Raw genomic sequence first — 72,089 nt, forward strand, 5'->3', positions numbered from 1 at the left:
ATTATGATTGCTTGTAGCAGTGAATTACATTGTTATAAGCAAGCATTTTACAGAATGAAACTGATTCATTCAGTTTGTTTTGTTGTGATTAGCTGTGATTGGTCAAAGCTAATCACATGGTACAGATGGGGGGGTGATAGCCTGGTCTGTACCATGTGATCACATTGACTAATCCCAGCTAGCAATGATTGTACACAATGGATGGCATGAAAGGAAGCCATCCATTGTTTACATCTGTCATGTGACCCTCTGTGATTGGTCACAGAGGACGTATGGTACTGGCAACAAGCCGGTACACTGATCAGTCATCAGATCTGGTGGACACAGCCTGTGCAGCTGTGCAGCCCTTTCTGAGAGAATATCCACTCAGAACGCTAAAGCCACCGCCCGTCCGTCATTTGGCTATAGTCCGGGCAGGAAGGTGTTACGCAATATAGGCTAGTATGGATGTATGTATGCATGAACTGGTCTGCAACAACTGTCTCTGAAGAAAACTGGTATTTCCTGTTGTTGCCTTTATTAGTATGCTAAAAAACAAATGTTGTGCATTATATTTTGAATTACCGCTTTTGCTTCAGAGGGCAGGTGGATAGATGAAAGCCAGATAATAGGCCATGCTGTCTTTGTGAGGGAGATATGGCTTTGGAATGCTAAACTGGCCAACTGAGGCATGCTCAGAAGCTGAGCCAGCTGCTGGTCAGACATCTGGGTGGATCCCTACATTATTGTTGGGATCCCTGTAGAGACTAGATTGGCTCTGTGTCATCAACAGACAAAAGATTCTTAGCCCGCTGTTGGCTAAATCTGGCTCACAGGAATGCAGAACTAAATGCACTTCTGTGACCCACAGGAGAAGTATGGCGAAAAGAACTTTGGCCATATTTTCCTTTAAAAAATTTGGAGATCTTCAAAGCAAGATTGAGACACCACGAGAGAGTTCTTAAATATTATGGAAAAATAATCTCATCAAAAGGGGCTTGCAATACTATCCAATAGCTTTCATAAGAAAGATATGATTGTGCAGTTTGGATAAAGCAGAGATATATCAATGATAGGAAATGGAACGAACTATGACAAGAATGAGAGGTGGGACCTTCAGGAAAGACAGCTGTGGAGACCTGATAAGAAGACCTGACAGAAACAGACAGGTAATCAATTATTCAATCCCCAGGAAGCGGTAATATTGGATAGGCGTGTTGGCTGGTAACCTATCAAGTTTATGAAGAATTAAATACATTGTATATATATTAATCACTTTTTACCCTCTTCGCGACCAGGCCGTTTTTTTGCTATTCAGCACTGAGCTACTTTAACTGGCAATTACGCGGTCATGCAACACTGTAACCAAACTAAATTTATATCACTTTTTTTCTCACAAATAGAGCTTTCTTATGGCATTTGATGATCACTGTTTTTTTTAAATTTGTTATCTTATAAAGGAACAATAACAGTACAGGACACAGGCTGGGTATTCATAGACCCTGGGTTATAGGCTTGTATCTTTAGGAAATGACTCAGTCTTGTTTGTTCAGTTTTCCTGCTTCCTGGTCCCTTCTAGATCATTATACTGGTCTCAGGGTCCCCTATTCCAAACCTTTTTGTATGCACATTACTCCTACACAAGTTGAACTGGATGGACTATTGTCTTTATTGAACCTTACCTACTATATGTTTATAAACCCAATGAATAAAATGTATTGTCATTTCAAACGTCATTTTCAATATTTTTTCATTTTCAGCTTTCTTTAAAATAATATCTATTAATCCTGCCATGGAGGTCCTTGTCTAGGCACTTTCTAATATAGAGTGACAGTGCCCTGTCCTTTCCTCTCTCCAGGTGTCCCTGTATTGGTACTTTGTCACAGGCTTTCAATGGAGACTGCAAGCAGCTATTTCAGCACTCTGCTGGGAGGACGGGGTTATTTAAAGGATAAATGTATTTAAAAGTACAGCTATCCTTTAAGTAGCTGGTGCTTGGCTTGCTACCTTACTAATCTTTCTGCAAAATAAAAATGTTCATTGTACAATTATATGAAAAATGACAATGTAATATTCTTGTAGTGAGATTTATGTTTTCATTTTATTGTAATGTGCATTTTCTGTCTCACCAATTTTCCTGTAAATGCTACAAGGTCTTCAGGAAAGGAAACATTTCACGTTTTATGCTGAAATATATTCACTCTGAATATTGGAGTAATCTAGTTGTGTTAATGTCTTTTGACTGCAGTGTAAAACATTGGCTGGGACTAGAAAGGCTGATGGTATATTGGAGCTTAGTTACATGGTCCATTGCTTGCTTTGCAGTTATTTTAGATAAGTTCATCTATTAGCTCTTTCATTCTTTAGCAGTTTCCAGGCCAAAGAAAAGATTTGTCTAACATATCCTGAAGTCATAGTCATGACTTCATAGTCATGAAGTCATAATTATATCTTTATTCAATACTTTTTTTTTGTTTATTTTTCAAATGTAAAATATTTTACACTGTAGACCAACACTTTTAGGTTTAACTAATTAGACATCATACATTTCTTGTAAACCTCAGTCATGAAATCTGAACAAAGCACATATACCTGTAGTATTTACTTTTCTCCCTCCAAAGCTCTAAAGCCCCATACACACAGGCAGAATGTCCTTTCTTCCTGGTGCATCGTTCCTCTGTTATCAGCATGAGACATTTCTGAGAAGTTTTCCCGACACATGAGATAGATTTTGTGTCGGGGAGGGTGCTCAGAATGGAGCTTGTTTCTTCAATCAACTCTCACGCAGTGTAACTGCAGCCTCTCTCTCCCCTCCTCTGTGCTCCTGGCAGATGAAGAAAACATTTTCAACACGATCTGCCCTTTTGAAGGGATGTAGAGAAGACAAGTAAAGCCTATGTAGGAGGATTTGTTTCATCTCTGTGTATAATCTGAGACTGTTCGATTCACTGTGTATATGTCAGGATTTGCAACCACTTTAAAGTAGTTGTAAACCTCAGCCATGAAATCTGAACAAAGCACATACTGTATATCTTTAGTGTTTACTTGTTTATAGCCAAAGCTCTAAGTGTTGTTTCTCTCTGGTGCTTCGCTCCTCTGTTATCAACATGAGTCACTTCTGAAAAGTTTTCCCCATGCATGAGATAAGTTTGTGATGGGGGAGGGAGCTCAGCACACAGCATTTCTATTCAGAACACAGCTGTGTATCCTTCCTCCATTCCTGTGCCATGTGTGAAGGGGGTTGTGCCCCTTTCCTCCAATCAGCTCTCACACATTGTTCAAGAACTGTAACTGGAGTTCTCCATCCCCTCCCCTGTGCTCCTGACAGATGAAAAATGATTTGATCACAACTGTGCACTTTTGAAGGGATGCACAGAAGACTGCAGATAAATACTATAAGTAAAACTTCTGTAGGAGGATTTGTTTAATCTCTGTGTATTATCTGAGACTATTCACATCATATAAGAGGGCTTACAACTACTTTAAACCTGGTACACACAAGCCCGCTGGGTTGAACAAAAAAAAAAAAACTGAAGAGCTTGGGTGAAGATCCTGTACTAAATATCCAATGTTAGTAAAGTGATTTCCCCCACTGAGCTATTGTGTTCTGACATGGTGACAGCCCCCCTGCCAGAACACATCGGCCAGCGCTCTCAGCCATAGGCTGAAAGCGCTGATCGGATGCCAATCAGCAGACCTTAATCAGTCATGCCTCTTCAACAGGGCTGGCATACACATGGGCCAATAGAAACCGCCCAATACTGCCCAATATTTGGCCTGTGTGTATGGCCCTTAAAGAGGAACTAAAACCTGATGGGTTTTAAGAGGGTGTTACTAAAAAACAAAGTGCAGTAACCCATGCAATTAATCTACATGAAAAACAAACAAAAAAATAACTTTGCATCCATCCTCTTGGGTGCATTATTAGACCATTTGGTGGCACTGGGAACAGGTAAATTGTACATCTAGTCAAAATAATTTATTTTCGTTCTGAGTAGGGAAGGGTTGAAACTCATGTCAGCATGGCTGGATTTTCATCACTGAAGCCTGTAGTTTTGGCACCCTAAATAACCCCCTCTGCTATGATCTCTTTTACAATGGACATTGACATGTTTTCCTGGTCCTAATCGGACTTAGAATATTGTAATAATGTGGAAATAAATGGATATGAAATTACTATTTCTACTGACCAATATTCATAATGGGAAAAGTTACCTCTTTGCCACTAGCGCCTACAAGCACATGGCTTCTCTGCCTAATGGTTAATCCAGCCCTGTTTGTAAGTAAATTTTTTTGCTGTCTGTGTTGGGGAGATTTCCCTTCACTTTGTGTTGCAAAAATGCAACAGGCTTGAGAGAAAATCTGTATAAAGTGAGGGGAATTCTATGTTTAGACAGTTATCACTGGACAGGTGTCCCCATTGTAAAATTCCCCTCATCTCTTGTTGTGGTGACAACTTTAAAATTATTGACTTCCAATCACTTTGTGTCTTGGTGATAATGGCCACCAGAAAACATGGATCTAGATAGTGGGGGCACAGAGAAAACAACACAAACTTTACAGAGGTTTGACTCCTTCCCAACTCTATCTAAAACTAAAGAAAAAAAAATGCTTTGGCTATACATACACTTTAAATACCTAACATAAAAAATGGTCAGCAGTTATTCTTTGCAGACATTATACATCTGTGCGATTTAGCTTCATCATTTTGGGGAAGTCCATGCCATCGACGTACTGCTACTAGTGTATTGTACTAGCCAATGACATCACAAAGTACTAATTTACTCTCTGGTTAGCTCACACCTCATCTAGTACAACTCCCTCTTATTGGATCACTTTTACAAGGGCTACCTCCCTTCAGTCCATCATGATTGCTGCAGCCAGGCTCATCCACCTTACCAGCTGTTCAGTGTCTGCCACCCCCTCTGCTAATCCTTCCACTGGCTTCTGCTTATCCAACAAATTAAATTAAAAAAACAACTCACAAAGCCATCCACAACTTTCCCCCCAGCTATATCACTAACGTAGTTTCAAACCACCAACCAAATTGTTATCTTTGCTGCTACCAAGACCTCCTGCTCTCTAGCTCCCATGTCAGCTTCTCCCATGCTTGCCTCCAGGACTTCTGTCGAGCCTCTCCTATCCTCTGTCTACTTTTAGGAAAACTCTTCTATTCAGAGAAGCCTTGTCAGGAACCATGAAACAGACAGAGACAGAAGTACAATCAAATCACGCTTGTTTATTAATAAAAATAAAAAGGTAAATAGAAAAAAGCGTAGTCAAGAATAGACAGAGTCCAGTAGCCAGATCGGGTAGTCAGCCAGTCCAAAGTTCATAAACCGTATTGGGTAATCAGCCAGTCCAGATGTCAGAGATCCAAGGAGAGCAACTGCAAGCAGGATAAGAAGCCAGGAGGGATGTCAGCAAGCCAGTCTTGAACAAACAGCAGGAGATGGTTCCTTGTGATGTGACCAACACGAAGGCAAAGGAAAGAGTGAGCTGGAAGGCTTTAAATAGGCAGGTCAGACGAGCATCATTGGGAACAGCTGGTAGCTGTGGAAAGAGAAGAGAGCTGGAAATTAGCCGACAGCTGAGCGGCCAGCCCAGAGGAGGAAGGGCTAAGCCAGCCCTGACAAGCCTACAGTATCCTGCCACCACATAACAACTGTACTTTTATTTTCTCCATCAGCTCATCCCCCACAGTTATTACTTTTTGTATCACTTGACCCTTAGATTGTAAGCTCTTATGAGCAGGGCCCTCTGATTCATCTTGTATTGAATTGTATTGTAACTGTACTGTCTGCCCTCATGTTGTAAAGCGCTGTGTAAACTGTTGGCGCCATATAAATCCTGAATAATAATAATAATAAAAAACTTACAATAACGTGGTTGCATAAATATGCACACCCTTAATCTAATGCCTTGTTGAAGCACCTTTTGATTTTATGACAGCATTCGGTCTTTTGGGGTATAAATCTATCAGCATGGTACATCTTGCCTTAGGAATCGTTACGTGCTCTTTCTTGCAAAAGCACTCCATACCTCTCAGATTTTGAAGGCATCTCTTGTGTACAGCCCTCCTCAGGTCTCTGCATATGTTTTCTTTTGGATTTAGGTCCGGGCTCTGGTTGTTTATTCCAAAACTTTAATCTTCTTCTAGTGATTTGGAGGTATGCTTTGGGCTGTTATAGTCCTGAAAGCTGAAATTCCTCTTCATCTTCTTGATGAAGATGAAGATGAAGAGGCCTGAAGGTTTTGTGCCAAAAGTAACTGGAACAGTTTATAAGTCACTCCACCTTGAATAAAGCCCCATTTCCAGCTCAAGTAAAACAGCCCCAAAGCAAAATACTTTCACCACCATGTTTGACTCTGGCTATGTTTTTTTTTTGATGATGTGCAGTGTTGGTTTTGCGCCAAACATACTATTTAGAATTAAGGCTAGAAAGTTTAATTTTGGTTTATTCAGACCATAACACATTTTTCCACATGTTTTTTTGCAAAATTTAGCCGTGCCGGGATGTTTTTCTTAGTAAGAAAAGGGTTCCCTCTTGCCATCCTACCACATAACCCAGACATATGAAGAATATAGAAGACTATTGTCACATGTAGTACCCAACCAGTACTTGCCAGAAATTCCTGCAACTCCTTTATTGTTGCTATAGGCTTCTTGGCAGCCATCCGGATTTGTTTTCTTCTTGTTTTTTCATCAATTTTGGAGGAACCTCCTGTTCTTGGTAATGTTACTGTTGTGCTATATATTCTCCACTTGTTGATGACCATCTTCACTGTGTCCCATGATATAGTTAATGCCTTGGAATTTTTTTTAACCCTTCTCTTGACTCACATCTTCCAACAATGAGATCTTTTTGATGCTTTGTAAGCACCAAAAGAAGATCAAAAGTTTTAAATTGTCAAAAAATCAAAAGATGCTCCAACAAAATATTAGTTTGAGAATGCATATTTACGCACCCGCAAATTGTGCAGATTATAGGTCACATTAAAGGTGGTCAAAAATGTATTTACATTTAATATTATCATTATTATGTAATAAAATATATATGACAAAGAGAGCACTTGGAGAAAGGATGTTTTATGTTTCATAGCTTTTGCAAGATGAAAAAAAAAGTAATGATAAATAGGCTTTTCTTTTCAGTTCACTTCAATATAAAACAAATAAAATAGAACAGTATAAATCTTTTAAAATTAAAAGGGTTCTCCAGGAAATCCTATTTAAATCCTCTATAATGTTACAGAGAAAAAAATCCTGTCATATACTTCCTTTGTTTTCTTTAACTGATATAGGTAGTAGCATTTTCAAGTTTTACTGGCAGCACAGCTGCAGCTGAAATGTGTGTTTTACAGTCAGTTGTTAAGCCTCGTACACACGATCGGATTTTCCGCAGACAAAACCTCAGAATTTTGTCAGAAGGGCATGTGCCTGCCGGTACACAATTGTCAGCCAACAAACACAAATATAGTGACGTACTAGAGCTGGTAAAGAGGAAGTTTAATTGTCAGGCCCCTTTGGGCTCCTTCTGCTAATTTTGTGTTAGTAGAAGTTTAGTGAGTGTTGTTTTGCGCTTTTCATTTCGCGGTTTTCATTTTGCGCTTTTCATTTCATGCTTTTCAGTTCGTTTCTGAACAGCCGTTCGTCAACCAGACATGTTGTGGAATTGGAGGAGATAACACGTATTATTGGCCTTGGAGTTATTGCTTTGACCCAAGTCCAGTCCAGGAAGAGGAGGAGGAGGATTTCTTGGACCAAAAATTGGTTTCTTTATTAATCATGACCAATTATGTCATATACCTTTGCTGCGGGAGCTCCAGGAGAATAATCTGGATGATTTTTGGAATTATCTCCAGATCACGGACACCTGCTTTCACCAACTCTTGGCAATGTGGACCCCCTATATTAAGAAGCAAGACACATGCATGAGGCTTTTATTTTATTTCTTGGTTGAATAATGATTTGATTTGGTATATTTTCTATATTTTTGGATGCATAGAATTCACTTTTTGGTTAAGTTTTATTGGCAGGTAGCATGTCTAATCTTATTTGTTTTCTTTTTTTAATGCACAATAAAAAATTGTGGAGAATAATACTTGGCTATGCGTTTTACTTCAAATGACAGTTTGGGAGTAGGCAGTTACATTTAAAAAAATACAATGTAAAATTAACAAGGGACACCAACATACAAACTATGGGATAATGGTGTTGTGGTAACTTGCCCCCAAAAAAAGAAAACAAACATAATAATATTTGTTATGCCCCTCACTACACGTGACTGAGGTGTATTTGGGCACACTGATAACTCTTCTCATACCAATGCATTCCAGTAGGCGCAGAATCCCTTTGAACTTTAATTGATACAAGATAGAGTAAAACTGTAACAGATACAAACAAAATTGAATCAATAAAAGATCATACAATTAGTGCCTCCCTATATATCTATCTAGCTGAAGACACAAATAGTAAACATACCGAAGATGGATCCGGATGGCTAGCGTAGAACTTAGCAGCCGATTTGCTTGTTTCCAGGGTGAAAGGGAAAAGGAAAAGGCAGAAGAAGCCGATGCAAAGCCTTATGGGATTGAAAGTACAGAGGCTTGCATAGTACTAAATCTAACCAGATATTCTAAATGACTACATTGAAATAGATATAGCGCAGTTATACAAAACGGCCACTAGAAGGCAGCATAGATTCATCTAATTAAACCAAAACGTCAATAGGAAGATTACAAGCCTTATTAACGAAGGCATGACACTCCCTGTCTGGTTTCCCACGGATACCACATATCATGGCACTCCGGAGGAGAGTAACAAAATAAGTTCAGAAACAGGTCTGAGGAAAAGTTTACGCTGGCCTTGCCTAATGACTTTGAGTTCAACTTTCCTGACATTTCCATCTTCACTGGGAAACACTTGGGCTATCAGACCCAAAGGCCACTCGTTTCTCCTTGATTGAGAGTCTTTCATGAGCTCGCGATGGCGATGGCACAAGGCTCTAAGTTTGCTGTCTTGCCATTGGTTCCTGGTCTGTAGTTTAGACAAGTATTGTTTCTTCCACTTGTTTCAAAAGGTGTCAGCTAACACTTGTACTCTTTTCCATTGACATCTGTATAAGTCCTTTGGGTCTAGATTGACTGGAGGAGCTTTGATCACCTCAACTTTGAGTGAGCAAAGTGGAAGGTGTAAGCAAGAAAGGATCTTCAGGATCATTGGGTATAGATGTCAAGGGTCTGGCGTTCATTACAGCTGATACTTCAGCCATAAAAGTTGTCAGAGTCTCATGTGTGAGTTTTGAAGTTCCCAATTGTAGAAACATTGAATCTAGGATTTTTCGAGCCATACCAATCATACGCTCCCAGGCACCTCCCATGTGAGAAGAGTGTGGGGAGTTAAATGTCCATGTACAGCCCTGTTCTGAAAGGTATCTCTACATGTTCTGTGTCAAGGTTTGAAGTGATATTCAATTCTTTGTAAGCTCCAACAAAGTTGGTTCTTCTATCAGAGCGTATGTGCCTGACAGGGCCTCTAATAGAGATGAAACGTCTCAGGGCATTGATGAAGCTGGATGTGTTTAAGGACTCAGTTACTTCTATGTGTACGGCTCTGATTCACATACAAGTAAACATGACAGCCCAACGTTTGCTGTTGGCACTGCCTCCTCTGGTTTGTCGTGTGACGATAGCCCAAGGCCCAAACACATCAAGACCGACGTTTGTGAAAGGGGGTTCTGTACTGAGTCAGTCTGCAGGAAGGTTGGCCGTTTTCTGGGTTTGAAACATACCACAAAGCTTACGACAGGTGATACATTTGAAAATGGTTTTACTCACAAGTCTCTTGGCTCCCACTATTCAGAGTCCAGCTGCACGCAAGGCTCCTATGGTGAACAAACGTCCTTGGTGTTTTGTCTGTGTTTGGTAGAGTTCCACAAGTAAAGACACAACATGGTTATTTGGTATTATGACAAGATTGCTTTCACCACTATCAAGTCCTGCATTTGAAATACGTCCTCCAACTCTTAACAATCCTTCATTGTCTATAAAGGGGTTGAGATTCCTCAGAGGGCAGTTATTTGGAATGTTCTTGCGATTTTGAAGACATTCTAGTGTTACTGCATAAGTCTCTTGTTGGACACAGCGGATGATTGCATTTTTTGCTACTGTGAGATCATCTACTGTATATGGCTTGTGGCAGTAATGCCAACCTTTGCAACAATTTGGTCTTGTAGGGGTGCCTCTAAAGGATCTGGCTATGTGAACCAAGCAAGCTGTAGCTCTTTGTAAGGACTTCAAAATGGAGAATTTGTGGAAGCGCATGGATCCCAACAGTTGGTTAGAAATTGTTGTATGTAGTGTGGAAACCTGAGGACGGATATCCGAGTCAGATTCAGGTTCTAACAGTACATATGTCTCCCTTACTGGAGTGGTAGGCACTGGCTTGTACAGGAAGGGTGGTCCTGTGAGCCATGTAATGTCTTTGAGAAGGGATGCTGGCACAGACCTGGTAGCATGATCTGCTGGGTTATGATCAGTTGAGACATAACGCCACTGGGTGGGCTGTGTCGACTTCCTGATTCTTAGGACTCTGTTGTGTACATAGACATAGAATCTCCTACTTTCATTGTAAATGTAGCCCAACACTACCTTGCTGTCTGTGTAAAACTCTGTGTCCTCGAGTTCTAGATCCATCTCAGATGCAATAAGTTCTGCTAATTCTACTGCTAGTACAGCAGCACATACCGGTAGTTCCAATCTTGGAATGGTGGTTTCAGGACATGGTGCTAGCTTGACCTTGCCCATAACAAACCCAATATGAACTAGGTCCTCGATGTCTACTGACATGAGGTAGGTTACTACTCCTATTGCTTTAACTGAAGCATCGCAGAATACACATAACTTTCTAGACTGAACCCTTCTGGGAGGAAAGTGGGAGTATGGTCTATGTACGTATAGGTTGGATAAAGTCTTTAAAGAGTCTCTCCATGTTACCCATAATGTCTCTTTCTCAGGAGGTAGGGGAGAATTCCAATCACATGTGTCTGTGGTAAGCTCTCTAAGCAGAATCTTACCTTGGACGGTAACCGGTGCTGCAAACCCGAGTGGATCATACAGGCTGTTGATGGTGGATAAGACACCTCGCCGTGTGAAGGGTTTTGGCTCTTGGTCAACCTGAAAGGTAAGGGTGTCAGACTTGAGGTCCCAGTTGAGTCCTAGGCTGCATTGCATAGGAAGGAAGTCTGTAGCTAAGTCCAGATCTTTGAAGTCACTGGCATAATCTTGGAAAGGGAAGGCCTCCATGCTTTGAGTCCTCTTGAGTAGACTTATTCCAGCTTTGGGTGAAGAAAGTGATTTCAGACCATCATCTACATAAAAGTCTCTTTCAATAAACTGTGTAACGTCTTTCTCACCTTCTTGGGCAGATAGCTTAAGTCCATAGATGACAACAGCAGCAGATGGACTGTTACCAAAAATGTGCACTTTCATGCGGTATTCTGTAATGTTTTTAGTAGGGTCATTGTCTTTGAACCATAGGAATTTCAAGAAGTTCCTGTGTTCTTCCTTGCCTTGGAAGCTGTGAAACATTTGCTGAATGTCTGCAACTATGGCAACTGCTTCTTTGCAGAATCTGATGAGAACACCAAGAAGTGTGTTGTTGAGATGTGGTCTTTTTAGGAGGACATCATTTAATGAGACCCCTTGATGTTGTGAGCTGGAGTAAAACCAGGGCTCAAGTCCTGCGGGAATGCATGGGAACGGAGTTCCTGTATTTTTTCCACAACAGGAACACTCAGTTCCCGTTAGCAGCCGTGTCCTGCAAGACTTTGAAGTATGTGAGCTGTGTGGCAGGTGCTACACCAGCAGCTGCCGACATAGCTCGCAATAGTAAGTGCCGCACACCTGACCATTCAGGCATTGCCAGTAAGGGGCCCCATGACAGCTTCTGCTTCGATACACCTGTCAATCACAGCTAGCTGACGGGTAGATCAGGTCTAGGTCTAGCTGACGGGTAGATCAGCTATTCTGCTCACAGGACATGCAGGGAGAGAGGTGAGCTGAGGGAGGAACATCAGTTTGGGGTGGTAAGCTGAGCACAATACCTGGCAAAGTTTAATGCCAGGAGGGAAGTTTATGTGGAAATATGTGAAGGGTTGGATTAGCAGCGAGTGTGTGTTGGAGCCCTGCAGAGTTTGCAGCCCCTCAAGCTAACATACATCTCCTAAGCAGGAACACATCACTATCTCCCCAAGCATTCTGTCCAGATAATGTGCAGTTAATTTATGACCTTTCCGTTTAACCCTGTGTTATCCAAACTCTGTTCAATGAAAAGTGTAAACTCACCACATAAACACTCTATATACAAAATATAATTCCCCAATAAAGATCAGAACATGATATTCACATTTGTATGGACGCACAATTGAATGAATGCTGATTATTCAGAGAATTACCGTATTTATGTTTATTGAGGATTGTTTTTTATGTAATAACAGTTAAGCTTCATACACACAATACGAAAATTGGATGAAAAATACCACTTTTGAAGCGTTTGTGCATATGAGCGTATCTTTTTTTTTTTTTTTTGTGGGGGAGTGGATCTTAGGTGGAAGTTCCCACACTTTTTTCCCCAGGACTTGACTCCTGAGTAAAACACTACCCGGATTTTACCTGGCTTCTTGGGGTGGTAGACACGGAAGATTGGTAGGTACCAGCACTCTTTATTGTCTTTTAAATGTGGGGATATCTCAGCATGGTCATCCTCAAACATCTTACTCATGAATGAGAAGAAATGCCCTTTCATTTCTGTTTTTTTTTAATTGGATCTGAGGGAAGAAAAGCGTTGCAAAGCTTGTTCTCTGTTGTTAGCAAGACAGGGTCTCTGCGCTTTGAAAGGCAGGGGTGCCACCCAGCTGTTTTCATTGGTTTTGTAGAATCCCTGTCTCATTATCTCCAAGAAGATATGATCTTCAATAGGTGGGCCAATTTTATGATCTTCTTTAGTCCTTCAGAAAACTGAGCACCCTAAATGATCTCTGTCTTCATCACAAAGAAGATTAGCGGTGTAAGGGTTGGAATGAATTACACTGGCAGGCTTCTCTCTTACGAGGAATCTGTTGGTGCAAGGCTGACATAGGGATTGACACCCGCCTTCCAGTGTCTTTGTAAAGAGAGAGTTCATGTTGGTAGGTTTGTGAACACTCCCTAGGCATACGTTGCCTATGATGACCCATCCTAGGTCTAGCTTCTGGGTATAGGGGGAGTTGTGGGGACCATTGATTTGTTTTCCCACCTTGTGAACTCTGATGTTGTCCCTCCCAAGGAGAAGCACTATCTCATCCTGGGGATCCAGTTCAGGGATGAAATGTGCTATGCCCTTCAGATGTCCGTGATGAAGTGCCACTTCTAGGGATTTCCTCTCTGTCCGTTGGGAACTGATTGCACTCGATTAGAGTTGGCAGAGGCAGGGTTGTCTGACCATCAAAGGATTTGATTTGGTAACCAATGGCTCTTCTCCTACTTTCTTCACTTACCCCTTTACAAGTCTTGAGTAAGCATGAAGAGCCAGCTTCCTTGATTTTGAATGTGTCAAAGAAGGCTGAATTGGTGAGTGATCTGTTACTTTGATTGTCCAGGATCACGTATAGCTTTACTGCTTTTTCTCTGCGACCCGTGGGGTAAACTGTAGCAAGACAAATCTTAGAGCAGGATTTGTTAGACAGACCTTCTCCACAGACTTGGGTGCACTGGGGTGTAACTACAGAAGGTACTGTGTCTTGTTGCTCCCCGCCGAGCCCTTCCACCTGAGTTGAGGGGGTAAGAGTCCATGGCACTGGCCCTGGATGTAGAGCTGTGTTGTGCTCTGTGCTGTTGCACTCAGAGCAGTTGATGCTCACCTTACAGTCTTTCCCAAGGTGAGAAGTTGATGCGCAGCACCTGCAACAAATTCTGTTTTCTTTGAGGAAGGTTCTGCGATCTTGGAGAGTCTTTTCTGTAAAGCCTCTGCACTTTAACAACGAATGAGGCTTCTTGTGAAGAGGACACTCTCTGCTTGGATTCTGAGCTGGAGATACACTTGTTTTGCGTACTGCAACAGGTGCATCTATGAAATTGCGGGTTAGAGCAGGCTTACTTGACCTAGGGAAAGCAGAGTCAGATGATGAGATGTCAAAACTAGGATCATTTTTAACCTTTTCTTGATGGCGAATAAAGTCCACGAAATAAGAAAATGGCGGTAAGGGGACGTTGCCTTTGCTTGTAGTTGGAGCCTTGTGTAACCCAGGTTTCTTGAAGGCTGTAAGGTAGCTTTTGCACTATAGAGTTAAAGCCACGGACTGTGTCCAGAAAGGCAAGGCCTGGCAAGTCTCCTTCTGCTTTGGCTATTTGGAGTTCTGTCACTAGGTCACTCAATTCTCTCAGCTTCTGGTAGCCTTTGTTAGGAATCTTGGGAAAGTCCTCTATTCTTTTAAAAATAGAGTTTTCTATAACTTCTGTGGAACCATAACATTCATCAATCCTCTCCCATATAATGCTCAGCCCTTTGGTTGGGAAATTAATGTTAATGTCTCTGATTCTCCTTGCATGCTCTGATGACTCATTCCCCAGCCAATTGACTAAGAGATCGGCTTCTTCACTTGCCTTTAAATCAAGATCCCTAGTTGCATTTCTGAAGGACGAACGCCATGCTCTATAACTTTCAGGGTGATCGTTAAACTTTGCAAGTCCCTTTGCCAACAGTTCACGTCCTGCTAAGAACTTGAAGAAATCTGACATACCTTGATTGTTGTGTGAGTAGCCAGGGGGCACTCTGTTGTGCCAGGAACATGGTTGGTAGTTGCAGTTATCAGAGATACTGACGCTGTGTCTTTTAACCCGTCGTTCTTCATTTTCAATTTGGTCAACTGTGACGTAGTGTTTTGATAGCCTGGATGCAGAATATGCTGAAAACTGAGTGCGGGCTTACTTTATTGCTTGATGTAAGGTGTATGAATGGCGGAGGTTGATTCCGCTCTCGGCGCTGTAAGTGGGCAGTTGTCTGGTGCGGTGTGTCGCCTCACGTATTCTGTACTGTACGCTCTGTACTCTCGTCAGGGATGGATTTTTTTTCAAGTATGTCGCTGTGCCGCACACTGGTGGGCTTTGCAAGTTCTTCTAAGATGTGTGCCTCGGCTGCAGCAGCCGCTGACTCCTTCTCTGCAGCTAGTTCCTCTAATGCAGTTTCCATGCGTAACTTTTCTAATTTAAGTTGCATTTGCATCTCTTTTCCGGCGAACGCAGCTTTTACTTTGGCCACCTTTGCCGCAAAGTCGGCTTTTACTTTTGCAGATTCCGTCTTTGAGCAGGCAATGGTGATTGTTTCGCTTTTCACTGACCTCCTTTTGCTCATGGAGTAAACTTATGACCTTGTCGTGAAGTGCTCTGACTTTGTGATATGGTGTCTGGCTATATGGAAGCTGACAATACTTAGCAGCCGATGTGCTTGCTTCCAGGGTGAAAGGGAAAGGAAAAGGCTGAAGAAGCTGATGCAAGGCCTGATGGGATTGGAAGTAGGCTTGCATGTACCAAATCTAACCAGCCATTCTAAATGACTACATTGAAACAGATATAGCGCAGTTATACAAAATGGCCACTAGATGGCAGCATAGATTAATCTAATTAAACCAAAAAGTCAATAGGAAGATTACAAGCCTTAACAAAGGCACCACAATATTGATATCACTAGAAAATAAAAGCCTTTTTAAAAAATAAGTTTGGCAGAACTCCATCAGTATCACCAGAAAAGCAGCTTCATTATTATCCTATTAAAGAAGAATAGAATGTGCGCTGCATTTCGAGATATCATAATTTGCCACGTCACGAATGTTAATTCTCCATTACGAAAGCTAGTTTACAAGACCGACCGCTTCTGGCTTGTCCTTGCTTCCGAGCATGCATAGTTTGTACTTTAGACTTTTGTCTGACGGACAACAGACATTTTTCCGCTGAAAATGTTAAAGCCTGCCATCCAACATTTGTCTGCAGAAAATCCGACAACAATTGTCTGATGGAGCGTACAAAAGGTCAGATTTTCCACCGACAGCCTGTCATCACACAATTTCCATCAAAAAATCTGATCCTGTGTATGAGGCTTTAGGGTTGTTTTCTACTTTACTCATAAACTAGCAAAAATGTATGTATTTGTTGAACAGGATTAAAATACCGAATTCCTAAATATCCTAATGGTATGAATTTAAAATACAGGGTTCAGTAGCCTGGGTAATGTAATGTATAGCACAGTGTACATAGTGCATCAGGTTATGGTATATGGTGCATTAATACAGTAAAAAATGCACCGTTGAGGTGATGGTAAGTGGTAAAGTGCACCGCAACAGTAGCTGTCATTGCAGTGGCTGTCAGTGAAGATGGTCACTGCGGTGGTGGTCAGTGGCAGTCAGTGAAGAAGTGTGAAGGTACATTGGACCAGTGCTCCATTGCAGTAGTCAGTGGAGAAATGGACTGGTTTAGCAGTGAAGTGCACCATTGCAGTGACAGCCAATGTGTATGCAGGTGCAGTCTATTTTCTCCACCGCAGGTGGCGCTCAACTGCAGCGGCAGTGCTTCCCCTATGACTTCATGGGTCACTGGGGCAGCGATCCGGTTGGATGTTGACAACTAATGTGACTCTTTTTTGGATCATTCTCTGTAAACTCTAGAGATGGTTGTATGTGAAAATCCAGGTAGATCAACAGTTATATAAATGTTTAGACCAGCCCATCTGGCACCAACAAACCTGCCACATTCAAAGTCACCTAAATCCCATTTCTTCCCCATTCTGAATCTCGGTTTGAACTTCAGCAAATCGTCTTCACCACGTCTAGATACCTAAATGCATTGAGTTACTGCCATGTGATTGGCTGATTAGCAATTTGTGTTACCAAGCAATTGAACAGGTGTACCTAATAAAGTGGCCGGTGAGCGTATATGCATCAAGGTAATGAGCAGTGTTGGCTTTCAGATATACACAGAATTTTGCACTAGATCTAAAAGTTAAATCCTGAAGCCCAAAAAAATGTTTTTCACATGTTTATTGTATATCCCGTATGCCTTTTGGCAACCTCCAAATAGGATTAGTAGCAGGCTTTTTTAGTACGTAAATACGAAATATGAAATTTCTGTTGTGTCAAGCAAACTGACATTATTTAACAGTTAGGGCATATAATTAGTGTTCTCTATCTGCTGTGACATAATATTAATTTTCATTGTGAATATTAATAATACTTTTTTTATGACAAGTCTGTCAGTCTGGTAATATGTACCAACATGCTCATTAAAAATAACCTTCTACAAAATTAACTAGGTGTCGTTAGTAATATAACCACAAGATGGCTCTCTCATAACATCACAAAATCTACTTCTATGGATGTCTGCTCCACAGATTCAATCCTGTTAGTCATATCTTCATTTGTAACTATCTTTAAGTAATGTTTAAAAAAAGTTATATATATATATATATATATATATATATATATATATATATATATATATAAAATCTTTTTTTTTTGTAACTTATTGCTCATCGCATTCTAGCAGACAAAATGGAAACCATTTTTTTTATAATGTCGAATATTGGAGTATTTGGCTAGGTGAAAAACCCCTTATGCCCTATACACACGGTCAGAAATTCCAACAGAAAAGGTCCAATCGGATTATATTGGTAGAAAATCCGATCGTGTGTGGGCTCTATTGGACTTTTTCCGTCTGAAGTTCCGACGGAAAAAATTTGAGAGCGGGATCTCAAATTTTGCGACAAAAAAAATACGATCTGACTTTTCCGTTCGTTTGTAGAGAATTCCGATCGGACAAAGTGCCACACATGCTCAGATCAAATTACGAGACCAAAGCTATTGGCTACTAGCCTCAACATAGTCCTGTTGTAACGAACGAACGTCATCGTGTTCCGAACTATTCGGTTTTCCGACAACTTTGTCTGACTGTGTGTATGCAACACCAGTTTCAGACAAAATCCTTTGGAAAAAATCCAACGGATTTTGTGGTCGGAATGTCTGACCGTGTGTACAAGGCATTCGTTTCACATTTGGTAGACATTATGCCCAAAAACTAACCTTAAGGTGTTTTGCTTTTTATAAGATAAGTTTAATTTACTGCAGACACGGGCTTTCTCTTTCTATTTCTCCAAGTTGTGGAGACTGACAACTACTTAGTGCAGTGATGGTGAACCTTGGCACCCCAGATGTTTTGGAACTACATTTCCCATGATGCTCATGTACTCTGCAGTGTAGGTGAGCATCATGGGAAATGTAGTTCTAAAACATCTGGGGTGCCAAGGTTCGCCATCACTGACTTAGTGTGCAATTCTTCCAAACATTATATAGGGCTAGACCTACCAGCTGACTTTCATCTGACCTGCACATGCACTTGTTTCATATGGGTTTTGCTGACATGTTCAAAGGCCCATTGACACAGGCCCTAAAGATATTCTTCTGCATCACATACACCTTTCATTTAAAGCTAAACTCCATAAACAAAACACAAATTCACATATGTTCTTCAGTATTCACAAAAAATGGAAATCTACTTTCTGTTCACCAAAAGCAAATGTACCATAAGTGCAGTAATTAACTTGTAAACGTTTTGGTGACATCATTACTGCACTGCCTATACTGTGCTAGAGTTTTGGGAGGGACCCAGCAGGCACCCCCAAAAATAAAAAAAATTAATTCCATCATTACATATGCTTTTTGCGCTCTGAAAGTAGACAGAGAGCTAACACTTTGTCTGGACCTACCTTAACTACTTGCTTACTGGGCACTTAAACCCCCCTTCTGTCCAGACTCCAGACCAATTTTCAGCTTTCAGCACTGATGCACTTTGAATGACAATTACGCGGTCATATAACACTATACCCAAATTACATTTTTATAATTTTTTTCACAAATAGAGCTTTCTTTTGGTGGTATTTGATCACCTGTGCGGTTTTTATTTTTTGTTAAATTGAAAAACACAGAATTAAAAAAAAAAATATTTTTTTAGATTTTGTCATAAAATGTTGAAAACAGGTAATTTTTCTCCTTCATTGGCGTACGCTGATGAGGTGGCAGTGGTGGGCACCGATAGGTGGCAGTGATGGGTGGCAATAATGGGCACTGATTGCTTACACTGATAGGTGGCACTGATTGGCACCACTGGTGAGCATTGATAGGTGGCACTTGTGGGCATTGATAGGTGGCACTTATGGGCATTTATAGGTGGCACTGGTAGGCACTATGGGCACTGGCAGTTGGCAATAACAGGTGGCACTGGCAGGGGGTACTGATTGGTACAGATGAGGTGCCTGTGTTTCTTCCTCTTTGGGACCGATGTCCCTTTAACATAAGCCGGTGATCGTTTTTTTTTCTCCTCATGCTGTCAGCGTGAGGAGAAAAAAGAAACGATTACCGAGCTTTTGTTTACATCATGTGATCAGCTGTCAATGGCTGACAGCTGATCACATGTTAAGGGCCCCTTACTTGGATCGGTGATAACCCAAGTCCCAGTGACTCGGTGATCACAGCGCGCACAGGGAGCGTGCACAGGGGAGGACATCCTCTGACGGCCTACCGGAAATTGAGGTCCGCGCCGTAGCCCTCATTCGGCTATATCCCGGACCTCAAGAGGTTAAAGAAGAAGGCATTCCAGTAATGCTTAGTAACCAGCAACTGTTGAGACACTGAACACTTTAGTGAGAAGAATGTATTGTACAATACAATGTATATAGGTCAGGGGTCCATGTGTGAAATGCAAAGAATTCAAGGGTCAGGAGGAGTATCTAACATACAGAGTGCTGCATTCAGTGTTAGTCTTTAGGAGTACATAACACACAGAGAGCAGGGAATGGGAGTAATGCACAGAATGCAAGGGATAAGAGTGTGTAATGCATAGTAGGGGGTCAGGAGTACAAAAAATAAAAAGTGCAGGAGTTAAGGGCGCGTAACCCACAAGAGAATGCAAAATCCCCCCTGCAACCCCCCCTTTTATCCTTTAAGCAAAAATCCCCTCTCCCCCCTTCCAAAAAAAATTCAATACTAATTTGCATGCCCTCCCCTCCAAGTAAAAACCTTTGCCACCCCCTTCCCCCCTTCCTGTCAGCAGAAATCCACACACCCTCAAATTGCTCCTCCCTGCACAAATCCCCCCCCATTCTAGCATAAACCATAATCCCCAAATCCTTCCTCCCAGCACTAATTCCCCCCCCCCCTTCAATCTCCTCTCCCAGCACAATTCCTCTTCTTTCCCCTCATATTCCCCACCAAACACAAACCCTCTTCTCCTCCCAGCACAAATACTACCCCTTCAAACCCCTCATTTAGTACAAATTGTCTTCCCCTCCAAATCTCCCCTCCCAGCTCCTACCACAAACCCCTCCAGCACAATATCCCTAGCACAAATCCTCCGCTCCAGTTTCTCCCTTCTAGCACAAATCCTCTCCCCCTAGACTCCTCCCCCAGCACCAGTCCTCTTCCCCTTTCAGCGCTTCAATCACCTCTTCCAGCACAAATTCCCCCCCAATCCCCCTTCTAGCACAACCCCCTTTCCAATACCCCCCAGCAAAAATCGTCTTCCCTTTTCAGCACAAATCTCTCCGCCCCATCACCCCTCCCAGCAAAAATTCTCATTCCAAATACCCTCTTCTCACACATATTCTCTCCATCCAATCCCCCCCTCTGCACCCCTGCTCCCCCAATCACCCCTTCCATCACAAATCCTTTCCCCACTCCTAGCACCAAACCCTCCTTTTTAGCACAAATTCCCTCCCCTTTCAAATTGCCCCATCACATATCCTCTTATCCCCCCTCACCCAGTCAGTCATCCCTGAAAAAAATCCTCCACCCCAGCTCCTGCACCCCCCCCCCCCCCCCCCACAGGTCATTGTGTCCTCTTAGTGCTATTTTCCCTCCCTTTGAAACTTAAAGAACTCAGATACAGTGTAGCTCAATGCAAGGGGGTATTTTTTGTCCTGGGCTTCTCCCTCTGTTGTGCAAGATATTGTCAGAGCCAAGGAGGAACAAATGAGAAGCTTCTCTTAGCTCTGATGTATTTTGTTGTAATGGGCTAGGAGAGATGCTAGCTGTAGAGTGGGTGATCTCGGTGTCAGGGACCTGGGCACCCTGTAGGAGATGTGATGCACGTGCCATTGGCACCGGTGTATCTCTGCAAAATAGATTAGTGAGGCCAAGTGCTGGAACTCGTTCTCTTATTGGACTCCAGGACTACTGGGACAGGCGGGTAGTATTCAGGACATTTGGGTGAAATGCTCTAGGAAACTTGGTAAAGCACTTTTACCCAATTCTCTGCTCCTGGAGTCTCCATTGCACTTGTAGACTGGTTCCTGCAGCCTATTATGCCATGCAATCCAGCAATCCAAGTTCCTCTGGCATCAACAAGACCAATGCAGGGACAATAACCCTATGATGGACATGAGGACGGAGAGGGATAGTTCACTGCCGCTGCATAGGGGAGAGCTTTCTTCTGGGGGAAGTGAAGGTTCAGGCAAATAAAACTGATTTTCTGTCTCCTAAACATAAATGAGCAGTTAACACTTCCAGTGTGGGTGCAGTCCCACTACAAGGGAGGGTTTTTAAGTTTCTTAGAGTTGAGCTTTAGGTGTGTAGCAAAGCCTCTTTAGGCCTAATTGTGACCTCCAGAGCTAGAGAGAGCTGACATCCTTCAGTGTAGAGTGGGTTACAAGGCATGCTGGGTGTAATGCAAGATGAACAGGTGGGCGTCAGACATTTTGAATGCAAAGAGATTTTATTGTCTCTTAAACAGAACTGTAGGAGAGAGGGTTAGCGCCAGGGCACCCTTAGGCAGATGCAAAGCTAATTATCAGACTTCCAAGATTTCTTTAGGTAGACAGCTATACAGGTGAAGGCCTCCAGCCACTCTTTCACTTTAGCACTCAGTATCTTCTTCAAGCATCACCCCCCCTTCCCTGCTGGGTCCCTAGCTTGGCACTCACAGATACTCACTGATGCTCTGCAAGCGTCACCTCTGCTGTCCTGCTGGGTCCCTGACTTGGCACTTGCTGAAGTTTTCCCACTTCTTAACCGTCCCCAGCTGGCGAGAAGTCAGAAGTGACAAGAAGTGTTCTGGTACTTGCCTCAGCTTACTCACAGTGGTCTTCGGTAGCAAGGTGGACGGTCCCTTAAAGGCGACAGCTTCCCCTCTACCTCTAATACAGCTGGTTCACCAGCCGGCGGAACCGTTACTTCTGGTTGGACTACAAGGATGCAGTCCCAACCCTATGCTGCTTCTCCTGCTTCTGGATAGGCCCTCAGACAGCCTAGCAGCCAGATGTCCCTGGGATAGGCCTTAGGTTTCTGGCCTAGCCGCCTGGGTCGATACAACACAAGTCCACCCAGACAGCTGTCCAAGTGGCACAGATCCCCGATCATCTGACTCCACCCAAATAAATAGACTCTCCCAGCAGGCCAAATCCTGCCCATCCCCTTCATTCCTAATGTGCCCTTGCTATGCCCTTGTCTTATCTAATGTCACCAGCTACAATGCCACCTAGTGACAGAAGAGAAACGTGCAGCAATTCCAGAATTGGGGGGAAATCAATTGATCTCCTAACAATTGGCCAAGACAACTATCACCTGGCAACTAAATTTGATAGCAACCCTGCCTAAACATCAGAGTGCTAGAGGTGTAATTTGACAGTGTTGGGCCCACCATTGGATCTTCTGCTATGTCAGCTCCTGAGTCGTGCTACTTGGTCTGCTCCATAAAAAACAATTTTCCACAAATTTTGATGTGTCCAAGAATTATTCCTGCATTAAAATACACAGCAACTTACATGAAAACACAATGAACCCAGGTCCCATTAGTTCAACAGGTGTTCCCAGGGACAGAGTTTAATTTTGAAGCCTAACTCTGGGAAACCTAAAAACCCTCCCTATCAGTGAAGCTGCAGGTGGCTTTAATTCCATTGCCCATGGCTCCCAGTAAAAAAAAACAGCCCTGTGCCCCATCAGTTCAGCAGCGTGGCCCTAGAAGTGGGAGCACAGAAGGGATTTTTTCTTTATTTTGTGTGCAGACGGTTTAACAAATGCTGCAACTCCTGCCAATTAAATGTTAGTTCCGGGCCAGCTCAGGCTGTCCCTAGCAGGGTGATATGGAATTAAATTAGCAGGTTACAGTAAGTATTGTGCTGCAGTAGTGACTGTGTGATCATGACTGATGTAACCCCAGAGGTCCTGGGACCCAGGGGTTGGTGGGACTGATGAATTATCCCGGTTGGCCTTCAGTCCTATCGTTTCACACTCAGATTCCTAGTTGATCCTGAGCATGGTGGGTTTCCTTCCCTTACCCTCTTCCCTTTGTACCTCCCTTTCCTATGCTGAGAACCATTGTTAATTACTATTATCTATTAATAGCTCTAGATTGCATCCTAATTGCATCTGCTCCTGATGAGTGGAGGTTCTTCCACGAAACGCGTAAAGCTATTTGATGCTATCTACGTTTTACATCTTAAGAATATTTTTTAACAATCTTATACTGTACCATGCTGTAACTATTGTGTATAATTTACTATTATGGTATGCATATGGATCAAAAGGGTCTGGCATTACCATCTATTACTATGCTACCATGATAATATGCTATGATGCCTGTATGTATTACATGTATGGAATACGTTTTATTTTATATAAAATAATTCCTTGTTTATATTGTACTATGATATAGCATTTTTTATACCATTACACATTACAGGATAGTTGCCAGACATATTTGTAGCCACTCTACACCGCATGCGTCACATAAAGTCCAACACCCCCCCCCCCCCTTTTACTCAGTTTCGTACTCTTAAATGTAGCACTGCAGTCTACAGACAACCAAGCAGCAATAATAACCTACTATTTGTACAGAACACATAGTACATTTGATACATAATGCAGATGAGCAGAGATGCTTTATTTTATAGCTTTCCTTACAATTACTAGAGTGTATGCTGCAGCTAATTTTAAGGCATAATAGATCTCCCTTAGGGCTCAAAGAATAACTATTAGGCAATAAAGTCAGCTGCAACTTTCTGCCAGATGGTATGATGGCTCTTCATATTCCAGCCGCACATGCTGCTGGCGGCCCGACTTTGTTTCAGTGCAAGAGCTCCAATTTTTGCTGTGGGCAACACTGTGCCCACAGTGCCTCCAGGACTGAGAGTGTCTCATTCCAGAGCGTGGTTATATGTGGGTTAGAGTGACAGTAAAGTAGTGCAATAGTTGATAGTTCTGTACACTGAGATCTCTGTAGTAAGTAATCAGAACTTTTGTTTTTCATTCAGCAGCAGGGGTTTGATTGCTCCACATAACAGTACACTTTTGCTGCGCTCCTCATAAAATGGATCCCATGCATTCATAGGCTGAGCGGGGGTGCTCTTATGCCTGTTGTGTCTCATTTCCTGTTAGGAACAATTGTTGTACACAGACCCTGAGGCTGGATTAACATCTGTGTGAGGGGATCAATCAAGTTTTTAAGTTTTATTGTGTATTTCATTAGGCAGCCCATTGATTTGAATGTGTGAGTAAGAATTATGCAGGAGGAAGAGAGAGGAATAGTCTGCAAGCAAGTTTGTGCAGGAGGAGTCTGGAGTATTGATATGTACAGGGAGTGTACATAGTCACAATTGATTGTTCTACAATACACCAGTTGATTGTTCTACAATCCGCCAATTGATTGTTTTTCATAATTCACTGGGCAATGGGCATCCCATATTTCCTTTACTCCATCCAAGTTAAATTCCCTCAATAAAATAAACAAAAACAAGCACATGGACTGTTCATTGTCTTGGGTGACTGAGCATTGAATGCTGGGCTGGACAGGGTGACAGGTGGACCACAACACTCAGTGGCTCCTACGGGGGGCATCGCTAGAGATGCATGCACATTTATTAATCTTTTCTTTTATAAATCTTGCATTATTTCTATGCTGGCGTGCATTTAAATGCTTATGCTTAATGTTATATGCTGGTTGCAATAGTTCCTCTAGATTGTGGGTTATTTGCTTGGAAAGAAATCCCCTCTGCTTACAGAGGTCCTGTTCTGGGTGAAGGCACTGCCAACTTTACTATCAAACCGTCTCTTCCACTTAGCGAATGTTCTGGTTATTTACTTACAGCTTTAGTCCAGTATCCTGTTTCGGAAGTGGCATTTCTCATACCCCCCCAAAAAAAAGAGGGCTACAATACTTTATCTTAAACTGATATTGAACTATATCCTAATTCTCCAAAAATAATCTGTGTGCATTCACTACTTAGTGGCCCTGTAACATTTTCTCATGAAATCATTTCTTACTGTGTTTTTCTGCTGTAACGTCCTCCATGAGCTCCCTCACTTCTGTTTCCCCCTCACTTCCGTTTGTTTGGATCAAGTAGTGCAGTTAGTTACAATCGTGTACACTGCTCTGTGTGCACTACAAATCTCATAGTCCTTAATCTGTCCTGCGAGTGAGCAAGAGAGGGTGGCTACGTTCCTACATGCAGTGGGACCATAGAGAAAGAATGTAGCCACCCCTCTAACAGAAAGTAAATTTACAGCAGCAAAAAAAAAAGGAATTTGTGGATTTGGAGAAGCTGAGAGCAATTGAAGATCCTTTTTTTTAGTTAAGAATACATACTGTACTTGAATAGAATTTTTTAAAACCAGAATTTTGTGTCACTTTAAGAGGATTTTTTGACAGCAAATTATGTTTTCCCCAGTAAAAAAAATAGGTCAGCATGCTAGTATGTTATTGTTACTTATTCCAATAGCTCCTTATTCTAATAACATATTTGAATTAAGCTAACGTCCTGCTTTAATGTTATGCTTGTTTGACCACCACTTGCATTTTACGGTTTGAACTTTAGCTAGGATAGCAGCCGTAGCTAATGACTAATGAAGCAAACTACAGACAATAAAAGCAGGTAAGTGCCCTAATAATAAATTCCAGGCTAATAAAAAAACATCCACATATAGATTGGAGTTCATGATTTATTGTCTGGAGTTTTGGATTGACCTGCATTTCACTCTGCTGCCCATGTAAACATCAGATCTAAGCTGGTAGGGGATTCATTAATCCCTGTGCCTGCAGCGATGTCTGGGAACTTGTCTTGCATCTGTGTTCTGATTAGAATGCAATATGTGAAAATTTGTAAATGTGTTAAGAAAGTGCCATTCAAAATGAGAAATAGCCAGATTCCAAAATTAGGATTATCCCTGGAGATATTAGGCTCATTCAATAAGGAAATGCAACAATAATATGCAGATTTCACAAAAACTATTGAAGTCACATACCACTTTACTGTAGGCCAGCCTTTCACAACCTTTTATTTAAAATAACTCTTCAAATAATTTCCCAGGAAACCCTAATCATATATATATTTATAGGTCATAGAACAGTTTAGATATAGAAAAAGTTGTTATATAAAAGAAAAAAATTAAAAGAATAAAGAATGTGATGTATGTAGCGCTGGCTCCTGACGAGCAGGCGCTATGGTTTTTTGGAAAGTTAATTTGCCTGAAACCACAGTTGGGTTTCAGGACTATTTCTCTAAATTTCTGGTTTCAGTACCAGTACAGCTAGCTTGCATTGGGTTCTCCTTGACCGCAGGTGTCGCTGTCACCACCGACAAGAGTAGAACTCCCCGTGGGAGTGTTTTCCTGCTGTGCATTCTGGGAGGTGGTATTTAAGGTACCGAGGTACCCACGCCATGTGGGTTGGGGCTTTTTATTTTCTGTCTGTTCAGTTCTGGTGGTCCTTCTGACCCAGCCCCATGGCCCTCCAGGCCTGGGGTGTGGAACCATGCATCCGAGTCTCGGGGCCAGCTGGCCTGAGGCGACGCAACTGCAGGGACAGGCCTGACTTGATTTCGGTACCTACTGTTCCAAGGGTGGTCCGGTGCCATCTCATCGTAAGGGAGAGGCCCAGCAACTGAAGAGGCCCAGGATAGGACTCTTCAGGAGAAGGCCGTGCACAAGGCTGGCTTCTCTGAAGTAGCCTGGAGGCTTAGTTGAAGGACGCAACCTGGATCAACACACATACGGTATCGCCGGATCGGCTGAAAGAACCTGGTACCGTATGTTAGCTCTTTAAATTTATCTACGTCCCTCAGTAACGCTCAAGTGTACATCACAAGTCTGTGGCAGAGACTTTGTCGAGCACCCTACTGGCTGCAAGGCCTAGTGAGAGGAGATCTATCCGGGGCTTGTTAAATCCAGCTGTGAAACGGTCTTTATTCTCTGGATTTTCTCTAAGGACTTGCATTATTTTTGCAATCTAAGTACCTGAACTCATTCCTAACCCTCTACCTTTTATTGAAAGACTCTATTTCTGTTCTTAATAAATAACCCAAAAAAAGATTCAGTGTCAGTTTCCACATTCTTTGGGCCATCTACCACGGGAACCCCTAGACGCAGAAACAAACAAGAAGGTAACGGTAAGCCCAAATAAAACCAGCAGCTCCTTCGGGGGTCAGTGCTACATGTATATTTTTCTTACATTGGAAACAATTGGAAGATGTGATAAGAGAAGAGCCTCATTACACAGGAGGTCACTGGGACAGTCACTGGGAGAAAGGCCCCATTACACTGGTGGTCAGTGGAAAGAATACCCCCTTACAGATAATTAAAAAGATCACCAGTATTAGTGGTTACTTATCTGAGAGTCCGAAGTCTCACCTTGCTCATGGAACCCCTAGCAACCTCTGGAGAAACTCGAGGGTTCCACAGAACCCTGGTTGGGAAAAGCTTCTGTGGTCAGACCAGTGAAAGATGTTTTTTATTCAGTCAAGCAACAGAGACAGCAATGATGAATTGGAGGTAGCCAATCATTGAGTTTACCCTAGTTAGATCAAAATTAAACGTGATTGGTTGCACTGGGTTACTACACTTTTCGCATTGCTGTTTCTTACTGTGATTGGATGTTTAGACTTAAATTCTGGTAAATAGAACCGATTGATACACATAACACACATATGTTAGTTAAAATAGGGATACGATGTGAAAGGGGCTGGAGATTGGACACTGCAATTAAAAAGGTATATATCCTGCATAGTTATACTAATACATTGTATCAAACTATGCATATGTGTATTGGAGAGTGGCCATAGTTTTCCTGATCCCCTTTGCTCCCCCTTCGGCCATTATTGAGTACATTGTGTTATTGTTTTTCTATTTTGATTCTTATAAGTGTGAATTGATTGAAACCGATGATACCATCTTTTGGAGAGATCGGACATTGCCGTTCCTGGAATTGTGTGCCAGCCCAACTCCTAATGTAGAATATGACACAGACAACATGCATGTGCTGTGACATTATGGGTCAGAATGATGCAAAAGCTCCAGAGCAAAGAGAGCAGTACACATGGGATCAAGAAGGAGTGTGCCCTGCGGCACGACAGGTGGACACTATGTTGCCCTGGCTGGACCCCATAAAAGGCAAAAAAAACTGTTTGAGGAGTGGCCTCTGATAAAGCTAGACATTTCTATCAAAACCAGTTAGGCACCTGAACACACATCCACCATGACTTTCCCCTGAAAGGGATATGTAGTATGTATGTAGGAAGGTAGAATACAGTACTGTCTGTTCCAAAAATCAGACATATTACTGGTTGCAATGGTGGATATGAGTTAATATTCAAAGCAAACATGCCCTTCCATCCATGTCTCCATACTTTATTTTGCTGACAAATAACCCCCAGCATTTCTGGCTGTGACCATCTTGATTAACCTCCCTGGCGGTATGATTCAGTCTGGAATTAGGTGCTGAAAGCGGTACAATTATTTTGCACGGAAATCTGGCTTTTATTTTGTAGTCCTGTAATTCTTAAGCCGCGTACACACGGGCGGACTGTATGGCCTACTTAGTCCGTCATACAATCCGACGGACAGTCCGTCATACTTTCGAATGAACGGACTTGACCACACACACCACTTTTTGAGCGGACTAATACGGCGTACTAAGTCCGCCATACTATCCGCCCTACTTTTGAAATGAACGGACTCGCCCACACACGCGGAGGGAAGTCCGCTCATTTCGAGCGCGTCTTCAGGTAGGCAGGGCCCGCGAAGGAGACGTCGCTGACCCCGCCGCCTGGTATGGACTTAAAGGGGAACCCCAATGCCGAAAAAAAATCAGCGTGGGGGTCCCCCCCAAGTCCACAACAGACCCTTGTCCGAGCATGCTACCCGGCCGGCCAGGAAAGGGGGGCGAGCGAGCGCCCCCCTCCTAAACCGTACAAGGCCGCGTGCCCTCAACATGGGGGGTGCCTTGGGGAAGGGGGGGCCGCGCGCCCCCCCCACCCCAAAGCACCTTGTCCCCATGTTGATGAGGACAAGGGCCTCTTCCCGACAACCCTGGCCGTTGGTTGTCGGGGTCTGCGGGCGGGGGGCTTATCGGAATCCGGGAGCCCCCGTTAATAAGGGGGCCCCAGGATACCGGCCCCCCACCCTATGTGAATGAGTATGGGGTACAATGTACCCCTACCCATTCACCTGTAAAATAAAAGTACAAAAAAAAACACAACACACGAGATAAAATACTTTATTGCACAGCTCCGGGGGTCTTCCGTCTTCGGGGGTCTTCTCGCCGGACTCCTCCGCTATCTTCTTGTAGCTCTTTTGCTAGCGGAGGAGTCCGGCTTTCTTCCTCGCCGCCGGCCTCTTCTCCCGACTTCGGGGGTCTTGTCCCCCTCTTTGGTTCTTCTGCCGGGCCACCGCGCCTTCTTATAGCTCTTTTACAGGCGGTGGCCCGGTCTTCTGTCGCCGCCGCCGCCTTCCGTTCTTCTTCTTCTTCTTCTTCTCCAGGAGATGTTGCCTCGACGATCTCTCCGGCCGGAATGCCAGGGACGCACTGCGCGGCCACTTATATAGGGACAAGGGGCGGTGTCACATGGCTTTATGTCACATGGGTTGGTCACATGGGTTGATGTCACATCGGGACTATGACATCGTAAGGGGGCGGGGTCACCATGTGACACCAACCCATGTGACATAAAGAAAGAGAGAAGAGGCCGGCGGCGAGGAAGAAAGCCGGACTCCTCCGCTAGCAAAAGAGCTACAAGAAGATAGCGGAGGAGTCCGGCGAGAAGACTCCCGAAGACGGAAGACCCCCGGAGCTGTGCAATAAAGTATTTTATCTCGTGTGTTGTGTTTTTTTTTGTACTTTTATTTTACAGGTGAATGGGTAGGGGTACATTGTACCTCATACTCATTCACATAGGGTGGGGGGCCGGTATCAAGGGGGCCCCCTTATTAAAGGGGGCTCCCGGATTCCGATAAGCCCCCCGCCCGCAGACCCCGACAACCAACGGCCAGGGTTGTCGGGAAGAGGCCCTTGTCCTCATCAACATGGGGACAAGGTGCTTTGGAGTGGGGGGGCCGCACGGCCCCCCCTTCCCCAAGGCACCCCCCCATGTTGAGGGCACGCGGCCTGGTATGGCTCAGGAGGGGGGGCGCTCGCTCGCCCCCCTTTCCTGGCCGGCCGGGTAGCGTGCTCGGACAAGGGTCTGTTGTGGACTTGGGGGGGACCCCCACGCCGATTTTTTTCGGCCTTGGGGTTCCCCTTTAAGTCCATACCAGGCGGCGGGGCCAGTGACGTCTCCTTCGCGGGCCCCGCCTACCTGGATACCCACTCGAAATGAACGGACTTTTCTCCGGGCGGGAAAAGTCCACTCATTCAAAAGTACGGCGGACTGGCATACACTCGGGCGGATTGTCCGCCGAAATGCGAGTACGACGGACAGTATTTCGAAAAATCCGAAATACTTAGTACGCCGGACTGCACGCTGAAAAAGTCTGCTGAAGCCCACACACGAGCGGACTGTCCGCTGAAATGTGTTTCGGCCGACTAAGTAGGCCATACAGTCCGCCCGTGTGTACGCGGCATTAGGAATAACGCTCTTAAATCTGTTCAAACCAGAGTCTAGCAGACATCCCGGGTATGATAAAGTTTATAATATAATAAAGAATAATAAAAATTATTCAATAATGTAATAAAATCCTAAAACACTGAAAAATTGACACTTTTTGGTTGCTGTGGACAATCTCCAAATTCCAGGCAGTAAAAAACAGTATTTATAATATAAAAGTGCATGCAGGGCATTGCACAGACCACTAGGGACAAAGGGGGTGTGTATTTTTTAATACAGCACTGTAATCTGTAAGATTACAGTGCTGTGTGTGTTTAGTGTGTTTTAACTTTTTTGAATTTGCCGCCGTTCTCCGCTCCCGTGCGCCGTAACGTCGCAGGGAACGGAGCTCGGCGGCATTCGGCACTGTGAATCGAGCGGAGGACAGCTCGATCGCACAGCGCGGCGGACATCGCTGGATCCAGGGGACAAGGTGAGTAACGCTCCCTGTGTCCTCCCCTGCATCGAGCGAAGCCATCCCGAGTCTGGCTCGGGGTTACCACTCCTGTCAGTATATTCCTACCCTGAGCCAGACTCGGGATTACCGCTAGGGGGGTTAAGGGCAGATGGTTCATGAAGCATTTACTTCCTGGAATTCACTTTTCCTTAGTTCAGGCATTCAGACAGGAGGCTATGCTTAGCTGAGAAATCCCCTCCTGAAGACTCTTGAACTGCAGCACTGATTGGCAATTTCCTAATAAATGACATGCATGATGAGAGGAAAGGAAGGATTTTGCAATACTATATGGCATATAGCATTGCAAAATCCTTCCTTGCCTTCCATAATTCATGTCATTTAACATCTGGTAAGTGTGCTGCAACACCCATCTTGGTATACCTTGCACTCGGCTGCAGTAAGCCAGCAGCCAACATCTTGTTATACCCAGCCCGAACTATATGGGCTGGGTATAATAAGATGTCCACTACTAGCTTACTGCAGCTGAGTGCAAGGTGTACCAAGAGGGGAGTCGTGATGTTTACCCTCCAACGGAGACACGGAACGTCACTTCCTGTACCGAATGTGACATCTCCGGTCAGCGTTTTGGACAGAATATGCTGCGGAGCCCTGCATCCCTGCTCCGGCCAGCTTATGCGTAGTTCTACTGGTGCCAGAGCGATCTCCGCTCCACCCTCTCCACCCGCTGACTTCTGGTTGCAGGTATCGGATTAGGCATCGTGATCATTTGTGTGAGTACAAGTACTCGCACAAATGCTTGTTATCGGTCCCGTATACTTAAACCCTAATTGCAGTCTGCTCAGTGCCCATCTGCAGCCTCACCAGTACCTGTTAATATATCCATTGCGGATGTAGACAGAGCCAGATCTCCTGTGTACTCAGTTCAGCTCGACACTCGGCTTGCAATTCGGGACATGTGATAGGAGCCGTCCAGGAGGCGGGACTGGGCGTGACTGTGAGCCAAGATGAGCCGAGTACACAGGAGATCCTGGCTCTGTCTAATCTAGTGGCACTCGTCCCCTCCTTCCCCTCCGAGGCAGCACTATGTTGGTGTATAACACACACCTATTTTCCCACGATTTTCAGGGGGAAAAGTGTTATACGGCAATAAATACTGTAAATATGTTATACTTTCATATTTATTTAATAATCCTAGTCAATGTTGATTGAGAGTGTAAGGTTCTGCTTTAAGATTTTTTTACCTTCATGTATTCTATGCATGAAGGTAAGAAAACGTTCTCGATGCAGCAGCCCCCCAGCCCTCCCAATACCTACCTGAGCCCTATCTCAAACCAGCGATGTGCATAAGAGCCTTGGCTCTCCAGGGACTCTCCTTCCTCATTACCTGAGATAGCAGCAGGAGCCATTGGTTCCCACTGCTTCCAATCACAGCCAGTGAGCCAATGAGGAGAGAGAGGGATGGGACCTTACCATGGCTCTGTATGTGAATGGACACGTAGATTCGTGGCTCAGCAGCGAGCCTGCTTGGGTGCCCCAATTGCAAGCTATTTGCTCCAGGGGCACTTCAGAGGAGGGAGGGTCTCGGAGCCCAGACAAGGGACCTGAGAAGAGAAGGATCGGGGCTACTCTGTGCAAAAGGCTGCACAGAGCAGGTAGCTATGATATGTTATTTAAAAAAAAACACTTTAACCACTTCAACCCCAGAAGAGTTTACCCCCTTCCTGACCAGAGCACTTTTTGCAATTCTGCACTGACAATTGCGCGGCCGCGCGGCATTACACCAAAACAAAGTTGACGTCTTTTTTGCTCTATAAACAAAAAAGAGCGACAAAATTTAACTTTTTGGTATATTAAATATCCCCCAAAAATATATATATAAAAAAACTAATTTTTTCTTCAGATTAGCCCGATATGTATTCTTCTACATATGTTTGGTAGAATAAATTGCAATAAACATATATTGATTGGTTTACTCAAAAGTTATAGCGTCTACAAAATAGGGAAATTTTTTACACTATTTTGATGCCATTGTCATTTATACAGCGATCATTGCTATAAAAACTGCACTGATTACTGTGTAAATGACACTGGCAAAGAAGGCGTTAAACACTAGGGGGCGATCACGGGATTAAGTGTGTCCTAGCAGTAGATCCCTATCATGTCACTAGGCAGAACAGGGAAATGCCTTGTTTACATAGGCATCTCCCTGCTCTGCCTCTCCATGACACGATCACAGGAACTGAGGGCACCATCACACTGTACGTGGCACGCATGCTCACTAGCCCCGCAAATTAAAGGGGATGTACATGTACGCCCATTTCCCCACCGCTGCCATTGTGCCGACGTATATCCGCGTGCGACGGTCGGCAAGTGGTTAATATCACTTTAAGTGGTGACACAAGATCAGTGAAACTTGTTTTCTTGTTCAATATTGGGGTTGAGTAACAATTATCCTTCCCCATAGTGTGTGGAGTTTGAGGCACATGGATGTATGATATGAGGGCCATAGTGGCAAAGGGGATCCAAAGTTTGTTCTCACAACAGATAATTCAATTTCTGATGTACTAAAGTTACAAGCATACTCAGAAGTGACTATGTTTATATAGACAACAGCATTTCCATCTCTATCTATGGTGTCACCCATCTATAATCTTTTGAAAGCTGCAGTGCCAGTCATAGTTATTAGCACTGCAGCTCACCAAAGACTAGATGGGTGACACCAAAGAAAGAGATGCAAATGCTGTTGTGCATATTCACAGTCACTTCTTTTTTCAATCAAGTAATTTTTTATTTAATTTTCAAATTCACAAAAAACAAAATCATTCCCACAAAACAACCCCACCCAAGAACAACAAAAAACAAAAGACTATGGGGGTTATTTACTAAAGGCAAATCCACTTTGCACTACAAGTGCACTTGGAAGTGCAGTCACTGTAGATCTAAGGGGGACATGCAAGGAAAATAATTTTTTTAGCTTGGACATGATTGGATGATACAATCATTAGAGCTTCCTCTCATTTCAGATCTACAGGGACTGCACTTGCAGTGTACTTGTAGTGCAGAGTGGATTTGCCTTTAGTAAATCAACCCCTATGCCTTGTAGTTACATTTTGAGTTTTGCTTTAAACCTTCAATGTAATAATTACATTTTTCCTACATGAGATTAACAATATAAAGCCAACCATTGTATTCAATTAAATATAATTACTATACCCTAGCAACTTATATATGCATATACAGTTATCCTCCATCATGAATCCATCTCATTACTAACTTTCCTCAGCATCATTGGTATGCTCAACTATTTGCTTGTGTAGCACTAACTCCCGAAGGAGCTGCTGGTTAGATTGGGCTTACCGTTACCTTCTTTCTCCTCACTTCACGTTTAGGGGTGACCCGTGGTAGATGGCCCGGTAACTTGAGAGACTGACGACAGATCCACTTAAATGGATTTTATTTGCAAAAAAAACGTAGACAATGAACAGTCTCATAAAATGGGATCAGAGGGTTGGAAAGGAAGTTCAGGTACTCTTAGTGTCAAAGTCAATGTTGAAGAACTTGCTTACTTTGACTACATCCAGAGAATAGCCATTCGCAACTGGATGTTCACTCAAGTTGGACAGTCCCTCTCTCACAAGGCCTAGCAGCCAACAAGGTGCTTACTCAGGAACAAGTCTCTGCCACAGACTTTGTTGTAGACCATACAAGGATAAGTCTATGCCACAGACGTTGTTGTAGAACACGTAGGAAAACTAAACTTGTAGAACACTCGTGTGATACCTGGATCTTTCAGCCAGCTTGGCGATATCCACGAGACCGGATTCTCTTGGGTACTTCAGCTCCTCCAGGCTCTTGCTTAGAAACCAACCCGTACGTGGCCTTCTTCTGAAGAGTCCTCCCCTAGATAGGATGAAGTCACTGGGTTTCTCCAAAACCGGAGACGGCACCCAAACACCTCAGAATCCTCCTTTAGTTTACTTGCCTTGGGCTAGCCAGCCCCGAGACAACAAAATCGAGTGGATCCGCACCCCAGGCCATAGCCTTCCTGGGGGCTGGTCAAGAGGACCAGGACCATAAAGTCAGTACATCCTTCTAGACCGGAACCTCGAACCACGTGACATCCGCATCTTAAATACCCTCTCCCAGAAAGCACAGCAAGAGCGCCACTCCCACTGGGTGGGCTCCGAGAGAGAATAACTTAAGCACCCAACCAGACCATAGTTCCATGCCTGCCAGAAGAGACAGTGCCCCCTGTGGTCAGGCTGAACATCCAATAGTCCAGTCAGATTGATGCTGTAGTCCAAATTTAGACAGTTGTACCCAAACCAAACTGTAGTTCAGGTGTAACCTTAAATTTGAAAAACACATAGCTCATGCTCTTCAGGAGCCGGCGCTACACTTGGATAAGTTTGAGACTAACCACCAAATTTTCAAAAATGTATTAAGATTTCTCCTATGTTTATATGCCAGTTCCTCCCATATTAGATTAAAAATAATCACTTCGGACCATTGAGCTATTGTTTGCAGAAAATTTGATATCCATTTTTGTAGTATAAATTTACAGGCTATATACATAGATCTTAACCACATCGCATGCATCTCAGTTGGGAGAACGTCTGTCGACATAATCCCTAGCAATGCTGTTTTTGGGTCAGACTGAACCTGTATAGAACATAGAGTATTTAAAATATCAAATACATACTCCCAGTAGCAATGCAATTTGGGGCAATCGCCACAACATATGTATAAGTGTACCCATATCATTCGTGCACCTTGGACAATTTCATATAATTGCTTTACCCCAGGAATGTAGTTTTAGATAAGGATGCTCTAAATAAGTTTTTCAAAGCTTGTTCCGACTCTTCGTCACTAAGAGTCTCCAAGTGCTTACACCATTATCCAAAACTGCCATTTTTTTATATTAACTCAAACTGTCCTTTCTAGGGAAGAGTATATATCCCCAATAAGTCCCTGTTTAGAGCATCTTAGCCCTTGTACACATCTTTGGAAATTCCGACGGAAAATGTCCGATTGGACCGTGTTATCGGATATTCCGACCGTGTGTGGGCTCCATTGGACTTTTTCCGTCGGAATGTCCGACCAACAAAGTTTGAGAGCTGGATATAAAATTTTCCGACAACATGATCCGATCGGACAAAGTCACGTGGTTCGAGGTTTGTACAGAATTATGATTGGACAAAGTGCCACACTTGCTCAGATCTTATTACGAGACCAAAGCTATTGGCTACTAGCCTGAACATAGTCCCGTCGTAACGAACGAACGTCATCACGTTCCAAACTATCAGATTTTCCGACAACTTTGTGCGACCGTGTGTATGCAACACCAGTTTCGGACAAAATCCGTCTGAAAAAATCCGACGGATTTTGTTGTCGGAATGTCCGACTGTGAGTACAAGGGCTTATAGTTACTGCAATAGTTAAAATTAAAGATGGATTATATTTTAATAGAAAAGTAACTGTAGACATAATTTATTAGATGATATTCTCTGCCAATTTTTCAAATGGTTGTAAAACCTCATTATCAAAAAGTTGATGAAGTAACAAAATACTGGCCCTTTTCCATGGGTCAAAATTTTCAAGTTTCTCTACCTCTGGTAGTTGCAAATTTTTCCAAATGGTCATATATTGGGTGTATTCTTCATGAAAGGTATCCCATTGAACAGTAGTCCAAATTTTATGAATTCGATGAAATGTAGGAAAACAGCATTTACTGTAGAAGTGATGAGCTACTATTAGTGTTAAGGAATCTAATGTACATAATGATAATCAGAAAATGTCTATTTGCTTATGTGTATACATGTTCCTATGCTCCTTACTTATTATGTAATATACAGATTGACTCTGTTCGGAGGTAAGATGGGGTCTATACCCTACATCCCCCGCGTTAAAAGAATTCATTTGAGATAAGAAAACCAGCTTCAACCAAGCTTCAAGCATCAAGTTTCTTCATTTCTCTTGTATTGTAACCAATGAGATGTACCTATTAGACTGACATAGCAATGACGTATCTTTCTGTATAAAATATTAACACTGCCCACCAATAAATCAGAAGTTAGAAGTAGCCTGAGCTGAACGTATCTCAGAGAGTGTTTACTTCTAATGTGCATGCACATTTATACTTTTTAATTAGAAATAGCAGCAGATAACCAAGAACTAATTTGTAGTTCTTATCCATTACAACTGGCGCCCGTGTGTGGGGCTTCAGGCTTCAATCGAAGGGAGACCGCATTCCAGGACTGAACAGCTGGCCAGATCAGAGAAGGGGGTTAATCGCGCAGCCCTAACAGTATGGTAAGCATATTTATCCTTACCATTTGTACGACTTCTCTGGTTGGGCCCGTTGATTTTGTCTTGTTGGCTCCTTTTGATTGTTCAAAGAGGCAGGTAACTTATTTCTCACCTGAAGCTGTTTTAACGAACCTGCTAATGGTTTTCTGCTGACTATTATCTGTTCAGTGTCTGTCATTCTGAAGGACTGCAAATTTAGCAGACTGAATGTGCAGCTGCAGGCGTGTGTCCATCCTCACCCCTAGATTCTACCTCCAGTGGTGGGGTGGAATTGTGCAGGCATTTATAGATGGGGTTACTCGAGGTTGGCTGTGTAGGACCTCTGAGGGTTAATCTCAAGCTGTGAATTAGGGCAGTTTGAAAGAAGGCTTGCGGAAGTGGCAGTCTTGCAAAACGTCTATAAATGTTCTGCTCGGGAAAGCTTTCCTTGAGGGTTAATCTCAGCTGCGGAAAATTGGGCAGACTGAACGAAGGCTAGCTGGAATTTGGCAGTCTTGTGACTCAGGTGAGCTTTTCCCGAGAGCTATCTTTGCAGTTCAAAGAGTGTCAGGTGTCATGTCCTGTACTGTGTGTATTTGTCCATTACTGTTTGCCAGGAGTATGCACCCAGCCATGGTGCAATTGGCAAATGGAGCTGCCCACTTGACAAAGACTCTTATGAACTTATGAGTTACTCCATTGACCAACAACTTCTGCAGATCATGCACTATCTGCAACAAATGTAACCCAGAATGTACAGAAAAGGCACAGAAGAAGCACCTGGCAAAAGCTCTATACCCCTTCCAGAGGATACAAATTGATCACTTCCAAATACCAAAGGAGTGACAGATTCGAATACGCCCTAGTGGAGGTGGACATGACTGCCAGGACCACAGCTAAGGAACTACTGAGTGAGATAGTATGTAGATTTGAGGTCCCAGAGGTGATAGAGAGCGATCAGGCCCAGCCTTCACAGCAACCCTTACAAAAGATTAGGGCAGCACTGGGGGTTCAGTTGGCTCTACACACCCCTTACCACCCTCAAAGTAGCGGGAAGGTAGAAAGGATAAAAGGGACACTAAAAAACAGGATGTTAAAGATGGCCCAAAAGACTAACATGAGTCGGCCAGACAGTTTGCCCACTGCCCTGTTCAGTGTCAGACACACCCCGGGGGAAATATGCCCTATCCCCTTATGAAATTTAGTTTGGTTCAGCCCCAGACTTGGCTGTTACTTTCTACAACAGTTACAGTTGCACTCTGATGTGTTGACTAATTATGTGACCTCGTTATCACAAGAATTAACCCAAATGCATGTCCAGGTGTTTTCTTCCATTCCAGATCCTGAATTAGATAAAGGAACACACCAACTACTGCCTGGAGATTGGGGGCTGGTAAAGAAATTTGTGAGAAAACATTCTCTTGAACCCAGATATGATGGTCCATTCCAAGTTTTGCTGACCACAGCCACCTCAGTCGAATTGGCCGGGAAGAATACCTGAATACACGCTTCCCACTGCAAGAAAGCTCCACCCCCACTTCATGACGACCATGCTGCATATCCTTTTTCTGTTTGGTCTAGGGGGGAGGCCCAGGAGGTGGTCATCACAAAAAAAAACAAAAAAAAATGATAACATAATTACATTTTGGTACAACTTTTCAGGTAGACATGTGACCACCTTTACCTTTGATTACTGTGACATGGTACCTTGTCCGTTTGACTCTTTCATGGCAATGGCATTGGTACAGTGACATCCCTGATGGTAAGGATATATATGTGTGTTTTACAGATAGTTACTGGGGCCAGAATTGTGGTTCCTGGGAGGGACAGTGGGTTGAAACATAGGACCAGATTAGAGGAATCTGGACCGGTGAATGTGCCCTTGCAAAGGTCATTATGCACCTCCATATCCTAGCAGAAGATACTCCTGATACATACACTGACCCAGCACACAGTCAGAGGAGGAAGCGAGCAGCTCTCTCCGGAAGCTTAGACCCTCATGTGTACATAGATGCTATAGGAGTTCCAAGGGGGGTCCCTGATGAATTCAAATTCAGGGATCAGGTAAAAGTTGGTTTTGAGTCTTTGATCCCCATAATAACTGTGAACAAGAATGTAGATTGGATCAATTACATAAACTATAACCAACAAAGATTCGTGAATTACACTAAAGATGCCCTCCAGGGAATTGCTGACCAGTAGGGATGAGCCGAACACCCCCCGGTTCGGTTCGCACCAGAACTTGCGAACGACCCCCGCGTTCGGTACGAACGTTAGAACCCCATTGAAGTCTATGGGACTCGAACGTTCGAATTGGAAAGTGCTCATTTTAACGGCTAATATGCAAGATAGTGTCCTAAAAAGGGTTTGGCGACCTGCCTCCTGCCTCAGGGGACATGGGTCACTGCAAAAAAAAGTTTTAAAAACTACCGTTTTGGCGGGAGCACTGATTTTAATGACGATTAAAGTGAAAAAAAAAAAGTGAAATATTCCTTTAAATATGGTGCCTGCGGGGTGTCTGTAGTATGCCTGTGAAGTGCCACGTGTTTCCCGTGTTTAGAACAGTCCCTGCACAAAATGACATTAAACGGAAATAACACCATTTAAAACTGCTTGCGGTTTTAATGTTATATCTGGTTCCTGCAATATGGTTGAAAATCATTGAGAAACATGGCATGGGTAGCCCTCCCTGCCCATTACCAGCCTATTTGGGTCTTGTACGCATATTAAGGGGAACCCCGTACCCATATTAAAAAAAGGAAATGCGTGTGGCCCCCAGGCCCTATATACTCAGAACAGCAGTATACAGGCGGTGCAAACAAGACAGGGACTGTGTAGGTTTGTTGTGTTAAGTTGAATCTGTTTGTCATTTTCAACCGGTACATTTTTAAAGTGTAGCTCCAGTCAAAAAAACTATCTTTAAGCTTTTTGGAAAACATAGGGAAGGGTTATCACCCCTGTATAATTTGTTTTGTCGTCCATCTTTTTTCATCTCACTTGCTGCTGTCTCCTTGCGTTTGCAAGTAGGAGATGTTTGTAAGTTGGATGATTGAAAGTAGGGGCCTGCCCTATATTATAGCGGTATGTACTGGGTACAGAGCACGCAGACAGCACGCACTCCTAACACTACTGACTGCAAGCTCTATTATTAACCACTTGTTAGCCCAATGTTTGCATAAAGTGAAAGATGAAGTTATGCTGAGTAAATAGATATCAAACATGTCACTCTTCAAAATTGCACATGCCCGTGGAATGGCGCCAAACGTCGCTACTTAAAAAATCCCCATAGGCGACGCTTTAAATATTTTTTTACTGGTTACATGTTTTGAGTTGCAGAGGAGGTCTAGGACTAGAATTATTGCTCTCGCTCTAACATTCTCGGCGATACCTCACATGTGTGGCACATGCGAGCACATGGGGACATGGGCGCTTTAATTTTTATTTTATTTTTTTATTGTTCATTTTACTTTATTTATTTTAGTTTGACATTTTTTTTCCCAAAAATATATTTTTGATCACTTTTATTCCTATTACAAGAAATGTAAACATCCCTTGTAATAGGAATATGGGGTGACAGGTCCTCTTTACAGTGAAATCTGGGGGGACAATATGACCCCACATCTCACCTCTAGGCTGGGAAGCCTGAAATAAAAAATAAAAAAAAGATTCTGGCTTTGATCGTACTGGCGAGTTGGTAGAAGCACCGGAGGGCGGTGAGGGGTGGGGGGCGTCTATGGCTGGGTATTTCAGGGTATCACCGAGTATGGCTGGGTATCTCTGAGTATGGCTGGGTATGGCAATTTATGGCAGGGTATTACAGAGTATTGGCGGGGTATTGGCGGGGTACTACAGAGTAATAGCAGGGTACTGCACTGCAGAGTAATGGCAGGGTACTGCACTGCAGAGTAATGGCGGGGTACTGCACTGCAGAGTAATGGCGGGGTACTGCAGAGTAATGGTGGGGTACTGCACTGCAGAGTAATGGCAGGGTACTGCAGTGCAGAGTAATGGCGGGGTACTGCACTGCAGAGTAATGGCGGGGTACTACAGAGTAATGGCAGGGTACTGCACTGCAGAGTAATGGCAGGGTACTGCACTGCAGAGTAATGGCGGGGTACTGCACTGCAGAGTAATGGCGGGGTACTGCAGAGTAATGGCAGGGTACTGCACTGCAGAGTAATGGCGGGGTACTGCACTGCAGAGTAATGGCAGGGTACTGCACTGCAGAGTAATGGCGGGGTACTGCACTGCAGAGTAATGGCGGGGTACTACAGAGTAATGGCAGGGTACTGCACTGCAGAGTAATGGCAGGGTACTGCACTGCAGAGTAATGGCGGGGTACTGCACTGCAGAGTAATGGCGGGGTACTGCAGAGTAATGGCGGGGTACTGCAGAGTAATGGCAGGGTACTGCAGAGTATGCACTGGTATTGCAGAGTATTGGCAGGGAATTGAGGGGTTAAATTCGGTGAGCAGCGATGTGGGCACTGCAGATGCAGCCCACATCGCTGCTGACACCGATCTCTTTCCCCTCCGCTGTACCGATCGGTACAGAAAGGGGAGGTAGGAACAGGCGTCATAACATGACGCCGGTTTGTTTCCAAGTGATCACTCCGTCATTTGACGGAGCAATCACGTGGTAAACGGCCGCTATGAGCGGCCGTTTACCGTGATGCGCCGGGTCCTATGGACCCGGCGGTCACGGATGCTCTCGAGTGCGCACACCTCGGGGCACGCGAGAGCAGAATTCTGGGAGGCCGTTAATTAACGGCCTCTCTGAGTTAAACAACCGCCCTGAAGCCGTTAATCGGCAATGGGCAGTTGTTAAGTGGTTAAAGCTAGATCACTAGCTATATAGGTGAGGTGAATATAGTGGTGTATACTGCAGTCAGGGCACAGACAACAACCACTACACAGCAGCAAGATAGGAAATCAGCCAAAAACGATTGGTGTGTACTGTGTTGAAGGTACACAGAACACCCACTGCTTCAGATGCAAAGTAACACACTACAGGAGGCCGCCTTAAAGGCGGCCTTATATAGTGTGGGGCGTGCACTACACAGCCTGAGCTATGATTGGCCACAGGCAGGATGCCTGTGGCCAATCATGGCTCTCCTCGCTGCCGGCGCTGCGATTGGCCAAGCATGCGGGGTCACAGTGCATGCTTGGCCAATCATCGGGCAGCAATGCACTGCGCCAACGCAGTGCATTGTGGTCCGCGCGCGCGTCACTCGAATTTTGACGCGAACGGCCAAAACGTTCGGAATTCGCCGAACGGCCGAACGGCCAATGTTCGAGTCGAACGTACGTTCGACTCGAACACGAAGCTCATCCCTACTGACCAGTTACCCCCCACTTCCTACATGACATTCCAGAACCGGGTGGCCTTAGACATGGTGTTAGCTGAGAAAGGCGGTGTCTGTAAAATCATAGAAAAAACGGGAATCTGTTGCACCTACATTCCTGATAATACCGGCCCAAATGGTAAAGTAACTTTAGCTATAAAGAAATTAGAAGATTTGACATTGGAGTTGAAGAAGAACTCAATAATATAATAAATATTTTAGCTGGATGAGTGGGTGGCAGAAGGTGCTCGCCCAGATAGGGGTAACGGTACTAATAATCCTGGTTCTTTTAGCCCCGATTGTATGCTGTATTCTACCTTTCGTAAAGAAGTTAATGAGCAAGGCTGTAGACAACAGCACACCTACATTTCTCCACCAAGAAGAAGAGGACCCTCTTATGATGGAGGATGACAAACCCTTCACTCCTCTACAGTCACTCCCTATCCAAAATCTCACAATCCTCTAGGGTTATAGGGATAGATATCACCTGATTGCCCTTCTCCAGCTGTATCGAGGGGGGTAGTGAACTAGTTGCTGCCTAACTCTATATACAGCTTAAAAAGAGTTGGCACTTCGGGCGGTTGAGCTCCATAGGATAGAATTGACTAAGAAGTCTATGCTGGGCACTGCTCAAAGGATTTTTGAATATGGGGATAAAAATGGGAGGCTGCTCTCGTGGTTGGCTCGGGGACACTGTACTAGTGCGCATGTTGGTGGGGTCAGGGGTGAGGGTGGGACCCTCATCACGGACCCGGAAGGTATCCTGAACCGGTTTGTGCAATATTATAGTGCCCTGTACTCCACTAGGGTGGATTATGAGGACCCGGCTCTCCGGGCCTTTCTGGATGAGGTGGAACTCCCCACTTTGTCCCGTGAGGCGGTGGCCCATTTGGAAAAGACCATAACGCTTGAAGAGGTTCAGATGGCTATGGCTCAAATGCAGGTTGGGAAGTCCCCTGGGGCGGATGGTATCCCTGTTGAATTCTATGCTACTTACCAGGAGTTGGTGGCCCCTAAAATGGTTTCTTTATTCGCCCAGTCCCTGGAGAGGGGGTCGCTCCCCGAATCCATGTCAGAGGCGATCGTGGTGTTGGTGCCCAAGCCGGGTAAGGACCCCGAGGATTGTGCGTCTTACCGCCCGATCTCCTTGATAAATGTCGATGCCAAATTGTTGGCAAAGGTCCTGGCGAATCGGCTGGCACAGGTTCTGGAGAGCCTCGTTCATGAGGACCAGACGGGGTTTATGCCCGGTAAGGGTACTGACATCAATCTGAGACGCCTTTTCCTTAATCTAACTATCCCTCATGTCAACGCTGGGACCAGGGTTGTTGCCTCCCTGGATGCCGAAAAGGCATTTGACTCAGTGGAATGGGGATATTTGTGGGAGGTACTTCGTAGATATGGGTTTGGTCCCCATTTCCTGAGTTGGCTGCAGTTGCTCTATAACGGCCCGAGGGCGCGGTTGCGGGTTAATGGTAGGCTGTCGGAGGCGTTTCGGTTAGAGAGGGGCACCCGGCAGGGCTGTCCCCTTTCTCCGTCGCTATTTGCGCTGGCATTGGAACCTCTGGCGGTGGCCCTGAGGGCCTCCCCGGGGGTGGTAGGGCTTAAAATCGGCCCTCTTGAGGAGAAGGTGTCACTCTACGCCGATGATGCTCTCCTCTATTTGAGAGATGCGGACTCCTCCTTACGAGCGGCATTGGAAATTTTCAATGTCTTTGGACGTTTCTCCGGGGTCAGGATAAACTGGACCAAATCCGTCCTGTTTCCTTTGGACCCGGGGTCGAGGGCGGCTGCGGCGGACACTCCCCTCCAGTGGGTCACCGAATTCAAGTACCTAGGGATAGTGGTGGGTAGGGATCCGACACAGTATTTTGAACTGAATTTGAAACCGGCTCTCCTCCAGCTGAAGGCTAGATGTGCCTCCTGGGGGAAGCTTCCCCTGAATCTACTGGGTCGCATTAACCTGTTAAAGATGGTCTTCCTCCCTAGGTTCCTCTACTTTTTTAGGAACTCCCCTGTTTTGCTCCCGAGTGCCTTTTTTGCGGATCTAGATGGATGTGTGGGCTCCTTTATTTGGGGGGGATCTAACCCCAGGATCGCAAGGTCCACTTTGTGTCTACCTGTGCGGTGTGGGGGACTGGCCTTGCCCGACTTCAGGGTCTATTATTGGGCGGCGGTCCTTGTGTCGGTCCGTTGGTGGTTTGCCCGTTCTAGGACGAACGCTGCGAGCTGCGTTGAAGCGGCTGGGGTGGGTTCTTTGGAGGATCTGGCCGATTTAGTATACAAAGGTCCTGGGGCACGTCGGGGGCTTCCGCTCTCAACTAGAACGACGCTCAGGGTGTGGGGGTTGGCCAGGAAAAGGTTCATTAAGCCGGGAGTCTGGTCCCCCCGACAGCCAATATGGGAGAACCCTGTCCTCCCGCACTTTCGGACGGTCCCTGACCCGGGGGTGTGGGTGAGACACGGTGTACGGACGCTGGGCGATATTATCACGGGGGGTACCCTGAAGACGTTTGGGGAACCTGCCACTAACTATGATTTGCCTGGGTGGATGTATTTCCGTTACCACCAACTGAGACATGCAGCTAGGGCGCAGCTGCCACCAGCTGCGACCCTTTCTATGGATCCTGTGGAGGAACTACTGTCTCTGGACCAGCTCTCCAAGCCTCTCTCGTCCCTGTACACCTTGCTCCTCAGTGTGGAATCTCCCAAGATGGAGAAATTGTGGAGGGCCTGGCAGAGAGACATTCCTTCCCTGGAGAGGGAGGATTGGGATGACTGTTTCCAAGATAGTCTTGGCCTGGTGATTTCTTCTAGAGATAAGGTAATACAGACCAAGTTTTTACATAGGGTTTATTACACTCCACAGCGGTTGCACAGACTGTATCGACAGAGGGACCCGGCCTGTACCAGATGTGGAGCAGTAGAGGGAACGTTCTTCCACATGTTCTGGAGCTGCCCGGTGGTGGCCGCTTTTTGGACTGATGTGTTTGACACCATTGATGGCCGCTTGGGCTTCCCTCTGCCTCGATCTCCGGAGCTGGCTCTCCTTGGCATTCAGGACGATGATCAGAGGCCACGCTATTCCAAGCTCCTGATTGCCTTTCTGCTTTATTATGCCAAGAAGGCCATTCTCCTTCGCTGGACCTCCGCTTCCCCCCCCACGCTGACCCTGTGGGAGGACATCATTAATAAAGCCCTCCCGTTGTACAAAATGACATATATTAGTAGAAAGTGCCCTAAGAAATTTGACGGCATATGGCTGCCCTGGACGGGTGGAGAAAGGGCGGAGATATAGATACAGGAACTCTCACTGATGGGTCTGTGGGTCGGGCCTTCTCTTCCCCCACTGCCCTCCCCCCCCCTCTCCTCCTTTCCCCCCCCTTTTTTTTCCTTTCTTTTTCTTTTTCTTCCTTTTGTCCTCCCCCCCCCGCGCTGCTGCTCCTTTCTCCTCCGCCCTTTTCTTTTTCCCTCGGTCTTCCCTACTTCTACATGCACCCCCCCCCCCCTTCTGTGGGATTTGAGGCGGGAATGGTGGCTATCGTTCTGCATTATATCTTGTGAGATCTCTAGTTGGCCACTGCCCTCGCAGGGTCTGTTGGGGAAGGTTGTTGTGTAATATATATTGCATTCCATGTGGGTAGTACTGGATTCTAATTTCCTTTTTCTTTGGTATGTGTTTGTACACCAACTGTTTTAATTTGTTTTCCTTTTTTCTTTTTGCTGTTTTCTGAATTGTAACTTGTGTCTCTAATATTAATAAAGCGAACTTTATTCACCGTGAAAAAAAAAAAGAGTTGCTGAGGAGAATGGGCCAGGTGAGTAGGACCTTTAGATGAGGGACAGAAGAAAATAGCCATTTTAGGGGGGACTGTTAAGGAATCTAATGTACATAATGATAATCAGAAAATGTCTATTTGCTTATGTGTATACATGTTCCTACGCTCCTTACTTATTATGTAATATACAGATTGACTCTGTTCGGAGGTAAGATGGCGTCTATACCCTACATCCCCCGCATTAGAAGAATTCATTTAAGATAAGAAAACCAGCTTCAACCAAGCTTCAAGCATCAAGTTTCTTCATTTCTCTTGTATTGTAACCAATGAGATGTACCTATTAGACTGACATAGCAATGACGTATCTTTCTGTATAAAATATTAACACCGCCCACCAATAAATCAGAAGTTAGAAGTAGCCTGAGCTGAACGTATCTAAGAGAGTGTTTACTTCTAATGTGCATGCACATTTATACTTTTTAATTAGAAATAGCAGCAAATAACCAAGAACTAATTTGTAGTTCTTATCCATTACATTAGCTGGACTGGTGGATATACTGGAAGTTGGGAAAATATAATTTGCTGTATGGGGTCCTCACGATCTATCACATTCCAGCCATTTAATTGCTGAAGTTGTGATGCCAGATAATACAATCTGGCATTAGGAACAGCTAACCATCCTTGGGTAGCTGCATAGTCCCCAGTTTAATTTGGGGATGTTTATATTTCCAGATAAGATCTCTAAACAAGGTATCTACTTTTCTAAAAAAAATTCTGAGGCAACCATATCAGACAGTTATGTAAAAGATATAGGAATTGCAGCATCCAAACCATCTTTATCATATTGGCTCTGCCAATTACTGTTAAAGGTAGCTTACTCCAAATTTTCCCCACTTGTTTAAAGCGCATAAGCAGTGGAGCTAAATTCCTCTCTACATATGCACTCACTTTTGGTGTGACTTGGACACCTAAATATTTAAATGTAGAAACTACATTTAAATCAGAAATAGACTTGAAAAACTTAACATAAATAAGTCACCGTGGCCAGATGGCTTGCACCTGAGGGTCCTTAAGGAACTCAGTCAAGTAGTTGCCAGAGTGTTGACCTAATTTTTACAAACAGTCTACTGACTGGTAGTGTACCAGTTGATGGGAGAAAAGCCAATGTAGCAACAATCTTTAAAAAAGGACCAAGATATATCCCTGGGAACTACAGCCAGTTAGCCTAACATCAATAGTATGCAAGCTCTTGGAGGGGATCATAAGGGACTATATACAAGATTTTAGTAATGAGAACTGTATCATTAGCAGTATTCAGCATGGATTATGAAGAATCGTTCTTGCCAAACAAATCTATTAACCTTATATGAGGAGGTGAGCTGTCATCTAGATGAAGGAATGCCCATAGACCTAGTGTATCTGGATTTTGCAAAGGCATTTGATAAAGTTCCCCACAAACTTTTACTATACAAACTAAGGTCTGGACCAAAGGGTGAGTACCTGGATTGAAAACTGTCTACAAGAGCGAGTTCAGAGGGTAGTGATAATTGGGGAAAACTCAGAATGGTCCAATGTGGAAAGTCGGGTCCCTCAGGGTTATTTCCTGGGACCAATCCTATCTAATTTATTCATAAATGATCTGGAGGATGGGATAAACATCTCAATCTCACTATTTGCAGATGATACTAAGCTAAGTAGGGCAATAGCTTCTCCACAGGATCTGGTAACCTTGCAAGAAGTTCTGAACAAATTAATGGGGTGGGCAACTACATGGCAAATGAGGTTTAATGTAGAAAAATTATGCATTTAGGTGGCAAAAACATGAATGCAATCTACTCACTAGGGGGAGAACCTCTGGGGGAATCTAGGATGGAAAAGAACCTGGGGGTCCTGGTAGATGATTGGCTCAGCAACTGCATGCAATACCAAGCTGCTACAAGCAAAACCAATATTGGCATGCATTAAAAAGGGAATTAACTCAAGAGTTAAAACAATCATTCTCCCACTCTACAAGACTCTGGTCCGGCTGCACCTAGAGTATGCCGTCCAGTTATGGGCTCTGGTCCTCAGGAAGGATGTGCTGGAAATGGAGAGAGTACTGAGAAGGGCAACAAAACTAATAAAGGGACTGGAGGTTCTTGGGTATGAGGGAAGATTACAACCACTGAATTTATTGTTCCTGGGGAAGAGACGCTTGAGAGGGAATATGATTTCAATGTACAAATACCGTTCTGGTGACCCCAGAATAGGGATAAAACTTTTCCGTGAAAGGGCATTTAAAAAGACTTGCGCCCATTCACTAAAATTAGAGGTAAAACGATTTAACTGGAAACTGCATAGAGGTTTCTTTTCCACTAAGAGCAGTAAGAATGTGGAATTCTCTTCCACAGGCAGTGGTTTCAGCAGGGAGCATACATAATTCCAAATGATCAGTTATCAATATTATATCAATATTACCAATGTAATATTGGCATAAATGCGCACACACACAGGTTGTACTTGATGGACTTGTGTCTTTTTTCAACCTTACCAACTATGTAACTATGTATGTAACTATGTACAGTTATTTGGGATGCAGATGATGGCAGATTGGTCACCAGAGGGTCCACAGGTAAAAGAACTGACTTATCCCAATTTATTGTAAATCCTGAAAAAGAGCCATATGTGTTAATTAAAGGGATTTTAAACCTTCATGTTTTTTCACCTTAATGTGACCGGCCCCCTAGCCCCCCGTTTTACTTACCTGAACCTTGTATTTCCCTCGACAGAGACGCGCTCTCCCTCTCTGTGATTGATTGGATAGGTTGATAGTAGCATAGTCATTGGCTCCCGCTGCTGTTAATCAAATCCAGTGACACGGGCTTCGGGGTGGCGGGACTAAATCCAGCATTCCTGTCTATCGATACAAATGCTGGACTCGGGAGCACGCCCGCAAGGTAACCCCCCAGTAGAGCACTTCTCCTAGGGCATTATCTGATTGGAGGAGGAGCCGTGAGAGCCGAGGAACCCCAGAAGAGGATGATTGGGACCTCTCTGTGCAAAACAAGCTGCACCATGGAGGTAAGTATAACATGTTTGTTATTTAAAAAAAAAACACAAAGGTTTACAATCACTTTAAGGACATCACTGCTATTAAGGAAGACAAAGTATCTCCCAAAAATAGAAGTGTGTCTCCGGCATATAAGACCATCTTATCCTCTCCTTGAGGCCTACAGAACCCAGAAATATTTGACAATTGGCAGATAGCAGCAGCCAAAGGTTTGATGGCAAGGGCAAAGAGTAAAGGTGACAATAGACATCCCTGTCTTGTTCCTCATTGTAATGAAAAGGGGGCCGATACATGTCCCTTTTACCTGAACCCATGTGACCGGAACAGCATAGAGGAGTTTTATCCAGCTTATAAACTGGGGTTCAAATCCAAACTTCTCTAGACTGTGCCATAGAAAGTCCCACTCTATGCTATCAAAAGCTTTTGCAGAATCAAGTGACAACATAGCCCTGTTTTTTTTTGTTTTTTTTTAATCAAGAAGACTGGCAACTTGGATGCTCTAGAAAAAAGGTACTTTATTTGTTACATGGATGCACGGGTACAGGCTATATGATAAAGCCTGTGTCCACATACTTTTATGGGAGGTGGTGCCTCCATCAGTCGGGATTTGGCATCCCACCCACTGTGTTCTTTTCTAGTTACTGGGCATGGAGAATGGAGGGAGGGACTGGGCTATAATTTAGGATCTGTAAACACGCCCATTGTGATGTCAATGCCATGTGACCTGAATAGCTCCAATCATACAGGAAATGTTATCTCCAGCATTAGACACCAAAATGAACATGTGCAGAGTGCTTCCTAGTGCTCCTTCTTATTTGCAGATGGATTTGGGACACTGGAAGAAGGAGAGGATATGAGAAGACAAGATCAAACACCTTTTTACACAATGTGGAGGATCAACATTTTAGGTTCCACAGTGAGCATAACAAGCATGCTTTACTGCATATACAGACTGATTTTAATGTTGTGGGTTTAGTAACACATTAACCCTTATTTTTTTTCCCTGGATGAGGGAATATTTAATTAAGTTTGTACAAACAACACTCACTGAATGTGTGTTCTTCTGCTTTTGTTATTTCTATTATTTTTATGACAAACCTTATCAGAAAAACCCTAGCTGGTCATTGTATTTTATAAGGATAATCAATGTGCATCTGAATCTCACATCTAACATTTCAATTTCTTTTGAAGAACCAAGGTACTTTAGCTTCTTCACAGAGGTAACTGTTGTACCCTTCTAAAGAGAATTCTGATCTCTTTAAGGGCCTGTGTTGATTTTATCAGTTATGTATTTACAGGTGCTTATATAGTGCGGACAATTTACACAGTGCTTTTACATATACAGGTATATTTTAAATTTATAACAGTCCTTGCCCTCAAGGAACTAGGGTAAATTTAGACAGAAACCATTTAACCTACCACCATGTCTGTGGAGTGTGGGAGGAAACCCAAGCAGGCACAGGGAGAACATGCAAACTCCAGGCGGGTAGTGATGTGGTTGGGATTTAAACAGATGATGCTAGTGCTGCCAGGATGAAGGGCTGTTAAATAACAAAAAAGTCTGGCGCCAGGAAACTGGGCCATGTATTGCATTGGGAACCATGTGGATGTCCAATAGGAGCCCAGAAAGCAGCTGTGTGGGTGAGCACATCAGGACAGGTGTGAATACAAGTGCAAACATTCAAAGGAAACCAGAATTAGAAGCGCTGATCGGGACAGTCTTGTATGGACAAATACTCACAAGAAATCAATAATCAATAAAATCATGTGTCAATTTATTAGTAACATGTAATGAATAAATTAATGACTAAAATCTCCTCACATAGATGGAACAATTGAAAAGCTTGCTCCTCCCTGTGACAATACCTTGTGAAACCGGTCAGATGTGGGCTGGCTTGGTGAAACAATGCTGCGATGGCAAAAACCTTCATGCGTTCCTGAGAACGAGGAAACTAGGATGTGCAGAGCCGGTCCCTCCTCGTTCTGTGGCTATCTCGCCATCTTGCCATCCTTCATCTGGGCTTTGATTGAGGCTTTACACTTCCCACCTGGCTCTGCACATGCTGGTTTCCTCATTCTCAGGAAAGCATTAAGGTTTTTGCCATCGCAGCATTGCTTCACCAAGCCAGCCCACCTCCAACCAGTTTCGCAAGGTATTGTCACAGCGGGGAGCAAGCCTTTGAATTGTTCCATCTATGCAAGGAGGTTTTAATAATTTATTCATTACATGTTGCTAATAAATTGACACATGATTTTATCATATTGATTTCTTCTGAGAATTTGTCCATATAAGACTGTCCCGATCAGCGCTTCTAATTGTGGTTGCCTTTGAATGTTTGCAGGTGGAAGGGCTAGCCACTTAGCCACTGTGCTTCTTCGTGGGCTTGATGGGCTTTTTTCTTCAAGTGGGTTTTGCATTATCATACAGTTCTGTGGGATTGTATGTTCTGCCTCAGGCAGGTCAACTACATCTGTCAATGAATGATCTCAGTAGTGTTTTGAACTAAAATCAAACAGAATCCATTGACACAAGCACATAGCTCATCAACACAAAACCTAGAGCTGGTACACCCCTCCTCTGAGGATGATTGCCTTAATGTAGCTGAGGGACTTGTGCTCTTCACTGAGAGTAGGGGTAACTCATATGATTAGGGACAGAAGTATTATGGAGTCTGTGACCTTATATTCCTCCTAATGTAGTCTTGCTATCTATTAACCGCCTTTTAATAGGACCCATGCAAACACTGAGTTTACATTTACGTTGCATTTAGCACTTTCCATATGTGGTTAAGTCTGGTTAATTCACTGTGATATTTCTCTGATGGGCTGGTCAGTTGTTCATTGCCCGGGAGCTGCAATGCACATCGGGTGCCCCCTCTCCCCTCCCATCTACCTTGGGTTGATGCGGGGGATCGGGCGGGCCAGTCCCACCAAACATTGGTGCCACACCCCCAGAAATAAACCAGAAATTAACAGAAATAAATGACCATTTAGAAAAAAAGGTCTATAAGCACTTTAAGGAAAGAATTTTCAAGCCAGTAGAGAAACCCTTCACATTCCTTTACATTGCGTCATGCGCCATGCACATGGCATCCTGTCCTGGTGTTGGCATGTTTGGGATTCCATCTTTGCCAGCACATGGGGAGATACATCCAAATCATTTGTGGGCGGCATTGGGCGCTCCAGTGGGAGTGCCCTCACTCCTTTGCTGAGCCAGCATGACACTGGGAGGGGCCCGTTTGATCACGCTGAGCACTTAAATATCCCTAGTTCCCTCAGCTCTTCTGGCAGCAAGGGTGTACACTGCACAATACATGTGGATTATGTCCTTTTATCACACCAGCAGGTAATTACTTGTTTGGGTTTTCTGCTCATGTTTTTTGGTGCCCATCTATTCTCTATTGAAGGCAGCATGGGTTGGCTTTCATAATTTCTCTCACCTGTGTTATACATCCCTTTTTTCATCATGGTTTTGGCCCTATTCACTATATGAATCTTCACATTTCATTCCTACCCACTCTTCATCTTGGTGCTGGGCTCTATTTACTCTATATTATTATTATAGACTTCTATGTAGTCACAGTCTACTTGATTTAATCAATTTCACAGTATTGAAGCTCAAATGTTTTGTTAGAAACATATGAGAGATGAATGTGAGGCAATTATGACCCTACAAAGGTACCATCCCATATAAAGCAATTTGCGAATGAGAACAAAAATGTGGTGGGACTTTAGATGTACCTTTGCGGATCTAATAAATACACATACCAAAACGGCTTAAAAAATAAATCTTTCATTTCCATATACAAATGGTTCAATTTAAAAAAGTTGAATACAACTGGGTAAAACCACAGTTACTTTAATGCCGCGTACACATTACGGACTTTCCAGCAGACTAGGTCTGACGGTCTTCCCGACGGACTTTCGTCGGAGTTCCGACGGACTTTCTGAACGAACGGACTTGACCACACATGAACAGACTAAGTCAGTTCGAAAGTCTGTAAGTTTTGAACGTGATGACATAAGTTCAATAGCCAGTAGCCAATAGCTTCCCTTGCGTCGTATTTGGTCAGTTGGATCAGCATACAGACGAACGGTTTTCCTGATAGGAATTGAGTCTGTTTTTTTTAATGAAAATCAATTGGATTATCCCACACACGATTGGATTGTCTGACGGACTGGTTCCGTCGGACCTAGTCTGCCGGAAAGTCCGGAGGTGTGTACACGGCATAAGTCTATCCAGAATGTGCTGGTCCTGGATAGACAGATACAAATCCACTGACATTATGGGAAGCTCTTAAACCATCCATTAGAGGAGTCTGTATCAGCCAAGCATCTTACCGCCGCAAATTAAAGCAGGAAATTTACAACAATTTAGAGGAAACTTTTTATAAAGCCTCTGAAGAGTTCCACAATTTGCCTTCTCAATCTACTAAACTAGCCTAAGCAAAGTTAGAACTGGACCTCTTTTTGACGAACTCGGCGGTTCAGACTCTTCGCAAAACAAAACATACACTATATATGAAAGCAAACAAACCAACCACATTCTTAGCATTAACATTACGCAGAGCTGAGCACATTCCAAAACCGTTTCGACTACAATTAACCAAAAACACATATTCTAATAATCCACAGAAAATACTAAATGAATTCTGCAGAAAACTCAAAGATTTATACCAAAATACACATACATTAGACCCAAAAAGCTTAGACACTCTACTATCCTCTATCCAACTTCCCTCCTTTTTGCTACTCAACAAGAAAACTTTGATAAACAGATCACAAATTTGGAAGTCACATCTGCAATTAAATCCTTAAAACTACACAAACGCCGAGGCCCTGATGGATTCTCAGCCACCTTTTATAAACACTTTACTACACTGCTATCCCCACTTATGACAAACGCATTTAATTCTCTCTTAAGCCGCGTACACACGGGCGGACTGTCTGTCCAACTTAGTCCGCTGAAACACATTTCAGCGGACAGTCCGCTCGTGTGTGGGCTTCAGCGGACTTTTTCAGCGGACAGTCTGGCGGACTAAGTCTTTCGGAATTTCCGTAATATTGTCCGTCCAACTTTGGTTTCAGCGGACAGTCCGCTCGTGAGTAGGCAAGTTGGACGGACTAAGTATGGCGCATGCTCAGAAAGGATTTACACGGCGAAAGGTTGCATTGCTGTGTATTGGACGTCCCATTTCTAGTCCCGTCGTACGTGCTGTACACGTCATCGCGCAAGCTTTCAACGGACTGTCTGTTCATCGTGTGTGGTCAAGTCCGTTCATTCAAAAGTAGGACGGACTGTCCGTCGGATTGTCTGACGGACTTAGTTGGCCAGACAGTCCGCCTGTGTGTACGTGGCTTTAGAAGGATATTCCTTTCGCACAGAATCCTTACTATCTTCAATATCCATGATTCCTAAACCACAAACTGATGACACTTCATGGTCTAACTATAGGCCAATCTCAATACTCAACATAGACATTAAAATACTAGCTAAGATCCTATCTAACAGACTTAACCCAATTATCGGAACACTGATTCATAAAGATCAAACTGGTTTCATTCCCTCCAGACAAACAGGTGATAACATTCGTCGTGCTACCCTACTAGCCCATATAGGCAGAACTCGCAAAATCCCTGCTTGCTTTCTCTCAATCGACATACAAAAGGCATTTGACACTTTGTCATGGTCTTATCTTATTGCCATTCTTCATAGATGGGGATTTGGAGAACGGTTCCTGAAATGGATTTCCTCTCTTTGCCCTTGTACGCACGGTCGGATATTCCGTCAACCAAATTCGTTGGATTTTGTCCGACGGATTTTGTCCGAAACTGTTGCATACACACTGTTGGACAAAGTTGTCGGAAAATCCGATCGTTCAGAACGTGATGAGGTTATTTCGTTACGACCGATCGGAATTCTCTACAAATGATCAGACAAAGTCCGATTGGATCATGTTGTCGGAAAATTTTATAGCCAAGCTGGAAAACTTGGTCCATCGGATATTCCGACGGAAAAGTCCGATGGAGCCCACACACGGTCGGATTATGTGACAACACGGTCCAATCGGACATTTTCCGTCGGAATATCCGACCGAGTGTACAAGGGCTTTATCAAAATCCAAAAGCTTATGTATCCTACTCGGGTTACCGCTCCGACCCCTTCAACATTGAAAGAGGAACCAGGCAGGGTTGCCCATTATCCCCTCTTCTATTCTCCTTAGCAATTGAACCCCATAGCCCAACCCATTAGATCCAATATAAATATAAAAGGCCTGGAACTAGGTGGTCACCATCACAAATTCTGTATGTTTGCCGATGATGTCTTAGTATTTCTAACCTCGCCCCTACCATCAGCCCCAAACCTCATTGAAATACTTACTAAATTCTGTAAATTATCTGGCCTCAAAATTAACCAACATAAATCACAAGCCCTAAATATTTCATTATCACCTGAATTACAAAAACAAATACAAGACTCCCTTCCATTTAAATGGTCGACAAAACATATATCATACTTAGGGATCTCATTAACTGCTAATCCAGCTGACTTATACTCTGCAAATTATCCACCCATGCTAACTCAACTAACTGCCTTAATGAAAATTTTTTATTCTTTACCGTTAGCATGGATGGGTAGAATCACTGTGGTTAAAATGTCAATACTACCTAAAATTTTATACCTGTTCTGAGTTCTCCCTATACATGTTCCTGCTAATTTTTTCTGTATACTGCAGCACAAATCAGCCCAATTTATATGGGGTAAGCTTAAACCACGATTACCACAACCTACCCTATTTATGCCCCGAATCCGTGGAGGCCTAAAGCCCCATACACACTATCAGATTGTCTGCTGATTTTTTCCTTCAGGTTTACCAAAACCATGTAGTACAAGGGCCTGCCTGATTGCATACACATTGAAACCCCTAAGGTTTGACCTCATATTATATGGTTTTGGTAAATCTGATGGAAAAAATCAGCAGACAATCTGATAGTGTGTATGGGGCTTAAGTGTTCCTAACTTCTCAAAATATTATTATGCTTCACAATTAGCACAAATAGCTAAGTACCATGCCACAAAAGAAATTCCTCTTTGGGTAGTAATGGAATCGGTGGACTGTGATCCTCTTTCCACATCAAATCTATTATGGCTTTCATCATCCCAATGTTGATCAATAACAAATCCAGTCACAAAACATAGCCTCTCAATTTGGGATAGACTCAAATCCCGATTTGGTCTCCAATCTCCACTTAACCCACTCCTCTCCTTTTTACACAATCCCTCCTTCTACCCAGCTTGGACTTTACCTTCCTCCTTCATGGCCTGGATAAATGTGGGTCTTACACGAATACATCACTTCTACGAATCTGATAAAGTCATAACATTCCCAACACTATACAATTCTCACAATATACCTAATAATGAAACATTTAGATATTTACAAATTAAAAACTTTTTGTCCCAAAATGCCCCCACAAACTCGACAACTCCAAACTATACTACCTTTGAACAAGCTTATATGTCAGATCCACACAGACGAGGACTTATCTCAGACCTATATGTCCAACTGCTTTCACATACAACCTCCTCTCCCCCATCTTATACTTCTAAATGGGAGGCTGATTTAAATCTTCCTCCAGACACATTGGATTGGGCACAAATCTGGCAAAATACAAAATCTGCACACCAAACATAGTAGCCCTTGAAACAAATTATAAAGTTCTTACCAGGTGGTACCTAGTGCCAGCACGAATATCAAAATTCCTTCCCCAATACCCCCCTCAATGTTTTCGAGGCTGTAGTGACCCAGGTACACATCTACAAATTTGGTGGACTTGTCTCATAGCTCAGACCTTTTGGTCAAAAATATTTAATATTTTCTCTACAATATTTGAGGCTACTTTACAACTTGATCCATCGGTGGCTCTCTTAAATAATAAACCACAAAACATAACACAATTTAAACTCCTACTATATGTCACAACGGCAGCAAAACAATCTATAGCTAAATCTTGGAAGTCAGACAAGCTCTGTGAAGTGTCGGTAAAACAACGTGTAACCCAAGTTATGATCCATGCCAAAATGGAGGCAATGATACTTGATAAACTTGTTAAATTTGAAGCACTATGGTTTCCATGGATAACACACATTCTACCGCCAGATTTTGACTTTTACCCTGATGAGGCTCATCACCTTTACGGACACTAATGTTATATGATGTCTTGTATATTTGAACAATCGATTCCTTCGGGAGGCCCCTCATTCCCTCCAACCTCCTTTTAGATCCCACCCCTTTTTTTCCTACTTATTAAACTTAATTTTTAGATATGTATAATAGTGGGAATGTATTATTCCATTCTTATATTGAATTACTCTTTGGAAGAAAGTAAATGATCGGTTTAGAAACAATCTACCCAAAATTTTGTTGGGGATGTTTTGGTGGGACGTTCATTCACCCGGGAAAAGCTGGCCACATAGCCAGACCTTGGCCCTGGTTGGGTGGGTTTCTCTCCAGGACATCCCAATACAGACCGATTTATCCAACATAGTTGTATCTCTATGTCTAATTCTTTAATATATGACATATTATTTTTTTCCTTTATGCAAATTATACAAGGTTTATTAAAGTGGAAGTAAACCCTTCTATCGTTTTCAGTCAAGGAAGCTGCCATCTTGGCCTCTAATGATTCTTCAACTGCCATAATGCTGCACATGTGATCAGTTATGAAACCAGCTATTGGATGGTTTGAAAATTTGGTTGAGAGCACAACCAATGTGAAAGTTAGCATTTCTGGCATGCCGGGAATGTAAGTGTTTTTTTAAACTGGGTTTACTACTGCTTTAATTGTTTTGATTATATTCTTCACATATTTTTACTGATAAAAGATTCCCATATTACTCTCTATACGGTAACTGTACTTTTCTTATTCAAATTTAATAACTGAAAAAGTTTGATAGCCCTATACAATGTTAAAACTTGTATTATTAACTTGTATTGCATCATTCTCAATAAATTATTTTAAAAAGAAAAGAAAGCTGAAATCTAGGATTTGAGACACTTTCTAAAACGTGCTGGCTTACTATGGATTAAGTCTAATGTGATGCATGCCACTTAACCACTTGCCTACTGGGCACTTAAATCCCCTCCTGCCCAGACCATTTTTCAGCTTTCAGTGCTCTAACACTTTGAATGACAATTACTCAGTCATGTAATACTGTTCTCAAATTATTTTTTTGTCTTTTTTTCATACACATAGAGCTTTCTTTTGGTGGTATTTGATCACCTCTGGGTTTTTTATTTTTTGCGCTATAAATGAAAAAAGACCGAAAATATTGAAAAAAAACGAATTTTTCTTAGTTTCTGTGATACAATTTTGAAAATTATTAACTTTTCTTCATAAATTTTGGCCTCAATTTATACTGCTACATATCTTTGGTAAAAATAACCCAGATTAGTGTACATTATTTGGGCTGTGTGAAAGTTAGAGTCTACAAGCTGTGGTGCAAATCATAAAAAATTGATCACACCTGATGTACTGGTGGCCTATCTAATTTCTTGCGACCCGAACAAGCCCGGAAAGTACAAATACCCCCCAAATTACCCCCTTTTTTAAATTAGACATTCCTAGGTATTTAGTAAGATGCATGGTGAGGTTTTTGATGCTGTCATTTTTTTCCCACAATTCTTTGCAAAATGAAAAATTTTTTTCCACACAATTGTCATTGTAATAGGTTATTTCTCTCACATGGCATGTGTATACCACAAATGACACCCCAAAATACATTATGCTACTCCTTCTAAGTATGGCGATACCACATGTGTGAAACTTTTTCACAGCCTAGCCACATAGAAACGCCCAACATGCAGGAAGCACCATCAGGTGTTCTAGGAGCATAAATTACATATCTAACTTGCTGACTACCTATTACACTTTTGAAGGCCCTGGAGCACCAGAAAAATTACACGTGACACTGATGACAAATGGCACTGATGAAATAGTGCCATCTGTCATCAGTGCCACATCAGTGTCACATTTTATCAGTGCCACATATTAGTGCCATCTGTCATCAGTGCCACATCAGTGTCACAATATGTGGCACTGATGGCACGTGACACTGATGTGGCATTGATGACAGATGGCACTAATACGTGACACTGATGACAGATGGCACTAATACATGGCACCGGTGACACGTGACGCTGATGTGGCACTGATACGGGGCACTCATGACTCGTGACACTGATAACAGATGGCACATGACACTGACAAGTGGTACTGATGACAGATGGCACTAACAGGTGGCACTGATGACAGATGGCACTAATACGTGGCACTGATGGCACGTGACACTGATGTGGCACTGATGTGGCACTGATGACAGATGGCAGTAATACATGGCACTGATGACACGTGACACTGATGTGGCACTGATACATGGCACTCATGACACCTGACACTGATAACAGATGGCACATGACACTGACAAGTGGTACTGATGACAGATGGCACTAACAGGTGGCACTGGGGACAGATGACACTGACAGGTGGCACTGTGGACATATGGCATTGGGGACAGATGGCACTGATAGGTGGCACTGGGGACAGATGGAACTGACAGGTGGCACTGGGGACAGATGGCACTGATAGGTGGCACTGGGGACAGATGGCACTGACAGGTGGCTCCGGGGCAGATGGCATTGAGGACAGATGGCACTAATAGGTGGCACTGTGGACAGATAGCATTGACAGGTGACACTGAGGACAGATGGCACTGATAGGTGGCACTGGGGACAGATGGCACTGACAGGTGCCACTGGGAACAGGTGGCACTGGGGACAGATGGCACTGATAGGTACTGTGGACACTGTGTTTTAGTTAGTGTTCACTCACGCTGCAGCACGGGTCGCTGCAGCATGGCACAGAGCCAGCAATGAGAGATGATCTCATATGTTTACACTTGAGATCATCTCTCATTGGACACGCCAATCAATGCTAAATCGCTGCTCTGATTGCCCATTTAGCATGATCTGTGATTGGTTGTGTCCAAGGACATGGCCAACACAGATTTTTCCCGATGCGTGCCTGTGGCGGCACGCAGGGTACAGGTAAACAGGAGGACGTCCAGGGACGCCGTCCCGGCAATTGAGTGCCGCTCTGTAGCTGTCTTTTGTCTGTAGCGTGGGCACCTAGTGGTTAATTATTTTATTTATAATTGACAGTTTTACTGAGTGGCAGGAGTACAGCTATCATTGCACTCCCAGTGTTCTGACAGGAGGAATATTGCTCACAGCAGCTGCTCTGCTCACCTCACCCCTCCGCTATCCATTCACAGAAAGGTTCACATAATTCAAAGTCCTCTGTGATTGGGTAAGAGGAGAGGAGAGGCAGTCAGAGTGGCTGCACGTGACTCTGCAGCTGCTGGAGCTGCAACCCAAGGTCCAGTGTTGGTGCGTCGGAAGTATTGTGATAGCTATGCTCCCAGTACTTAGTAAAAATGTATATTGTATATTGAAGAAAAAAGTCAATGAGGTGGCATATACCCTGTTGTTCTTAACCCATAGTAATCCAGAACATTTTAGTGAGTGCCAGAGTTCCTGGAGTTCAGGCTTAATTTTTTTTTCTTTCAGCAGTCATTAGGCAGTGATGCTTTCTGCACTGAATTGCTGAGGTAGCCACTCAAGGAGCACCTACAGTCCTGCATATAAAATATGACTATGACATAATACCTAAATACCACAGAAAGTGAAAATCACATTAAATATTACTTTTGGGTAAAATTCATAAATAATTGAACCTTTTAATATCTCTGTTATTTTTTTATTTTTGTTTAGTATACTTAAAAGGGTCAAAACAGATTCCATTCATATGAAGGTGAGTGCAGTAAATATAAGAATTAATAATCTGCAACATATCAAGAAATTGAAACAGACATTTTTTGTATTTTTTCTTTTCATAAGCTGAAATGTAATCGTGGCACACCTTACTCTTCAGAAGTCCATATAGACAGCCTGCTATGCACTTTTTCTGCCCCATCAGTCATAACAACATAGAACTTATGACAGACCTAATGTGAACATTGGTAAGGTACGGTGGATGAGTTCTTGAGTATGTGACCCTCAGGAAATGAGGCGTGTAATGCTATGAAGAGCACTCTAGAAGACCCTTATTGCCTGCTAATGCTTATACACTGCTCGGAGCAGTTTGTTTTAGGATTTGCCATTTGCTCTGCAAATTGTTCAAATGGTTGAACACTAGGAAGCTAGAAGAAATCCTTTATTTTGGGATTAAAGCATTCAAGTCAAGGAAAGATCATTGTGTTTGAACTTTCAAGAGAAAGCCTATCTATAGAGAAAGGCTGTCTATTCTAATTAAGTAATATTTCATCTCATTATCATACACAGTTTGCCATCTTTACCAACCAGAGTTCCATTGTCATTATCCCAAACCCACAAGTTCAGGTATTTATTAACATCCATGATTGCAAAATCCTTTATGTCTGGAGAACGACCTTGAATCTTTTATAAACTGCACAAGCTGATTGGTTGGATGACAGATGCAAGCAATTTAAAGGCATGTGTTTTGTAATGCATTGTAGTCAAAAATATTTTAGTTCTTTGTAGGCTGCTAAGGAAATTATAAATCTGCTAGGTATAGTGAAATCTTGATCTAATGCTATGCATTATTTCCAAAGAATTCAATCCTGTTTTGCGTGGGGATGTGCAAGATATTTTAGAGTTACATTTAATAGCATTGTTGGATGGTGCATTTGATACAAACAGCCATAAAGAGAAACCATAGTCAATTGCCTTTAAATTAAGTATGTATTGGAAAATGGCTGTGCCTGCCTCTATTGGCTCAAAGCTGAACCTTAGTCCTTCCAGGTCCCTTCTACCCTCATAAACATGCTAACGAAATGTTTAGATATTGGTTGTTTTTTTTTTTTTATGCAGTTCACCAAGTAAGTTTTTATCCAAAAGATTCTCTGTACAGATTTAACTGTATTCTCCCTTTGTTTTTATGCAGGCACCTGATCGGTGAATATTGCATAATGGAATGTTGCAAAATTGAATGTCTTTCAAGCGTATACAGTAAAGTTGGGGTTATTTCCTTATTTTTGGTTGAATCTTTAGCCCCATACACACTATCAGATTTTCTGCAGATTTTTTCCTTCAGAAAAAACAAAACCATATAATATGAGGTCAAACCTTAGGAGTTTCAATTTGTATGCAATCACGCAGGCCCTTGCAGTACATGGTTTGGGTAAATCTGAAGGAAAAAAATCAGCAGAAAATCTGATAGTGTGTATGGGGCTTTAGAGTGAATATTTTGGGCAAATCATGTAACAGGTATGTCCTTTGATTCACTTCCCAATATTACTTGTAATATTGCTGAAATTGTGTAGTCACTGTTTTAGCACTAGGAGGGTAATAAAAAAAAGAAATGTAAAATATAATTTAAAAAGTCATTTTTTCCTCCCCTAGAGCCAACCAACCTGCCACACCAAGTATGCAAGCTGATATCCCCATAGCAAAGGAACTGCTAGTACACAGCCCCTTTGGAGGGCCCCAGTGTAAAAAAAATAAAAAAAATAAAATTAATTTTGGGGCCCTTTCCACTGATCACGGAGCTCTTTACTACCATTGTGGGAATGCCAGAGCCCAGTCGCAAGTGCAACCTTTGCGACCCTGGTAAATCTGCCACTGGTGTCAGTAGTTTTTTTTGTTGTTTTATTTTTTTATATCTTTTTTTAATCATTTTATTTATTTATTTACTTTTACAATTACATTTTTTTAATGATTTGTTACATATTTTTTAGGACCTTTGGTGAAATATCATGAGTTTAAACAGACCCCTGATGTCTCACTTTTGAGACAGAGAAAGGGATTGAGGACAGATTAATCAGTCCCTTTCTCTGCAGCCTCAGCTGCACACAATGAAGAACAGGAATAACTCTCTACAGAGCTTCCCATTCATTCATAAACTGAGGCAAAGTAATGGACATTGTGATTCGCCCAGCGGACAAGGGTGGTGGAATTGTGATCTTGTCAAAATCTCAATATAATGAAAATATGGTAAATCTACTAAGGGACACTAATACCTACAAACAACTACCGAAGAATCCGGTGTTTAGAGGTAGGAAGGAGCTGGAACTAGTTGTTCACCTAGGTCTCAAAAAATCTATACTAAATAAAAAGGAAGCTCAATTTTTGATACCAGAGTCGGTGAGGACCCCAGTCATTTACTATTTACCTAAACTTCACAAAGACAAGAACAATCCCCCACCAAGAATGATTGTGAAAGGTATTGATTCGCTTACCTCAAGAATGGGGGCGTATATCGATAATTTTCTCCAACCGGTGGTGAAAAATACTAAAGCTTATCTCAGAGACACCAAACACATTCTACAAATTCTGGAAGAATGCTCAAATGAAGGTCCATATATTTTAGCTACAACTGATGTAGCCTCATTGTATACTATCATCCCTCACTATGAGGCTTGTGAAGCAGTCAAATGGGGTCTTAGAAAACATTCTAATTTGATCTGTGCTCAAAGAAAATACCTGGTGAAGTGTTTGGACTTCTGTCTAAAGAACAACTATTTCTGGTATAACAAAAACTTTTACCATCAGACTACAGGTGTCGCTATGGGTGCCAAGTTTACCCCTAGCGTAGCGGGTTTATTCATGTCTCAATGGGAGGATAAGATGGTGTTTTCCAACCCACCAGTCGAATTGGTCATATACAAACGATATATAGATGACATTATAGTTCTCTGGAAAGGCAGTAAAAGCAGTCTCAATGAATTTCAAGATAAACTCAATAAGAATAACTTGAATATAGTGCTCACATGGGACTCCAGTGAAACGCAGGTCACCTTCCTGGACTTAGGGATCTCACAAGAAGAGGGGAAACTTCATACAAAAACCTTTTTCAAGAATGTAGACAGGAACAGTTATCTCCCGGTGACCAGCTGCCATCATCAGAACTGGATTTACAATATTCCAAAGGGTCAGCTCATGAGACTGCAGAGGAACTGCAGTAAGCAGGAGGACTTTCGAGAACAAGCCAGACTGATGGGTCAAAGATTCCAGGACAAAGGCTACAAAAGACTTTTATTGAGGATAAAATATTGGAAGTAGAAGACATGAATCATCAAGATTTGGTAAAAGATAAGACCAGACAAGAAGTAACAAGCAAACGTTTTAATGAAGGAGCCATTATTTTGGACTATAATGTCCAATATAAGAGCATAGAAAAAATCATCAAAAAACACTGGCACATTTTATTAAATGACAAAGACCTACAGAATGTTTTACCTAAAATACCAAAATTCATATATAGACGTGCTCCCACTTTGAGGGATAGACTAGTTAAGAGCATCCCAGATCCACCTAAAAAGAATTATACTTTCTTTTCGGGTAAGGGTTTTTACCCTTGCAAGCGCTGTTTTGCTTGCACAAGAACCAGTAAGCCGGAGAAGATCTTCCAGTTCACAGCCACTAGCACAGGCAACACGTATGAGGTTGAGGACTTTATTTGCTGTAACACACAAGGAGCCGTGTATGTGCTTGAATGTAGTTGCGGCCTACAATATGTAGGCTGCACAAAAAGATCATTGAGGGTTAGAATAAAGGAACACGTGCAGAACATCATTAAGGGTTTTGACAAGCACAGCGTTTCAAAACATTTCGCGATACACCATAAAAAGCACTGGAGAGGTGGGCATAAGGTGAGAACATTGAGTCAGATCGAATCCAAGTGGATATTTTCTCTGGATACATTTTACCCCAAAGGGTTAAATATAGAATTCGATCTGAACTGCTTTATCAGTGATTTTTAAAAAAAAATGCCCTCCCCCTAATTAGATAATTTCTCCTTCTTCCCCCCCCCCCTCCAGAGATCTTGAATAAGATAAGATAATATTTTAATTGCCTCTCTTCCTTGGAATATGTATATATATTTATTAAAAAAAAAAAAAATTTATTGTAATGCAAACGTCACTTCCGAGATCCATGATATAGATCCTAAGTACAAAAAGCAATAAGAAATTAAAATTACAAGAAAAATAAATACATTTTTAATTTTTAATTTTTTCCCCTTTTTTATAAACAATTTTTATATATATTCTTTTTTATATATATTAATTTTTTTATATTCTATTTGATTGTAATTTGAATGATTTTACTATACAAGTGGCGTAATTAACATTTATTATTATAATAAAATTGTTTGGTCAATTTCTCTCTATAGAATTAATTTTCTCTCCCCTCTTCCAGTCTATGGTCAGACTACACAGGTTATGGAGACTAATATACTAATACGGCCAGTAGATAACCAAATAAATGGCCGCCTCAATGAAAGGAGACAAGTATACATCGTTTAGCTGCATAACCTCCAATAAAATGGCCGCCACCATAGTAGGAGACACTTTTATTTCGCCCCCCGAGATAATGGCTATGGTTAACAGATTCGTCTTAATATAGTGTGGTATGGCACATTCATCACATCATAATATGTCACAGCCGCCCATCGCTGTTGGTTGTATAGCGAATATATAACCATGGACTATGTATAATGCCTGGTGTTTTTCGAATATGTATACCCTGCTGACGCTCTAGTAAGGGGCATCAGCATTCGATTGTGGGGTGGTTCGTCTCCGCCCAGTCCTCCTTTATACTGCACTTCCTGCTCCATGCTCCTCTATCCCAGTTGAAGTCACCGGAAGTGACGTAACGCGTAGGATACGGAGACCGGAAGTGACGCTCGCACCAGAGCGGTCGATTTGAACTGTCTTGCTGCTAATACTGCCTATTTACCCCATTTTGTTTGTGAGTAATTTTAACCTTTTAATAAAGTAGTGATTTTTAAAAACATACTACACTATGGTTGCTCTTATACTTATTCTCTGAGCTATATTGGAACATCTTGCTGGAGTATATTGTTACGGAGATCTGAGAGTGACCCCCTGAGGCCCCCCGCTTCCACCCCCTTTCCTGGGACTCCTGGTATATCCAAGAGGAGGCTGCATATATGCTATATTTTATATAGCGGGAAGGTAATTACCCAGTGTGCACACTTATGCGTGGAATCACTTATGTGGAGGAAGAACCTCTGAGACATTTCTCATTACAGAATCACTTTAGATGTTTATGTGACATCATCACGGGACTGTGTTCACGTCATTAACAGCTGGATATAGTCCAATTTTTTGCACTCAGCACCTTCTGTTTATGGAGTTTTGATCTATAGTTCGATTATTATATGTTTTTATTAATATTTTATGTTACACTAAGCACTTTGCTTGCATTTTTTCCACTTTTTTTTTGCTTGCTTGCATTTTTTGCACTTTATTTTTGCATTTTTTGCACTTTATTATTGCCACTAGTTTATGCTTACGTAGCCAGTAACTGTTTATATTTCAGTCACTTTGGTTTTGCTATGATGCACTCAGCACTTTTTGCCGTAGAAGTCTGATTTATAGCTAGACCTCTGTATGTGGTTTTATATGTACTATTGCACTTAGCACTATTATTATATCATAGAGATATAAGTTGCACTTGATATTGTGACAGTTATCTTTGTGTACACACTGTTGCAGGCACTATTGATAGAATAATTTCTATATCAGGATAAGAGTTCTCCCTTACTACTTTACCATACTAGTTTGAACACATACCATCTGACATATCTCCATCTGAATAATTAGCTATACAAAACTTTCATGTAAGGTCCCATTTTTTCTGGAAGCGCAGCACCACCATTTCTTTCTTTTAGTCTATATACATGAGCTGGTGTCTCATGAAAGTGCCTGCGGCATCCACTAATTAAGAGCATTCCTCACAAATCCCATTTAAGCGCAGGAGTCCATTGAATATTTCAATTTTGTGCTGCCCTAAGCCTGACTAAACTCAAGCACCCCTAATTTAAATATGACCCACCACTTCCTGTCAAGGCCACACCTCTTCCTGTTTAAGACCTGTCCTGTCATCTGTAAACTGTACCCCTTCCTCTTTAGGCTCCACTTTTTGTAACATGCATGCATGCCTTAAGCTGGCCATATTCTATATAATCTGATTGTACAATCTCCTTTTGAGCTACCATCAAATGTGTAGTACAAGGGCCTGCCTGATTGGATACAGAGTGAATGTATGTTTAGCTATGTCCTTATATTATATCATTTTGGTAAATCTAAAGGAGAATGTCCTATCTGATTTTAAATTGATGAATAGAAGTAGGGGTGAATGAATGGAAGGATGGACAGATTTATGGATGGAGAAATTAATGGAAGGACGGATGGATAGATGAATGGAAGGAGGGAAGGGTGTATGGGGGGGGCAGATATATGGAGGGATGTATGGAGTGTGAATAACCACTCACTGTTTTTCTCCAGAATGGCTTTTTCCTCCCACTGCAGAAGTGGATTTTAGTGAATACACCCAGGACATGCCTCTTGCACAGGGACCGGTCGCTCTTGCTGGGGCTGCCACATCTCTTGGAGGTACACACCCAGCCACTGTTGGATGCCCTGGCTTGTCTCTTTTGTCAGATGAGAGAGCTGGCTATAGCCGCAGCCATGGTCAGTGTGGGGAAGGCTGCAGATGTGCTGAATTCTTCCTATACTCTTCTCTAGGATGATGGAGGGGAGAGGGATCAGGACTCTCAAATCACTCCCAGTCATGGAGGATCCCCATCGGTCACCACGAAGATCCAGGAGAGAGGGGTTGTTCAAAGGGTATTATTCCTGGTAGGCAGAGGAGAGCCTGTGTAGTATGGCAGCACATCCCTGAGCCAGGCATCCTACATTCTTCTCCTATGGGAGGACACATCCCGGGTCACCCAGATAGGAACTCACTGAGATCCATGTCAGCTGTGTCAATGTCAGATGAGGAGGAGTGATGGACGGGGTCCCAGGTAGGGAGCAGTGAGGATCATCCACTGTGTACACAGCACAGCCCTCCCCTCCTCTGTTGTCCTTGGATCTCAGCATGACATTAAAGTGTAAGTTCATTGGATACCCTCCCCATTCCCCCAGTCCCCCTGTTTCAGTGTCCTACGATCCCCCGCTGTCAGGATGCCGCCTCACAAGTCCAGGGATTTTAAAACCCTGTGGCATCATCTTTTCTGTAACTCTCAGCAGAAACTGCATTCTTATTGGTCAGCACTGTCACATGGACGGCCCTGGCCAATCAGATTCCATCTACCCCCTCCTGTCAGCATGCAGTCAGCCCCCTCATTGCTGGTGACAGACACCACAACCAGTGATTAGGACATGCAGCCCTGTGGACAGGTGTCACTCCTATGGTGGGAGTCACCCAGGTGTGGTCCATGCTCCGTGCACCCCTAGACCCATGCCACAAGCCGGCGGGGGGGGCTATTTTCATGCAGGAGCTGGGAGTAGGCTTTTTTTCTAGTGGGGGCAGATTTTTTGCCGCCCCCACCAAAGTGCCGCCCTAGGCCTGGACCTTGTTGGCCTAGGCCAAGATACAGCATTGACTGACTCTATTCAGGACATTACACATTTACAGACTCCTTCCTCACTCTCCATCCAGACAGATCCCCTGCTGCAGTCACCAGCATTGTGCAGGGGGTAGCAGGGAAGCACAGAGAGGCCTGGACAGGGATAAGGAGGCGGGGGGAACGGCATGTGGAGGGACGGATGCCCTCCATTTCTCTGCTGCAGCCGATGAATGTCTGCGGGAGGGAGAAGAGGAAAAGCAGGCATTTAGCGGCTGCATGGAGGTATCAGTTCCTCTACATGCCCCTGCCCCTGCCACCCTCCTATCCAGGCATACAGGAAGGCCACATGGGCCCCCTGGAACATTGGGCTGGTCTCAATGGCCCAGCCCCTGGCCCCTTACTGTGCTGATACTAGCCCGTCTGCCCTTCAGCATTAAAGTAACATTAAACCTGTGTTTTTTTTTTGCATTAGAATAATAAAATGTTCTACTTATCTGCTCTGTGCAATGGTTTTGTACAGAGCAGCCCTGATCTGCCTCTTCTGGGGTCCCCCGCTGGCACTCCTGGATCCTCCTCTTCAGCGAGTGTCCTCATAGCAATTGCTATGGGGGCACTTGGGCAAGCTCATTCCTGATCCAACTTGTTGTCTGCATCTATTGACACAGATTAGGCATCTCAGCCCCCCCCCCTCCGCGCCCTCGTCACTGCATTGGTTTGACAGCAGTAGAAGCCACAATGTCTCCCACTGCTATCAGTCTGCTCTCATGCACAACACTGGATTAGACTCGGGGAAGTATAAGTGGGGGGCTGGGGGGATCATGCAGTACAGAAGGTCTAAAAGGTCTTTTACGCATAGCGTTCATTAAGGTAAAAAACCTTAAGGCTTTAGAACCACTTTAAGAAGGAGTTGCTTTAAAAGGGTTTCCCTAAACAACAGTTGCTGTCCCAAAGCATCCTAGCTTGATGATGACAGATGAAGTTTACCAGTGCATGCCGGTGAGAAAAATTTGTAATACAAACACACCAAACATTGAAAAAATTGTGTTCAATTTAAATGAATGAAGGAGCTGCTGAGATTATTGGGCTTACCGTTACCTTCTTCACCTCGTGTACATCTAGGGGTTTCCCGAGGTAGATGGCCCAATGAACTGCAAAGACTGACACTTGATCCACTTTAGGCATTTTTATTTGCAAAAACGTTGAACAAAACACAGTCTCTCATCAGGGAATAGAGGGTATAGGTAGAAAAGCTCAGGTACTCTTGGAACTGCTGACACTTGAATGTGTCTCTCTATGCAATCCAGGGAATAGCCATTTGCAACTGGATATTACAACTATCGGATAAATCCCCTTTTTGTGAATTTAGCAACCGACAGATGATTCGGATAAAGCAAAGTCTCTGCCACAGACTTGGTTGTAGAACTTAGAATGAAAAGCCTCTCTCACAGACTTGGTTGTAACTGAAGGATAAAATTAGAGAACTCTCATACGGTACCAGTATCTTGCAGCCAGTCTGGTGATACCGTACGAGTGTGGATTCACCTGGTGTCCTTTCCAGCTTAGCTTCCAGGCTCTTGCTGAGCAGCCAGCCTTGTGCGTGACCCTCTTCTGAAGAGTCCTCCCCTGGTTGCGTTTTCGGTTGCTGGGCCTCTCCAAAACTGAGGCGGCACCGGACCACCTTGGAACTCTCCTTCCAGTTACTGTGCCTTGGGCTAGCCAGCCCAGAGACTCAGAAATGGATGGATCCACACCCCAGGCCATGAGGGCCTCTGGGGGCTGGTCAGGAGGACCAGGACCAGGACCATGGAGTCACAACATACTTCTGGACTGGAACCTTCAAACCCACGTGACATCCGCATCTTAAGTACCCTCTCCCAGAAGACACAGCAAGAGTGACACTCCCACTGGGCTTTCTCTGAGGGAAAGTAACCTTAAAGCACCCAACCAGACTGTGTTTCCATGCCTACCAGAGGAGACAGTGCCCACTATGGCCAAGCCGAACACCCTATAGTTCAGTCAGACTGATGCTGAGGTTAAAATTTGGAATAATAATACCCAAACCAAAGTGCAGTTTAGGTGTAACTTTAAATTTCAAAAACACATAGCACGTGCTCTTCAGGAGCCGGCGCTACACTAAATAATTGTCTTTCCAGAGTCTAGCGGTGTCCAAAGATTCCTGCAGCACCCCCCCAGCATTGTGAGGTCAGAGAAAGGGAGAGGTCAGATCCTTTCTTCCTCACTGCTCAAGCCATGTTTGAATAATGTCCATTAGCATTGGGCCTAGTGCAGAAGCTCTTCTCAAGGCACCCACCAAAGCTAATGTGCATGGGGGCTGGTATCCTAATAGGAGGCCTGCATGCTCACCACTTACTTGCTAAATGGTAATCAGTTTGCATGTCTAGCATGGCAGCCTGGTTTAAAAAAAAGTATATAAAAATGAAACATGCAAGTGCTATCTGGTCTTAAATATCTAGGCTCAGCATTCTTATGGACAAAAAATCCAAAGCAAGGAACACAATTGGGTTGATTTAATAACGGCAAATAGACCATGCAGTTGTACTCTGCAGGAGCTATTGCACTCATTTGTCTTAGTAAATGTAATGTGGTAAAGCTTCACTTTATAAAGACTACCCAATCAGGTGCAAAGAAAACAATTAAAAAAACATTTGTGCTTGCACGTGATTCAATGATAGAAATCAGCATAGCTTTACCACATTTACAAAGCTCTGGTAAAATTGCAAAGTGCGCAGTTTTTTTTGCCTTAGTAAATACACTCCTGTGTCACCCACTTCCAACTAAGGGACAGGGTGAATAATGTTTGAAGGCAAAAATGGGCAGATCTTGAG

The sequence above is a fragment of the Lithobates pipiens genome, unplaced genomic scaffold (assembly GCF_037356315.1).
Source record: "Lithobates pipiens isolate NorthernLeopardFrog02 unplaced genomic scaffold, aLitPip1_a1.2 Scaffold_19, whole genome shotgun sequence".
Classification (NCBI taxonomy): domain Eukaryota; kingdom Metazoa; phylum Chordata; class Amphibia; order Anura; family Ranidae; genus Lithobates; species Lithobates pipiens.